This window comes from Mytilus galloprovincialis, chromosome 8 (genome assembly GCF_965363235.1).
Source record: "Mytilus galloprovincialis chromosome 8, xbMytGall1.hap1.1, whole genome shotgun sequence".
Lineage (NCBI taxonomy): Eukaryota > Metazoa > Mollusca > Bivalvia > Mytilida > Mytilidae > Mytilus > Mytilus galloprovincialis.
This window is the reverse complement of record NC_134845.1, coordinates 93,462,200-93,534,288: the sequence shown is the minus strand read 5'-3', so window position 1 is coordinate 93,534,288 and position 72,089 is coordinate 93,462,200. Positions and strand designations below refer to the sequence as shown.

The 72,089-nt window shown below is 33.0% G+C and overlaps 2 protein-coding genes and 1 long non-coding RNA gene across 6 annotated transcripts; all 3 read right to left on the bottom strand.

The window, feature by feature from the left end:
- Window positions 1-27,362: 27,362 nt before the first annotated feature.
- On the bottom strand, window positions 27,363-34,423 carry LOC143042867 (uncharacterized). 2 transcript variants are annotated; one of them, XR_012968149.1, is made up of 3 exons: window positions 34,389-34,423; window positions 29,482-29,610; window positions 27,363-27,423 (listed from the first exon to the last, which is right to left on the bottom strand). It is a non-coding gene; the product is annotated as an uncharacterized LOC143042867 (long non-coding RNA). The 2 variants fall into 2 exon arrangements; XR_012968150.1 differs by lacking the exon at window positions 34,389-34,423 and adding an exon at window positions 30,036-30,087.
- On the bottom strand, window positions 31,670-33,622 carry LOC143042864 (iduronate 2-sulfatase-like). Its single transcript, XM_076215347.1, has one exon. The coding sequence runs from the start codon at window positions 33,411-33,413 to the stop codon at window positions 31,890-31,892; it is 1,524 nt and encodes a 507-aa protein (XP_076071462.1). The 5' UTR covers window positions 33,414-33,622; the 3' UTR covers window positions 31,670-31,889.
- Window positions 34,424-42,079: 7,656 nt separating the features above from the next.
- Window positions 42,080-71,213, bottom strand: LOC143042860 (heat shock 70 kDa protein 12B-like). Of its 3 annotated transcripts, none has more exons than XM_076215342.1 (6): window positions 71,054-71,213; window positions 63,576-63,648; window positions 61,765-62,107; window positions 50,872-51,108; window positions 46,876-47,026; window positions 42,080-44,180 (listed from the first exon to the last, which is right to left on the bottom strand). In XM_076215342.1, exons 2-6 carry the CDS (start codon window positions 63,620-63,622, stop codon window positions 43,117-43,119), a joined length of 1,842 nt encoding a protein of 613 aa, XP_076071457.1. In that variant the 5' UTR covers window positions 63,623-63,648; window positions 71,054-71,213; the 3' UTR covers window positions 42,080-43,116. The 3 variants fall into 3 exon arrangements, with proteins under 3 accessions (XP_076071457.1, XP_076071458.1, XP_076071456.1); XM_076215343.1 differs by having other exon boundaries at window positions 70,959-71,075; XM_076215341.1 differs by lacking the exon at window positions 71,054-71,213 and adding an exon at window positions 70,891-71,047.
- Between the last annotated feature and the right edge of the window lie 876 nt (window positions 71,214-72,089).

The following is a 72,089-nucleotide window of genomic DNA, read 5'->3' as shown; positions in this document are numbered from 1 at the left end:
TTATAATAAAAATTTCACTGCTCAATTTAAACTGACTGTAATGTATGACTTTGATAGAAAATACTTGAAAATTTCATTTTGTGCTACAGGAACATAAACTTTCAATATCAAGATCATTGTTTGCTGATTTTTTCTTGTTTGTTCTACTTCTTTAAAGACTTCCAACAATTTTTGCAATGAATTTAGTAAAAAATCCAAGGTATTGAAGTGTCAAGGAATATTGACCCCCCTTTTTTTCATCTGGTGTCAGTAAAGTACTACAAATTGATCAAAAGTGCAGTCATGGTCATTTTAACTGTGTTTATTTACATCAGTTAATAAAATTTAAGATATAAAAATTTCATTTGGAATAATAAATGGTGCTTTTGTGAGTTTCTGCAGTGCTTACATTAGGCTATGCTATCTGCCAAGTACATAGTATGACGCAATGCTATAAGGGGTAAAAATCAAATAATTTCATTAAATCTGCATGACAAAATTTTTTTGGGGGTAGTAAACAACTTATGTTTCAATGTTTAACACCACAGAATAACTTTCTGTGCATTTATAACATTATTCAGGACATTTTTTATATAAAAGCATATTGTCAGGATGGGAAAAGCTAAAAATAAGACAAACTCAAGATTTAGGCTCTAAATTTGCAATATGTGACATTTTACCCCCAAAAAGATTGAAATGTTGCTACTATTATCTCAAATGATCAGTTAAGACAAAAAAAAACAATTCTTTTCTGATTTTGATGTTTCACCGCATTTTGCTTAAAGGTGTCATACCACCAATTAAAAGTCCCTATCTGTTCAACCAAATTTTGCAATTTTCACAGCTTTCTAAATATTTTACCTTAAGTTTAACTTCATAGAAACTAGGTATATCCTGAATTGTACAGGTGTCACCTTTCTGCATGCCAATTTTCAACATACATTCAAAATCATATAAGAAAGCAGAGAGCTTCCGAAAGGAGGTACCACTAAAAATAACCCCTGGTTTTCTGGAAATCTTAAATTAGTATACTATGGAGCGCATTAATCCTCAATTTTTAATGCAAACTCATAGACAGGTAAATTTTGGCTCAAAATGGTCTTAATATATTTCTCTTTCAACAAAACTTTCATTTCTGCAAATTTGTTAGTTAGTTTAGGTGAACAATGACATCAAATGCACTTTTTTTTGTCCGAGTAGGCCTACTTTCACATACGTTCTAAATTTGAGGGAGTAATTGGTGGTATGACACCTAAAGAGACAAAAAAGTTGATTAGAAATCTTTTATTTTGCTTTATTCTTAATCCTTAGTCAATTTGTAGTTTAAAACAGCCTATCTGAGCATTATGCGACTTATAATAAAAATTTCACTGCTCAATTTAAACTGACTGTAATGTATGACTTTGATAGAAAATACTTGAAAATTTCATTTTGTGCTACAGGAACATAAACTTTCAATATCAAGATCATTGTTTGCTGATTTTTTCTTGTTTGTTCTACTTCTTTAAAGACTTCCAACAATTTTTGCAATGAATTTAGTAAAAAATCCAAGGTATTGAAGTGTCAAGGAATATTGACCCCCCTTTTTTTCATCTGGTGTCAGTAAAGTACTACAAATTGATCAAAAGTGCAGTCATGGTCATTTTAACTGTGTTTATTTACATCAGTTAATAAAATTTAAGATATAAAAATTTCATTTGGAATAATAAATGGTGCTTTTGTGAGTTTCTGCAGTGCTTACATTAGGCTATGCTATCTGCCAAGTACATAGTATGACGCAATGCTATAAGGGGTAAAAATCAAATAATTTCATTAAATCTGCATGACAAAATTTTTTTGGGGGTAGTAAACAACTTATGTTTCAATGTTTAACACCACAGAATAACTTTCTGTGCATTTATAACATTATTCAGGACATTTTTTATATAAAAGCATATTGTCAGGATGGGAAAAGCTAAAAATAAGACAAACTCAAGATTTAGGCTCTAAATTTGCAATATGTGACATTTTACCCCCAAAAAGATTGAAATGTTGCTACTATTATCTCAAATGATCAGTTAAGACAAAAAAAAACAATTCTTTTCTGATTTTGATGTTTCACCGCATTTTGCTTAAAGGTGTCATACCACCAATTAAAAGTCCCTATCTGTTCAACCAAATTTTGCAATTTTCACAGCTTTCTAAATATTTTACCTTAAGTTTAACTTCATAGAAACTAGGTATATCCTGAATTGTACAGGTGTCACCTTTCTGCATGCCAATTTTCAACATACATTCAAAATCATATAAGAAAGCAGAGAGCTTCCGAAAGGAGGTACCACTAAAAATAACCCCTGGTTTTCTGGAAATCTTAAATTAGTATACTATGGAGCGCATTAATCCTCAATTTTTAATGCAAACTCATAGACAGGTAAATTTTGGCTCAAAATGGTCTTAATATATTTCTCTTTCAACAAAACTTTCATTTCTGCAAATTTGTTAGTTAGTTTAGGTGAACAATGACATCAAATGCACTTTTTTTTGTCCGAGTAGGCCTACTTTCACATACGTTCTAAATTTGAGGGAGTAATTGGTGGTATGACACCTAAAGAGACAAAAAAGTTGATTAGAAATCTTTTATTTTGCTTTATTCTTAATCCTTAGTCAATTTGTAGTTTAAAACAGCCTATCTGAGCATTATGCGACTTATAATAAAAATTTCACTGCTCAATTTAAACTGACTGTAATGTATGACTTTGATAGAAAATACTTGAAAATTTCATTTTGTGCTACAGGAACATAAACTTTCAATATCAAGATCATTGTTTGCTGATTTTTTCTTGTTTGTTCTACTTCTTTAAAGACTTCCAACAATTTTTGCAATGAATTTAGTAAAAAATCCAAGGTATTGAAGTGTCAAGGAATATTGACCCCCCTTTTTTTCATCTGGTGTCAGTAAAGTACTACAAATTGATCAAAAGTGCAGTCATGGTCATTTTAACTGTGTTTATTTACATCAGTTAATAAAATTTAAGATATAAAAATTTCATTTGGAATAATAAATGGTGCTTTTGTGAGTTTCTGCAGTGCTTACATTAGGCTATGCTATCTGCCAAGTACATAGTATGACGCAATGCTATAAGGGGTAAAAATCAAATAATTTCATTAAATCTGCATGACAAAATTTTTTTGGGGGTAGTAAACAACTTATGTTTCAATGTTTAACACCACAGAATAACTTTCTGTGCATTTATAACATTATTCAGGACATTTTTTATATAAAAGCATATTGTCAGGATGGGAAAAGCTAAAAATAAGACAAACTCAAGATTTAGGCTCTAAATTTGCAATATGTGACATTTTACCCCCAAAAAGATTGAAATGTTGCTACTATTATCTCAAATGATCAGTTAAGACAAAAAAAAACAATTCTTTTCTGATTTTGATGTTTCACCGCATTTTGCTTAAAGGTGTCATACCACCAATTAAAAGTCCCTATCTGTTCAACCAAATTTTGCAATTTTCACAGCTTTCTAAATATTTTACCTTAAGTTTAACTTCATAGAAACTAGGTATATCCTGAATTGTACAGGTGTCACCTTTCTGCATGCCAATTTTCAACATACATTCAAAATCATATAAGAAAGCAGAGAGCTTCCGAAAGGAGGTACCACTAAAAATAACCCCTGGTTTTCTGGAAATCTTAAATTAGTATACTATGGAGCGCATTAATCCTCAATTTTTAATGCAAACTCATAGACAGGTAAATTTTGGCTCAAAATGGTCTTAATATATTTCTCTTTCAACAAAACTTTCATTTCTGCAAATTTGTTAGTTAGTTTAGGTGAACAATGACATCAAATGCACTTTTTTTTGTCCGAGTAGGCCTACTTTCACATACGTTCTAAATTTGAGGGAGTAATTGGTGGTATGACACCTAAAGAGACAAAAAAGTTGATTAGAAATCTTTTATTTTGCTTTATTCTTAATCCTTAGTCAATTTGTAGTTTAAAACAGCCTATCTGAGCATTATGCGACTTATAATAAAAATTTCACTGCTCAATTTAAACTGACTGTAATGTATGACTTTGATAGAAAATACTTGAAAATTTCATTTTGTGCTACAGGAACATAAACTTTCAATATCAAGATCATTGTTTGCTGATTTTTTCTTGTTTGTTCTACTTCTTTAAAGACTTCCAACAATTTTTGCAATGAATTTAGTAAAAAATCCAAGGTATTGAAGTGTCAAGGAATATTGACCCCCCTTTTTTTCATCTGGTGTCAGTAAAGTACTACAAATTGATCAAAAGTGCAGTCATGGTCATTTTAACTGTGTTTATTTACATCAGTTAATAAAATTTAAGATATAAAAATTTCATTTGGAATAATAAATGGTGCTTTTGTGAGTTTCTGCAGTGCTTACATTAGGCTATGCTATCTGCCAAGTACATAGTATGACGCAATGCTATAAGGGGTAAAAATCAAATAATTTCATTAAATCTGCATGACAAAATTTTTTTGGGGGTAGTAAACAACTTATGTTTCAATGTTTAACACCACAGAATAACTTTCTGTGCATTTATAACATTATTCAGGACATTTTTTATATAAAAGCATATTGTCAGGATGGGAAAAGCTAAAAATAAGACAAACTCAAGATTTAGGCTCTAAATTTGCAATATGTGACATTTTACCCCCAAAAAGATTGAAATGTTGCTACTATTATCTCAAATGATCAGTTAAGACAAAAAAAAACAATTCTTTTCTGATTTTGATGTTTCACCGCATTTTGCTTAAAGGTGTCATACCACCAATTAAAAGTCCCTATCTGTTCAACCAAATTTTGCAATTTTCACAGCTTTCTAAATATTTTACCTTAAGTTTAACTTCATAGAAACTAGGTATATCCTGAATTGTACAGGTGTCACCTTTCTGCATGCCAATTTTCAACATACATTCAAAATCATATAAGAAAGCAGAGAGCTTCCGAAAGGAGGTACCACTAAAAATAACCCCTGGTTTTCTGGAAATCTTAAATTAGTATACTATGGAGCGCATTAATCCTCAATTTTTAATGCAAACTCATAGACAGGTAAATTTTGGCTCAAAATGGTCTTAATATATTTCTCTTTCAACAAAACTTTCATTTCTGCAAATTTGTTAGTTAGTTTAGGTGAACAATGACATCAAATGCACTTTTTTTTGTCCGAGTAGGCCTACTTTCACATACGTTCTAAATTTGAGGGAGTAATTGGTGGTATGACACCTAAAGAGACAAAAAAGTTGATTAGAAATCTTTTATTTTGCTTTATTCTTAATCCTTAGTCAATTTGTAGTTTAAAACAGCCTATCTGAGCATTATGCGACTTATAATAAAAATTTCACTGCTCAATTTAAACTGACTGTAATGTATGACTTTGATAGAAAATACTTGAAAATTTCATTTTGTGCTACAGGAACATAAACTTTCAATATCAAGATCATTGTTTGCTGATTTTTTCTTGTTTGTTCTACTTCTTTAAAGACTTCCAACAATTTTTGCAATGAATTTAGTAAAAAATCCAAGGTATTGAAGTGTCAAGGAATATTGACCCCCCTTTTTTTCATCTGGTGTCAGTAAAGTACTACAAATTGATCAAAAGTGCAGTCATGGTCATTTTAACTGTGTTTATTTACATCAGTTAATAAAATTTAAGATATAAAAATTTCATTTGGAATAATAAATGGTGCTTTTGTGAGTTTCTGCAGTGCTTACATTAGGCTATGCTATCTGCCAAGTACATAGTATGACGCAATGCTATAAGGGGTAAAAATCAAATAATTTCATTAAATCTGCATGACAAAATTTTTTTGGGGGTAGTAAACAACTTATGTTTCAATGTTTAACACCACAGAATAACTTTCTGTGCATTTATAACATTATTCAGGACATTTTTTATATAAAAGCATATTGTCAGGATGGGAAAAGCTAAAAATAAGACAAACTCAAGATTTAGGCTCTAAATTTGCAATATGTGACATTTTACCCCCAAAAAGATTGAAATGTTGCTACTATTATCTCAAATGATCAGTTAAGACAAAAAAAAACAATTCTTTTCTGATTTTGATGTTTCACCGCATTTTGCTTAAAGGTGTCATACCACCAATTAAAAGTCCCTATCTGTTCAACCAAATTTTGCAATTTTCACAGCTTTCTAAATATTTTACCTTAAGTTTAACTTCATAGAAACTAGGTATATCCTGAATTGTACAGGTGTCACCTTTCTGCATGCCAATTTTCAACATACATTCAAAATCATATAAGAAAGCAGAGAGCTTCCGAAAGGAGGTACCACTAAAAATAACCCCTGGTTTTCTGGAAATCTTAAATTAGTATACTATGGAGCGCATTAATCCTCAATTTTTAATGCAAACTCATAGACAGGTAAATTTTGGCTCAAAATGGTCTTAATATATTTCTCTTTCAACAAAACTTTCATTTCTGCAAATTTGTTAGTTAGTTTAGGTGAACAATGACATCAAATGCACTTTTTTTTGTCCGAGTAGGCCTACTTTCACATACGTTCTAAATTTGAGGGAGTAATTGGTGGTATGACACCTAAAGAGACAAAAAAGTTGATTAGAAATCTTTTATTTTGCTTTATTCTTAATCCTTAGTCAATTTGTAGTTTAAAACAGCCTATCTGAGCATTATGCGACTTATAATAAAAATTTCACTGCTCAATTTAAACTGACTGTAATGTATGACTTTGATAGAAAATACTTGAAAATTTCATTTTGTGCTACAGGAACATAAACTTTCAATATCAAGATCATTGTTTGCTGATTTTTTCTTGTTTGTTCTACTTCTTTAAAGACTTCCAACAATTTTTGCAATGAATTTAGTAAAAAATCCAAGGTATTGAAGTGTCAAGGAATATTGACCCCCCTTTTTTTCATCTGGTGTCAGTAAAGTACTACAAATTGATCAAAAGTGCAGTCATGGTCATTTTAACTGTGTTTATTTACATCAGTTAATAAAATTTAAGATATAAAAATTTCATTTGGAATAATAAATGGTGCTTTTGTGAGTTTCTGCAGTGCTTACATTAGGCTATGCTATCTGCCAAGTACATAGTATGACGCAATGCTATAAGGGGTAAAAATCAAATAATTTCATTAAATCTGCATGACAAAATTTTTTTGGGGGTAGTAAACAACTTATGTTTCAATGTTTAACACCACAGAATAACTTTCTGTGCATTTATAACATTATTCAGGACATTTTTTATATAAAAGCATATTGTCAGGATGGGAAAAGCTAAAAATAAGACAAACTCAAGATTTAGGCTCTAAATTTGCAATATGTGACATTTTACCCCCAAAAAGATTGAAATGTTGCTACTATTATCTCAAATGATCAGTTAAGACAAAAAAAAACAATTCTTTTCTGATTTTGATGTTTCACCGCATTTTGCTTAAAGAGACAAAAAAGTTGATTAGAAATCTTTTATTTTGCTTTATTCTTAATCCTTAGTCAATTTGTAGTTTAAAACAGCCTATCTGAGCATTATGCGACTTATAATAAAAATTTCACTGCTCAATTTAAACTGACTGTAATGTATGACTTTGATAGAAAATACTTGAAAATTTCATTTTGTGCTACAGGAACATAAACTTTCAATATCAAGATCATTGTTTGCTGATTTTTTCTTGTTTGTTCTACTTCTTTAAAGACTTCCAACAATTTTTGCAATGAATTTAGTAAAAAATCCAAGGTATTGAAGTGTCAAGGAATATTGACCCCCCTTTTTTTCATCTGGTGTCAGTAAAGTACTACAAATTGATCAAAAGTGCAGTCATGGTCATTTTAACTGTGTTTATTTACATCAGTTAATAAAATTTAAGATATAAAAATTTCATTTGGAATAATAAATGGTGCTTTTGTGAGTTTCTGCAGTGCTTACATTAGGCTATGCTATCTGCCAAGTACATAGTATGACGCAATGCTATAAGGGGTAAAAATCAAATAATTTCATTAAATCTGCATGACAAAATTTTTTTGGGGGTAGTAAACAACTTATGTTTCAATGTTTAACACCACAGAATAACTTTCTGTGCATTTATAACATTATTCAGGACATTTTTTATATAAAAGCATATTGTCAGGATGGGAAAAGCTAAAAATAAGACAAACTCAAGATTTAGGCTCTAAATTTGCAATATGTGACATTTTACCCCCAAAAAGATTGAAATGTTGCTACTATTATCTCAAATGATCAGTTAAGACAAAAAAAAACAATTCTTTTCTGATTTTGATGTTTCACCGCATTTTGCTTAAAGAGACAAAAAAGTTGATTAGAAATCTTTTATTTTGCTTTATTCTTAATCCTTAGTCAATTTGTAGTTTAAAACAGCCTATCTGAGCATTATGCGACTTATAATAAAAATTTCACTGCTCAATTTAAACTGACTGTAATGTATGACTTTGATAGAAAATACTTGAAAATTTCATTTTGTGCTACAGGAACATAAACTTTCAATATCAAGATCATTGTTTGCTGATTTTTTCTTGTTTGTTCTACTTCTTTAAAGACTTCCAACAATTTTTGCAATGAATTTAGTAAAAAATCCAAGGTATTGAAGTGTCAAGGAATATTGACCCCCCTTTTTTTCATCTGGTGTCAGTAAAGTACTACAAATTGATCAAAAGTGCAGTCATGGTCATTTTAACTGTGTTTATTTACATCAGTTAATAAAATTTAAGATATAAAAATTTCATTTGGAATAATAAATGGTGCTTTTGTGAGTTTCTGCAGTGCTTACATTAGGCTATGCTATCTGCCAAGTACATAGTATGACGCAATGCTATAAGGGGTAAAAATCAAATAATTTCATTAAATCTGCATGACAAAATTTTTTTGGGGGTAGTAAACAACTTATGTTTCAATGTTTAACACCACAGAATAACTTTCTGTGCATTTATAACATTATTCAGGACATTTTTTATATAAAAGCATATTGTCAGGATGGGAAAAGCTAAAAATAAGACAAACTCAAGATTTAGGCTCTAAATTTGCAATATGTGACATTTTACCCCCAAAAAGATTGAAATGTTGCTACTATTATCTCAAATGATCAGTTAAGACAAAAAAAAACAATTCTTTTCTGATTTTGATGTTTCACCGCATTTTGCTTAAAGAGACAAAAAAGTTGATTAGAAATCTTTTATTTTGCTTTATTCTTAATCCTTAGTCAATTTGTAGTTTAAAACAGCCTATCTGAGCATTATGCGACTTATAATAAAAATTTCACTGCTCAATTTAAACTGACTGTAATGTATGACTTTGATAGAAAATACTTGAAAATTTCATTTTGTGCTACAGGAACATAAACTTTCAATATCAAGATCATTGTTTGCTGATTTTTTCTTGTTTGTTCTACTTCTTTAAAGACTTCCAACAATTTTTGCAATGAATTTAGTAAAAAATCCAAGGTATTGAAGTGTCAAGGAATATTGACCCCCCTTTTTTTCATCTGGTGTCAGTAAAGTACTACAAATTGATCAAAAGTGCAGTCATGGTCATTTTAACTGTGTTTATTTACATCAGTTAATAAAATTTAAGATATAAAAATTTCATTTGGAATAATAAATGGTGCTTTTGTGAGTTTCTGCAGTGCTTACATTAGGCTATGCTATCTGCCAAGTACATAGTATGACGCAATGCTATAAGGGGTAAAAATCAAATAATTTCATTAAATCTGCATGACAAAATTTTTTTGGGGGTAGTAAACAACTTATGTTTCAATGTTTAACACCACAGAATAACTTTCTGTGCATTTATAACATTATTCAGGACATTTTTTATATAAAAGCATATTGTCAGGATGGGAAAAGCTAAAAATAAGACAAACTCAAGATTTAGGCTCTAAATTTGCAATATGTGACATTTTACCCCCAAAAAGATTGAAATGTTGCTACTATTATCTCAAATGATCAGTTAAGACAAAAAAAAACAATTCTTTTCTGATTTTGATGTTTCACCGCATTTTGCTTAAAGGTGTCATACCACCAATTAAAAGTCCCTATCTGTTCAACCAAATTTTGCAATTTTCACAGCTTTCTAAATATTTTACCTTAAGTTTAACTTCATAGAAACTAGGTATATCCTGAATTGTACAGGTGTCACCTTTCTGCATGCCAATTTTCAACATACATTCAAAATCATATAAGAAAGCAGAGAGCTTCCGAAAGGAGGTACCACTAAAAATAACCCCTGGTTTTCTGGAAATCTTAAATTAGTATACTATGGAGCGCATTAATCCTCAATTTTTAATGCAAACTCATAGACAGGTAAATTTTGGCTCAAAATGGTCTTAATATATTTCTCTTTCAACAAAACTTTCATTTCTGCAAATTTGTTAGTTAGTTTAGGTGAACAATGACATCAAATGCACTTTTTTTTGTCCGAGTAGGCCTACTTTCACATACGTTCTAAATTTGAGGGAGTAATTGGTGGTATGACACCTAAAGAGACAAAAAAGTTGATTAGAAATCTTTTATTTTGCTTTATTCTTAATCCTTAGTCAATTTGTAGTTTAAAACAGCCTATCTGAGCATTATGCGACTTATAATAAAAATTTCACTGCTCAATTTAAACTGACTGTAATGTATGACTTTGATAGAAAATACTTGAAAATTTCATTTTGTGCTACAGGAACATAAACTTTCAATATCAAGATCATTGTTTGCTGATTTTTTCTTGTTTGTTCTACTTCTTTAAAGACTTCCAACAATTTTTGCAATGAATTTAGTAAAAAATCCAAGGTATTGAAGTGTCAAGGAATATTGACCCCCCTTTTTTTCATCTGGTGTCAGTAAAGTACTACAAATTGATCAAAAGTGCAGTCATGGTCATTTTAACTGTGTTTATTTACATCAGTTAATAAAATTTAAGATATAAAAATTTCATTTGGAATAATAAATGGTGCTTTTGTGAGTTTCTGCAGTGCTTACATTAGGCTATGCTATCTGCCAAGTACATAGTATGACGCAATGCTATAAGGGGTAAAAATCAAATAATTTCATTAAATCTGCATGACAAAATTTTTTTGGGGGTAGTAAACAACTTATGTTTCAATGTTTAACACCACAGAATAACTTTCTGTGCATTTATAACATTATTCAGGACATTTTTTATATAAAAGCATATTGTCAGGATGGGAAAAGCTAAAAATAAGACAAACTCAAGATTTAGGCTCTAAATTTGCAATATGTGACATTTTACCCCCAAAAAGATTGAAATGTTGCTACTATTATCTCAAATGATCAGTTAAGACAAAAAAAAACAATTCTTTTCTGATTTTGATGTTTCACCGCATTTTGCTTAAATTAAGGTGTCATACCACCAATTAAAAGTCCCTATCTGTTCAACCAAATTTTGCAATTTTCACAGCTTTCTAAATATTTTACCTTAAGTTTAACTTCATAGAAACTAGGTATATCCTGAATTGTACAGGTGTCACCTTTCTGCATGCCAATTTTCAACATACATTCAAAATCATATAAGAAAGCAGAGAGCTTCCGAAAGGAGGTACCACTAAAAATAACCCCTGGTTTTCTGGAAATCTTAAATTAGTATACTATGGAGCGCATTAATCCTCAATTTTTAATGCAAACTCATAGACAGGTAAATTTTGGCTCAAAATGGTCTTAATATATTTCTCTTTCAACAAAACTTTCATTTCTGCAAATTTGTTAGTTAGTTTAGGTGAACAATGACATCAAATGCACTTTTTTTTGTCCGAGTAGGCCTACTTTCACATACGTTCTAAATTTGAGGGAGTAATTGGTGGTATGACACCTAAAGAGACAAAAAAGTTGATTAGAAATCTTTTATTTTGCTTTATTCTTAATCCTTAGTCAATTTGTAGTTTAAAACAGCCTATCTGAGCATTATGCGACTTATAATAAAAATTTCACTGCTCAATTTAAACTGACTGTAATGTATGACTTTGATAGAAAATACTTGAAAATTTCATTTTGTGCTACAGGAACATAAACTTTCAATATCAAGATCATTGTTTGCTGATTTTTTCTTGTTTGTTCTACTTCTTTAAAGACTTCCAACAATTTTTGCAATGAATTTAGTAAAAAATCCAAGGTATTGAAGTGTCAAGGAATATTGACCCCCCTTTTTTTCATCTGGTGTCAGTAAAGTACTACAAATTGATCAAAAGTGCAGTCATGGTCATTTTAACTGTGTTTATTTACATCAGTTAATAAAATTTAAGATATAAAAATTTCATTTGGAATAATAAATGGTGCTTTTGTGAGTTTCTGCAGTGCTTACATTAGGCTATGCTATCTGCCAAGTACATAGTATGACGCAATGCTATAAGGGGTAAAAATCAAATAATTTCATTAAATCTGCATGACAAAATTTTTTTGGGGGTAGTAAACAACTTATGTTTCAATGTTTAACACCACAGAATAACTTTCTGTGCATTTATAACATTATTCAGGACATTTTTTATATAAAAGCATATTGTCAGGATGGGAAAAGCTAAAAATAAGACAAACTCAAGATTTAGGCTCTAAATTTGCAATATGTGACATTTTACCCCCAAAAAGATTGAAATGTTGCTACTATTATCTCAAATGATCAGTTAAGACAAAAAAAAACAATTCTTTTCTGATTTTGATGTTTCACCGCATTTTGCTTAAAGGTGTCATACCACCAATTAAAAGTCCCTATCTGTTCAACCAAATTTTGCAATTTTCACAGCTTTCTAAATATTTTACCTTAAGTTTAACTTCATAGAAACTAGGTATATCCTGAATTGTACAGGTGTCACCTTTCTGCATGCCAATTTTCAACATACATTCAAAATCATATAAGAAAGCAGAGAGCTTCCGAAAGGAGGTACCACTAAAAATAACCCCTGGTTTTCTGGAAATCTTAAATTAGTATACTATGGAGCGCATTAATCCTCAATTTTTAATGCAAACTCATAGACAGGTAAATTTTGGCTCAAAATGGTCTTAATATATTTCTCTTTCAACAAAACTTTCATTTCTGCAAATTTGTTAGTTAGTTTAGGTGAACAATGACATCAAATGCACTTTTTTTTGTCCGAGTAGGCCTACTTTCACATACGTTCTAAATTTGAGGGAGTAATTGGTGGTATGACACCTAAAGAGACAAAAAAGTTGATTAGAAATCTTTTATTTTGCTTTATTCTTAATCCTTAGTCAATTTGTAGTTTAAAACAGCCTATCTGAGCATTATGCGACTTATAATAAAAATTTCACTGCTCAATTTAAACTGACTGTAATGTATGACTTTGATAGAAAATACTTGAAAATTTCATTTTGTGCTACAGGAACATAAACTTTCAATATCAAGATCATTGTTTGCTGATTTTTTCTTGTTTGTTCTACTTCTTTAAAGACTTCCAACAATTTTTGCAATGAATTTAGTAAAAAATCCAAGGTATTGAAGTGTCAAGGAATATTGACCCCCCTTTTTTTCATCTGGTGTCAGTAAAGTACTACAAATTGATCAAAAGTGCAGTCATGGTCATTTTAACTGTGTTTATTTACATCAGTTAATAAAATTTAAGATATAAAAATTTCATTTGGAATAATAAATGGTGCTTTTGTGAGTTTCTGCAGTGCTTACATTAGGCTATGCTATCTGCCAAGTACATAGTATGACGCAATGCTATAAGGGGTAAAAATCAAATAATTTCATTAAATCTGCATGACAAAATTTTTTTGGGGGTAGTAAACAACTTATGTTTCAATGTTTAACACCACAGAATAACTTTCTGTGCATTTATAACATTATTCAGGACATTTTTTATATAAAAGCATATTGTCAGGATGGGAAAAGCTAAAAATAAGACAAACTCAAGATTTAGGCTCTAAATTTGCAATATGTGACATTTTACCCCCAAAAAGATTGAAATGTTGCTACTATTATCTCAAATGATCAGTTAAGACAAAAAAAAACAATTCTTTTCTGATTTTGATGTTTCACCGCATTTTGCTTAAAGGTGTCATACCACCAATTAAAAGTCCCTATCTGTTCAACCAAATTTTGCAATTTTCACAGCTTTCTAAATATTTTACCTTAAGTTTAACTTCATAGAAACTAGGTATATCCTGAATTGTACAGGTGTCACCTTTCTGCATGCCAATTTTCAACATACATTCAAAATCATATAAGAAAGCAGAGAGCTTCCGAAAGGAGGTACCACTAAAAATAACCCCTGGTTTTCTGGAAATCTTAAATTAGTATACTATGGAGCGCATTAATCCTCAATTTTTAATGCAAACTCATAGACAGGTAAATTTTGGCTCAAAATGGTCTTAATATATTTCTCTTTCAACAAAACTTTCATTTCTGCAAATTTGTTAGTTAGTTTAGGTGAACAATGACATCAAATGCACTTTTTTTTGTCCGAGTAGGCCTACTTTCACATACGTTCTAAATTTGAGGGAGTAATTGGTGGTATGACACCTAAAGAGACAAAAAAGTTGATTAGAAATCTTTTATTTTGCTTTATTCTTAATCCTTAGTCAATTTGTAGTTTAAAACAGCCTATCTGAGCATTATGCGACTTATAATAAAAATTTCACTGCTCAATTTAAACTGACTGTAATGTATGACTTTGATAGAAAATACTTGAAAATTTCATTTTGTGCTACAGGAACATAAACTTTCAATATCAAGATCATTGTTTGCTGATTTTTTCTTGTTTGTTCTACTTCTTTAAAGACTTCCAACAATTTTTGCAATGAATTTAGTAAAAAATCCAAGGTATTGAAGTGTCAAGGAATATTGACCCCCCTTTTTTTCATCTGGTGTCAGTAAAGTACTACAAATTGATCAAAAGTGCAGTCATGGTCATTTTAACTGTGTTTATTTACATCAGTTAATAAAATTTAAGATATAAAAATTTCATTTGGAATAATAAATGGTGCTTTTGTGAGTTTCTGCAGTGCTTACATTAGGCTATGCTATCTGCCAAGTACATAGTATGACGCAATGCTATAAGGGGTAAAAATCAAATAATTTCATTAAATCTGCATGACAAAATTTTTTTGGGGGTAGTAAACAACTTATGTTTCAATGTTTAACACCACAGAATAACTTTCTGTGCATTTATAACATTATTCAGGACATTTTTTATATAAAAGCATATTGTCAGGATGGGAAAAGCTAAAAATAAGACAAACTCAAGATTTAGGCTCTAAATTTGCAATATGTGACATTTTACCCCCAAAAAGATTGAAATGTTGCTACTATTATCTCAAATGATCAGTTAAGACAAAAAAAAACAATTCTTTTCTGATTTTGATGTTTCACCGCATTTTGCTTAAAGAGACAAAAAAGTTGATTAGAAATCTTTTATTTTGCTTTATTCTTAATCCTTAGTCAATTTGTAGTTTAAAACAGCCTATCTGAGCATTATGCGACTTATAATAAAAATTTCACTGCTCAATTTAAACTGACTGTAATGTATGACTTTGATAGAAAATACTTGAAAATTTCATTTTGTGCTACAGGAACATAAACTTTCAATATCAAGATCATTGTTTGCTGATTTTTTCTTGTTTGTTCTACTTCTTTAAAGACTTCCAACAATTTTTGCAATGAATTTAGTAAAAAATCCAAGGTATTGAAGTGTCAAGGAATATTGACCCCCCTTTTTTTCATCTGGTGTCAGTAAAGTACTACAAATTGATCAAAAGTGCAGTCATGGTCATTTTAACTGTGTTTATTTACATCAGTTAATAAAATTTAAGATATAAAAATTTCATTTGGAATAATAAATGGTGCTTTTGTGAGTTTCTGCAGTGCTTACATTAGGCTATGCTATCTGCCAAGTACATAGTATGACGCAATGCTATAAGGGGTAAAAATCAAATAATTTCATTAAATCTGCATGACAAAATTTTTTTGGGGGTAGTAAACAACTTATGTTTCAATGTTTAACACCACAGAATAACTTTCTGTGCATTTATAACATTATTCAGGACATTTTTTATATAAAAGCATATTGTCAGGATGGGAAAAGCTAAAAATAAGACAAACTCAAGATTTAGGCTCTAAATTTGCAATATGTGACATTTTACCCCCAAAAAGATTGAAATGTTGCTACTATTATCTCAAATGATCAGTTAAGACAAAAAAAAACAATTCTTTTCTGATTTTGATGTTTCACCGCATTTTGCTTAAAGGTGTCATACCACCAATTAAAAGTCCCTATCTGTTCAACCAAATTTTGCAATTTTCACAGCTTTCTAAATATTTTACCTTAAGTTTAACTTCATAGAAACTAGGTATATCCTGAATTGTACAGGTGTCACCTTTCTGCATGCCAATTTTCAACATACATTCAAAATCATATAAGAAAGCAGAGAGCTTCCGAAAGGAGGTACCACTAAAAATAACCCCTGGTTTTCTGGAAATCTTAAATTAGTATACTATGGAGCGCATTAATCCTCAATTTTTAATGCAAACTCATAGACAGGTAAATTTTGGCTCAAAATGGTCTTAATATATTTCTCTTTCAACAAAACTTTCATTTCTGCAAATTTGTTAGTTAGTTTAGGTGAACAATGACATCAAATGCACTTTTTTTTGTCCGAGTAGGCCTACTTTCACATACGTTCTAAATTTGAGGGAGTAATTGGTGGTATGACACCTAAAGAGACAAAAAAGTTGATTAGAAATCTTTTATTTTGCTTTATTCTTAATCCTTAGTCAATTTGTAGTTTAAAACAGCCTATCTGAGCATTATGCGACTTATAATAAAAATTTCACTGCTCAATTTAAACTGACTGTAATGTATGACTTTGATAGAAAATACTTGAAAATTTCATTTTGTGCTACAGGAACATAAACTTTCAATATCAAGATCATTGTTTGCTGATTTTTTCTTGTTTGTTCTACTTCTTTAAAGACTTCCAACAATTTTTGCAATGAATTTAGTAAAAAATCCAAGGTATTGAAGTGTCAAGGAATATTGACCCCCCTTTTTTTCATCTGGTGTCAGTAAAGTACTACAAATTGATCAAAAGTGCAGTCATGGTCATTTTAACTGTGTTTATTTACATCAGTTAATAAAATTTAAGATATAAAAATTTCATTTGGAATAATAAATGGTGCTTTTGTGAGTTTCTGCAGTGCTTACATTAGGCTATGCTATCTGCCAAGTACATAGTATGACGCAATGCTATAAGGGGTAAAAATCAAATAATTTCATTAAATCTGCATGACAAAATTTTTTTGGGGGTAGTAAACAACTTATGTTTCAATGTTTAACACCACAGAATAACTTTCTGTGCATTTATAACATTATTCAGGACATTTTTTATATAAAAGCATATTGTCAGGATGGGAAAAGCTAAAAATAAGACAAACTCAAGATTTAGGCTCTAAATTTGCAATATGTGACATTTTACCCCCAAAAAGATTGAAATGTTGCTACTATTATCTCAAATGATCAGTTAAGACAAAAAAAAACAATTCTTTTCTGATTTTGATGTTTCACCGCATTTTGCTTAAAGAGACAAAAAAGTTGATTAGAAATCTTTTATTTTGCTTTATTCTTAATCCTTAGTCAATTTGTAGTTTAAAACAGCCTATCTGAGCATTATGCGACTTATAATAAAAATTTCACTGCTCAATTTAAACTGACTGTAATGTATGACTTTGATAGAAAATACTTGAAAATTTCATTTTGTGCTACAGGAACATAAACTTTCAATATCAAGATCATTGTTTGCTGATTTTTTCTTGTTTGTTCTACTTCTTTAAAGACTTCCAACAATTTTTGCAATGAATTTAGTAAAAAATCCAAGGTATTGAAGTGTCAAGGAATATTGACCCCCCTTTTTTTCATCTGGTGTCAGTAAAGTACTACAAATTGATCAAAAGTGCAGTCATGGTCATTTTAACTGTGTTTATTTACATCAGTTAATAAAATTTAAGATATAAAAATTTCATTTGGAATAATAAATGGTGCTTTTGTGAGTTTCTGCAGTGCTTACATTAGGCTATGCTATCTGCCAAGTACATAGTATGACGCAATGCTATAAGGGGTAAAAATCAAATAATTTCATTAAATCTGCATGACAAAATTTTTTTGGGGGTAGTAAACAACTTATGTTTCAATGTTTAACACCACAGAATAACTTTCTGTGCATTTATAACATTATTCAGGACATTTTTTATATAAAAGCATATTGTCAGGATGGGAAAAGCTAAAAATAAGACAAACTCAAGATTTAGGCTCTAAATTTGCAATATGTGACATTTTACCCCCAAAAAGATTGAAATGTTGCTACTATTATCTCAAATGATCAGTTAAGACAAAAAAAAACAATTCTTTTCTGATTTTGATGTTTCACCGCATTTTGCTTAAAGAGACAAAAAAGTTGATTAGAAATCTTTTATTTTGCTTTATTCTTAATCCTTAGTCAATTTGTAGTTTAAAACAGCCTATCTGAGCATTATGCGACTTATAATAAAAATTTCACTGCTCAATTTAAACTGACTGTAATGTATGACTTTGATAGAAAATACTTGAAAATTTCATTTTGTGCTACAGGAACATAAACTTTCAATATCAAGATCATTGTTTGCTGATTTTTTCTTGTTTGTTCTACTTCTTTAAAGACTTCCAACAATTTTTGCAATGAATTTAGTAAAAAATCCAAGGTATTGAAGTGTCAAGGAATATTGACCCCCCTTTTTTTCATCTGGTGTCAGTAAAGTACTACAAATTGATCAAAAGTGCAGTCATGGTCATTTTAACTGTGTTTATTTACATCAGTTAATAAAATTTAAGATATAAAAATTTCATTTGGAATAATAAATGGTGCTTTTGTGAGTTTCTGCAGTGCTTACATTAGGCTATGCTATCTGCCAAGTACATAGTATGACGCAATGCTATAAGGGGTAAAAATCAAATAATTTCATTAAATCTGCATGACAAAATTTTTTTGGGGGTAGTAAACAACTTATGTTTCAATGTTTAACACCACAGAATAACTTTCTGTGCATTTATAACATTATTCAGGACATTTTTTATATAAAAGCATATTGTCAGGATGGGAAAAGCTAAAAATAAGACAAACTCAAGATTTAGGCTCTAAATTTGCAATATGTGACATTTTACCCCCAAAAAGATTGAAATGTTGCTACTATTATCTCAAATGATCAGTTAAGACAAAAAAAAACAATTCTTTTCTGATTTTGATGTTTCACCGCATTTTGCTTAAAGAGACAAAAAAGTTGATTAGAAATCTTTTATTTTGCTTTATTCTTAATCCTTAGTCAATTTGTAGTTTAAAACAGCCTATCTGAGCATTATGCGACTTATAATAAAAATTTCACTGCTCAATTTAAACTGACTGTAATGTATGACTTTGATAGAAAATACTTGAAAATTTCATTTTGTGCTACAGGAACATAAACTTTCAATATCAAGATCATTGTTTGCTGATTTTTTCTTGTTTGTTCTACTTCTTTAAAGACTTCCAACAATTTTTGCAATGAATTTAGTAAAAAATCCAAGGTATTGAAGTGTCAAGGAATATTGACCCCCCTTTTTTTCATCTGGTGTCAGTAAAGTACTACAAATTGATCAAAAGTGCAGTCATGGTCATTTTAACTGTGTTTATTTACATCAGTTAATAAAATTTAAGATATAAAAATTTCATTTGGAATAATAAATGGTGCTTTTGTGAGTTTCTGCAGTGCTTACATTAGGCTATGCTATCTGCCAAGTACATAGTATGACGCAATGCTATAAGGGGTAAAAATCAAATAATTTCATTAAATCTGCATGACAAAATTTTTTTGGGGGTAGTAAACAACTTATGTTTCAATGTTTAACACCACAGAATAACTTTCTGTGCATTTATAACATTATTCAGGACATTTTTTATATAAAAGCATATTGTCAGGATGGGAAAAGCTAAAAATAAGACAAACTCAAGATTTAGGCTCTAAATTTGCAATATGTGACATTTTACCCCCAAAAAGATTGAAATGTTGCTACTATTATCTCAAATGATCAGTTAAGACAAAAAAAAACAATTCTTTTCTGATTTTGATGTTTCACCGCATTTTGCTTAAAGAGACAAAAAAGTTGATTAGAAATCTTTTATTTTGCTTTATTCTTAATCCTTAGTCAATTTGTAGTTTAAAACAGCCTATCTGAGCATTATGCGACTTATAATAAAAATTTCACTGCTCAATTTAAACTGACTGTAATGTATGACTTTGATAGAAAATACTTGAAAATTTCATTTTGTGCTACAGGAACATAAACTTTCAATATCAAGATCATTGTTTGCTGATTTTTTCTTGTTTGTTCTACTTCTTTAAAGACTTCCAACAATTTTTGCAATGAATTTAGTAAAAAATCCAAGGTATTGAAGTGTCAAGGAATATTGACCCCCCTTTTTTTCATCTGGTGTCAGTAAAGTACTACAAATTGATCAAAAGTGCAGTCATGGTCATTTTAACTGTGTTTATTTACATCAGTTAATAAAATTTAAGATATAAAAATTTCATTTGGAATAATAAATGGTGCTTTTGTGAGTTTCTGCAGTGCTTACATTAGGCTATGCTATCTGCCAAGTACATAGTATGACGCAATGCTATAAGGGGTAAAAATCAAATAATTTCATTAAATCTGCATGACAAAATTTTTTTGGGGGTAGTAAACAACTTATGTTTCAATGTTTAACACCACAGAATAACTTTCTGTGCATTTATAACATTATTCAGGACATTTTTTATATAAAAGCATATTGTCAGGATGGGAAAAGCTAAAAATAAGACAAACTCAAGATTTAGGCTCTAAATTTGCAATATGTGACATTTTACCCCCAAAAAGATTGAAATGTTGCTACTATTATCTCAAATGATCAGTTAAGACAAAAAAAAACAATTCTTTTCTGATTTTGATGTTTCACCGCATTTTGCTTAAAGAGACAAAAAAGTTGATTAGAAATCTTTTATTTTGCTTTATTCTTAATCCTTAGTCAATTTGTAGTTTAAAACAGCCTATCTGAGCATTATGCGACTTATAATAAAAATTTCACTGCTCAATTTAAACTGACTGTAATGTATGACTTTGATAGAAAATACTTGAAAATTTCATTTTGTGCTACAGGAACATAAACTTTCAATATCAAGATCATTGTTTGCTGATTTTTTCTTGTTTGTTCTACTTCTTTAAAGACTTCCAACAATTTTTGCAATGAATTTAGTAAAAAATCCAAGGTATTGAAGTGTCAAGGAATATTGACCCCCCTTTTTTTCATCTGGTGTCAGTAAAGTACTACAAATTGATCAAAAGTGCAGTCATGGTCATTTTAACTGTGTTTATTTACATCAGTTAATAAAATTTAAGATATAAAAATTTCATTTGGAATAATAAATGGTGCTTTTGTGAGTTTCTGCAGTGCTTACATTAGGCTATGCTATCTGCCAAGTACATAGTATGACGCAATGCTATAAGGGGTAAAAATCAAATAATTTCATTAAATCTGCATGACAAAATTTTTTTGGGGGTAGTAAACAACTTATGTTTCAATGTTTAACACCACAGAATAACTTTCTGTGCATTTATAACATTATTCAGGACATTTTTTATATAAAAGCATATTGTCAGGATGGGAAAAGCTAAAAATAAGACAAACTCAAGATTTAGGCTCTAAATTTGCAATATGTGACATTTTACCCCCAAAAAGATTGAAATGTTGCTACTATTATCTCAAATGATCAGTTAAGACAAAAAAAAACAATTCTTTTCTGATTTTGATGTTTCACCGCATTTTGCTTAAAGAGACAAAAAAGTTGATTAGAAATCTTTTATTTTGCTTTATTCTTAATCCTTAGTCAATTTGTAGTTTAAAACAGCCTATCTGAGCATTATGCGACTTATAATAAAAATTTCACTGCTCAATTTAAACTGACTGTAATGTATGACTTTGATAGAAAATACTTGAAAATTTCATTTTGTGCTACAGGAACATAAACTTTCAATATCAAGATCATTGTTTGCTGATTTTTTCTTGTTTGTTCTACTTCTTTAAAGACTTCCAACAATTTTTGCAATGAATTTAGTAAAAAATCCAAGGTATTGAAGTGTCAAGGAATATTGACCCCCCTTTTTTTCATCTGGTGTCAGTAAAGTACTACAAATTGATCAAAAGTGCAGTCATGGTCATTTTAACTGTGTTTATTTACATCAGTTAATAAAATTTAAGATATAAAAATTTCATTTGGAATAATAAATGGTGCTTTTGTGAGTTTCTGCAGTGCTTACATTAGGCTATGCTATCTGCCAAGTACATAGTATGACGCAATGCTATAAGGGGTAAAAATCAAATAATTTCATTAAATCTGCATGACAAAATTTTTTTGGGGGTAGTAAACAACTTATGTTTCAATGTTTAACACCACAGAATAACTTTCTGTGCATTTATAACATTATTCAGGACATTTTTTATATAAAAGCATATTGTCAGGATGGGAAAAGCTAAAAATAAGACAAACTCAAGATTTAGGCTCTAAATTTGCAATATGTGACATTTTACCCCCAAAAAGATTGAAATGTTGCTACTATTATCTCAAATGATCAGTTAAGACAAAAAAAAACAATTCTTTTCTGATTTTGATGTTTCACCGCATTTTGCTTAAAGGTGTCATACCACCAATTAAAAGTCCCTATCTGTTCAACCAAATTTTGCAATTTTCACAGCTTTCTAAATATTTTACCTTAAGTTTAACTTCATAGAAACTAGGTATATCCTGAATTGTACAGGTGTCACCTTTCTGCATGCCAATTTTCAACATACATTCAAAATCATATAAGAAAGCAGAGAGCTTCCGAAAGGAGGTACCACTAAAAATAACCCCTGGTTTTCTGGAAATCTTAAATTAGTATACTATGGAGCGCATTAATCCTCAATTTTTAATGCAAACTCATAGACAGGTAAATTTTGGCTCAAAATGGTCTTAATATATTTCTCTTTCAACAAAACTTTCATTTCTGCAAATTTGTTAGTTAGTTTAGGTGAACAATGACATCAAATGCACTTTTTTTTGTCCGAGTAGGCCTACTTTCACATACGTTCTAAATTTGAGGGAGTAATTGGTGGTATGACACCTTCTTTTTCGTTTTTTATCCCAAATAACCCAAACTTAATGATCATAAGAATGGATGACAAATGCGACTATACATGTTACCTATAGGACACAGAGGCATGATGATTAATTTATTGTGAAAGGAGGAGAAGCGACACCAAAAATGATGTCTTCTCGTTTAATGGTATAGATGATAAACCTTTTGACGAATTACATATATCTGAACGCCAGTTCTGTTGAAATTGATCAAATAGCTTCTGTTTTAAACTATTACTCAGCCATTTTGTGCTAAAGCCAGTTTGTGCTAACCAGAAAATACTATAACCACATGTATCAAGAATATTTTTTATAAACATAACCCATTCAGACTTACAATTATTCTGTGAATATTTTAAAAACATAAAGTTATACAAAATGTGTGACAACTTATTTTCTTTGCCGTGGACAATTCTACACCAATAATTTACCATATGTAGTTTAACATAGACTACCATGGGATACACACCAAGTTCACCATATACCATAAAGTTTTGAGTTGACTTCTTCAAGTTCAGTAGTATCTTTCAAAATTTCAAATGTACTCTCTTTATAATATCCATATTACTGAACCCCCAAATTTCACACCCATAAAGTAAAATCGGCTTCACTATCTTATCGAACAAATCATACTGACATCTCACCGAAAGGTTATGAACTCTCCCCTTCTTAAGTACATCGATCGTACATGGCACGGTATGCCTTAGTAACTAATATCTTTTTAGTATTTGCAAAGCTACCTGTCCTTGAAAAAGTCAATCCCAAATATGGTATTTCTTTGACAACATCTAATTCAATATTATCAAAATAAAAATGAGGATTGTGAGATAAACGTCCACCAGAAAAAATAATAATTTTCGTTTTACTAGAATTTACACTAAGTTTCCAAAGTTTACAATATTCACTAAATGTATTAAGTTGAGATTGAAGAGATTCAGCTGATTCAGCAAATAGAACTGTATCATCTGCATATAATAAAGCAAACAGTTTAATATAAATATTCATCTCATTCTCAATTTCTTCAGATATACTACTAAGTCCCAAAACATCATGTTTTTGTAAAAAAGATTCAAAATCATTCAAATATAAGGAGAATTAAAAAGGCGAGAGATTTTCTCCTTGTCTTACACCAATATTACAAGGGAAATAATCTGATGATTGTCCATTATATACAATTCTTGATTTAATACTACTATACATATTGAGTATAACGTTATAAATTTTACCGTTAATTTCGTTTGACGTCGCGTACGGTGTTGGTGATAATACGGGTTTTGCTTTCCAGTTCGCCTTTATTGCATTTGTTAGAAGTTTCGGAATTGATAACTATATATAAATGAATATATCAAAATGTGCGTAATTAAAAGTAGAAATGGAATATGCCTTAAAATCAATACTTTTATTAATTTTGTTACTCGAATGATCCCTAATAACACTGATCTTGAGCGTGTAGACAAGTAACACCGCGACATATGATCAGCGTTGCTTTGAAGTTATTCTTGTCAATTTTTAAACTTATTAAAAAAAAGTTGTACTCCTAGCAAGAGTAGTCTTTGGTGTTAATGGTGTATGTTTTATTTATGACGTCATCGTTAACTGGACGCGTCTGACCAGGACGAAAAGTTCACTTTGTTTTGTGGTCAAGACGAAAATTGAAAAAAAATATGGATAGGGGTGAAGTTAAGAGTGATTTTTAAAGGTAATTCAAATAGATTATCCAGAAAATGATATATCTTTTTATTCCGTATATAATAAGGAAAAAATAAATAAAAAGTTGTGTTACAACATTTCAAAAGATCGTGGCAGAATTAATGATTTTTTGAAATTTGTATTTCTGTCACAAAACCCAAATCTCGCATATTTTTTGGAGCTCTTCAAAATTCGAACGAATGCTGCAGATCCAAACCACAATTTACATATCCACCCTTCCTGTGTCAAAATTATACAATAAATATACAACTTTTTATGTCTTCAATTAGTAAGTATTGTTTAAATTATGTCCTAAATTGTTCATTTTATTAAATCCGTTGAAATGTCACACTCGGAGTTTTCTGACGTTTTGGCGTATTTGTAAAGTGTCTTATGAAAAGTAATAGGCAGTTGCAGTCTTTTCTACGATATGAAATTTTATTCAATCGTGAAAACTTTTTTTTAAGTGTATGAAAAAAACTTGTGTCGAAGTTTTAAAAGAAAATATTGAAAAAAAAATAAACGCGATCTTTTTGTTTTTGTCTAGTCAAAATGCCACAAAACGCCGTTTTTTACATTTTAGTTACAAGTATGATAAGTCATATTATACAGTTTTGGAGGGGGGGGGGGGAATTTGAAATTATAATAGCACAAAAAATACTATATAACATTAAAATCTACTGTTCAGGGATTTTTTTGAACCCATTTTCGATCACATGTCGGAAGTATTAACGACACAGTCAGCGACTACTTTTGTCTAGTCATAATGTCACACCATGCTTTTTTACTTGTTTTGACGTTACGTTCTGTAAAACTTGACATGTAGTGCCTAACGTCGAAAATTGCGGAAGCCATGCCATGCTAATTAACTTTTTCCAATTTGATATAACGAATTATGAATTTGATATAACAGATTATGAATTTGATATAACAAATTATGAATTTGATATAACACATTATAAATTTGATATAACAAATTATCAATTTGAGATAACAGATTATCAATTTGATATAACAAATTATCAATTAGAAATAACAAATTGTCAATTTGATTTAACAAATTGTGAATTTCTCTACCAATAGTATGATTTAATTATAATAATGAGATTGGTCGAAACATTGCGTAACCCAAATTGGCGCATTTTTTTTGTGTATTGATTCATTGTTTATCTGACGTCCAGCGACAAATATGTCATTGAATGCTTATTCAAAACTTTCTTAACAGGTTTAATGTTTCTGAAATCCTCTCCCTCCCTTTTTATCTATTATTTGAGGCAGTTTGGGGGACCAGTTTGAATGTTCTCTATTCAGTACATGGGACCTGATTTCTTAGAACGAACGATTAAAATAGAAAAAGGATCAATTTATATTGCACATTTTCAAATCAGAAAGAATGAATAGTGTGTTTCTAGGGACATAGGAACATGAAAGGATAAAAAAATGCTGGCATGCTTCTTTATCAATTTCGATGGGCACATACAAGGATTAATAAAACATCACTAAGTTCATCCTTGCATTTTTCTTTATATCTTTGTTTCAATATTTATTTTGTTTGCACACTTTTCATTAAAAAACAAAGACCCATGCGCGAGATCTGGAAGAGAAAACCCATGCACAATCAGTACAATACTGTTGATAAAGTTGCAGTAGGAACTGATTTTTCTCTTTATCTTGTCTAGATTGTGGTGCACATTCGCCTATACATTGTATTTTTATATATGTTGTTGTTTGCAATTTGATGATAGTATCAAGAAAAACGTAAATAGCTGAGTGACAACTATAGAACTACTTTTATTTCCATGATGAACCAAAGTGAACATATATATACATACAACTTTAATATTAAACCAGCATAAATTAATGCTCGTGGTTTTAGTATTATTCAACCAGGAAAGTTTTCGCTAAAATGGGCTATCGAAAATACAGCTGAACGGATTAATCCTGCGCTAAAATGGGCTCTAATGTCTGCGCTAAAATGTCCCCTAGTAGTTTTGCGCTAAAATTATTTGCGCCCATCTGTTTTCTTGTTCATAGTTGAGATTAAATTTCTTTTTGTTTATGAAATTGGCAAATTTTATTAAATTAATTTTATTGTGGTTAATTTGAATTTGCTTTCAACTGTTGATTCTTTTACCATTTAATACAGGCGATGAAACAAACGATTCAACTAATAAAAATTTTATTTTCGGAAATTATCAAAAGCGGATAAAAGAATAATCCCTTGACATGCACCATTTGCGAGTATGATGGTCTTGTGAAACAATGATAGTCCGTCGGAAGGGGGCGATAAATGATTGACCCATGTTTTATTTTACTGTACTTAAAAAAAAAATATGTGCCGCTTTTGCATTTCGGTTCTATGCGTAGCAAGTCAAGCAAACCGCTCATATAAATTATGCTGTATAATTGAGCTGCACGAAATAAAAAAAAGTACGACGTTATTTATACAATGCATGAAAAATAACGTCAAAATATAACGTTACCAAAACTAACACCAACACCGTACGCGACGTCTTTCCAAGCAATTTCTGAAACAATCCATTTCTCCATACACTATCAAATGCTTTAGCAAAGTCTATAAAGGCACAATACATTTTTTTCTTTTTACTTTTCATTAAATTAAATAACATGTAAATAACAAATAAATTATCTGTAGTACTGTATCCATTCCTAAACCCTGACTGATTTTCACAAATAATCTGATAATCATCAGAAAATTTGTTTAATCTTGTGTTCAAAACAGGTAAATAATTTGCCAAAGCAGCTATTAATAGTGATAGGCCTGAAGTTTTTGGGATCAACTTTGTCACCCTTGTTTTTATATACTGGTATAATATTTCCCAATAACCAAATCTCGGGAATAATGCCACTGTCAAATATAATATTAAACAGCTTTACTAATGTACTAGATAAAATATGAAATGAATGCTTTAAATACTCATTTATAATAATATCGTCACCAGAGGCTTTATTATTTTTCAGATTTTTAACTGCTTTTTCAATTTCATCTACAGTTATGGGTACATTTAATGACATGTTTAATTTATCTATATCGTTTTGGTTGTTTACATTTTCACCATCTTCATTTGAGCTACCAGCATTTAATGTTTTAAAATAATCTAACAATATGTTCATAGATATATTAGGGCTTTTCTGTTTTTTTCCACTATTCAAAATTTTCCAATATTCTTTGGGGTTAGTGGATTTCAAATTATTTATTTTATTTCTAATTTTTTTCCTATGTTTTCTCATACTTTTATCCATAGTCCTCTTATATTTTTTCTCTAATGATTTAGTTTCGGCATCCTGAAGTTGAGATCGAATTCTTCTCAACTTTCTTTTTGATGATTTATATTTTTTCCTGGCTTCTTTACAATCATCACCAAACCACGGTTTGGATGCCTTCTTATATTTTTGTAAATTTGGGTTAAGTTTTTGCTGGGTATATGTGCCAAAAGTACTCTTAGCTGCATCGGTTAGTAAATTACTTATACTCTCAACAGCGGTATTTATGGTTGTTTCATTTATTAAACATCCACGTGTTTAATTACTTAATTGCTTAATCGTTCATAGAAAACATGACGATTCTCAATTACATTCTAAAATTAGGCAACATATATACAATCCAGCTGCAATTGTTTGCACCTGTCTGAGGTCAGGAATCGGATGTTGTGTGGTTTACGTTTGTTAGTGTGGTTCATAAGTGTTTCTCGATTTTTAATTTGGTTAGACCGTTGGTTTTCCCGTTTGAATGGTTTTACGTAAGTAATTGTTTTGGGTCCTTTATATCTTTCTGTTCGGTGTGAGCCAATGCTCCGCGTTGAAAACCCTACGTTGATCTAATAATGGTTTACTTTTATAAATTGTTATTTGGATGGAGAGTTGTCTCATTGGCACTCACACCACATCTTCTTATATCTATATCTAGAGACTATGGTTTCGGTGACCTTGTGCCAGTTCAGTATACTTTGATATGGTATAAGGGAGGGTTTCTAAATCGGGTATGTAAACATCTATTGGTTTACAGAAAAAAAATCAGATATTCTATAATATAAAGAATGAAGCATGATTTATCGGAAAAATATATAGAAAAGAGAATATTGATGGTAAATAAATTAAAAACCGAGACTGAAAAATTACCTTAACTTAAGCTTATTAAAGAATAAATTAAATTAACCATATGGTATAGCTGTATTTGGCAAAACTTTTAGAAATTTTTGTCCTCAATGCTCTTCAACTTCGAACTTTATTTGGCCTTTTTTTTTTTTTTTTTTGGATTCGAGCGTCACTTATAAGTCTTTTGTAGACAAATCGCCCGTTTTGGCGCAAATACAAAATTTACATCCTGGTATCTTTGATGAGTTTATGAGACCACCCCTTTCCAATCCCTCATTATATCCCAATTGTGTGTATACTATCTTTATTTGTTATCTGTTATACTAAAATTTTAAAGTTAGTTGGTTTCCAGCACTGAATGTTTTGCTTTTTATACCGGGCTACCGTTTAGCTGAGGGTTTTTTTAATATGTGAATAGGAGGCAGATTTTCATAATGGAGGTGAAAATGCCTTTAAAACACCGGAAAACATCATTGAAACAGTACAGTTGGTTGGAAACATGCATCGGTTTTTTCACTTTCTTATTATTTTCCCTTCAATCGAAAAATCAGTTCCCTATTCAATATGGCTGCAATTATCATGAAGTGGCCTATGGTACTGCTAAGCACAACTGAATCGTTGTTGTGGTCACCAACTGTACCCCTCGCTACAAGAAGCAACAAGAACATTTCAGTTATATTGTATTCAGAATTTAGAGTATGAGTAATCCTGATTGGTCGTTGTGTGTAGCCGATATTTCTTAAAATGATTACTAAATACTTCGTACACTCTGTATTATACATGTTATTACTTAAATTGAGAATGGAAATGGTGAATGTGTCAAAGAGACAGCAACCCAACCAATGAGCAGATAACAGCCGAAGGCCACCAACGAGTCTCCAACACAGCGAGAAAATCCCACTGCCGGAGGCACGCTTCAACTGGCCCCCTAAAAATGTGAACTAGTTCAATGAAAATATACATAAAATATTAAATTAAACTAGTAGTGAGCCAAATAGATCGGAAACTACTGACTTCATATCCACTCGTTATAGGTTAGCAAAGCTCGAACCCCATATGGAATTTACTTACCCTGTATATATCATATTAGGTCACTTGCACACTATGTAACGAATTTATCTTACCGACTATCTTTATTTGTTGAATTTAGACTAAAGTTGTCTTATTTGCCATCAATATACATCTTCTTATTTCTGTATTAAAGTGTTCAAGTGTAGAATTTTAAGAACCTTCTTCAATTGGTCTGCACTAAACAACTAATGTAAACGATAAATATTTATTATCAACAACAAGGTCTCTGATCTTGATTTCTGATTTAGTGAACGTGTGCTTTGAGCTGTGACAAAAAGGATATATAAGTATATGTTTTGTATTTATTTTAAACTTAGTTCATTTATATATGTTTTGTAGTTTACTCTGGTGTCATTTTCACTGAACTAGTACAGCAGCTCAAGTTCCACTCCTAAATGCGGGATTTTCTCGTGGTATTGAAGACCCATTGGTGGACTTCGGATGTTGTCTGCTTTCGTTGGGTTGTTGTATCTTTCACACACTCCTCATTTCCATTCTCAATTTTAAGTACAGTTTGGATCAATGAAACAAAGAAAACTTCGACTATAAACTACTTCAACGTGTTAGTTTATATTGCTTGATAAATCACTGAAATCTCACAAACTTATTATCAGATTTTATAAAGACACTATTTAAACTCATGGTCACCTTTTTCACAATTTAAGATTTTACCTGCGAATAAAACAGTAAAGGTATGACATGTAGTTCATAATAATTATATGAGATAAAAGAAGTCGGTTTTAAAAATGATCAGTTAGTCTAGCATGTCTTATAATGTTTAGAAGTAAGCAAATCAGGTACATTTAAACATGATCAACTAGATAAGCTGATTTTTTTCACATAAAAAGATAGAAAATTCAAATTGTAACTGCATTGCATAATAGTGTGTAAATGAATTTGGATTTAACACAAGTCAGAAGTTTCTGATTGAGCAACAAAGACCCCGCTAAAAAAGGTCCGGGGTGCATGGTCTCAGATTCTCCGAAAGGGTAAGCAGGTCCAGCCTCACATGTGGCACCGGTCGTGTGGCCTTATGTAAGTACAAATATGTCGTCATCTGTTAAACAGATATTCAATAACAGTCAACCAATAAGTGATCGCGTCAATAACATTTTCAAAAAGATGATTTCAATTTCATCACTTGGAACTCCTAGTTCAATATTTTCCTTTGGAGCAGCAATCCTCTATCAAGGAAATCATGACAAGATATTCAATCCCTCAAAACGTATTTTCTGTCTGATTTCCGGTTTTTGATGGTACTCACGTGCAACATTAGTTTACCGATATGCATATCTCTATAATTCATTAAAACGTACAATTCAAAGATCTTCAAAGTAAACAAGAATGTGCCCATCTTCAAGTATTAATATCATTTTTTTTTATGTTCAGTGGACCGTGAAGTTGGGGTCAAAACTCATTAAAATGCATTAAAATTAGAAAAAATCATATCATAGGGAACATGTGTACTAAGATTCAAGTTGATCATGTTGATTGAAATTAAACTTAGAATAAACTACCTTACTAAAAATATTAACCTGCAGCGGGACAGACGGACCGACAGTCGGACGAACGGGCGCAAAGACCGAAAAACATAATGGCCCTAGTTAGGGCACAAAAGAACAAAATAAAGCAAATCGAAGGAAATCTTTAATTGTACGTTTTAAGTTGTTCCTTACATAATGCAAATAGATTAAACTCTAAGCACTTAACATGAAGACAATATTGTGTTTTTTTTTACTTTTATTTAGAGTAACCATTTAATTTTGTATAGTTACGAGTTTTCAGTGAAGACAAGTCACTATTTTTTAGTGAGTGGCAAAATTTCATTGTTTAAAATTCCATTTTTCACTTTAGTTACGATTTCTCACTTGATGGCAATGCTATCCTCCATCCTGCATGAAGTAAATAACTTAATTGTTTAACAGTTTGTACATAGGACGGGTCAAAAGCTCCATTACAGTTCTCATCTGGATCTTTTTGGTGGTCATAAAGTTCAACACCAAACGATACATTCCACTGAGGCTTATATGTTGGGGCTCCGGTAAACTTTACCCACTCAGTGTATCTATAACGGTCTGTTCGAATCGTATATCCCATGATGCTCGTTCCATTTATGACTCTTGGATATTGAGAAAATGAGGCGTTCTTCCATGTTGCGTTTGGATTTTGAACTAAAGGTATTAAACTCATTCCTTCACGACAAAGTCCAATGCTTGCAGAGTGGTCCGGACACAAAGGTAAAAGGTCAAGTCCAGCTGCCTCAGCCAAGGTTGGAAAAAGGTCAACAAATTCCGTGAGCTGCTCTGTCACTATTCCCTTGTCGGTCAGACCAGGGATATGTACCATCATTGGCGCATGCGTTGCAAGTTCAAAATTTGTTTGTTTGCACCATTCGGAATGTTCTCCTAGCTGCCAACCATGATCGCCAAAGAATGATACAATTGTATCGTTTTCAAGACCTAACTTAGAGAGTTCATTAACAACAAGACCGACCAATGAATCTGTCCAACTTAAAGCGCTATAATATGCACGACGTAGGTCAAGAACAACATCCCGAGGCAACGTTGAATTAATTGCACCTGTAGCATTCAATGCACTAATGTCATGATAGGATCGTAAACCAGTATAATCAAACCAAGCAGCTTTCGGCATATTGATTGGTGCATATTCATTATTCGGAAGTCTAATCTCGCTTATTGGATAATGTTGCAGGAAAGATTCCGGGAAAACGAACGGAAGATGCGGTTTATGGAAGCCAACAGCGACAAAGAAAGGCTTTTGTCCTGATTTTGCTGCAGGTGCAAGCTTTTGTAATGTAGAAAGAGCATGATCGACTATTTGCTTATCAATAAGCGGTTTGTTTTTTAAGAGATCATCTGATATTGCTTTCCAGCTGTTTGCCTTTGATTCAAAATTACGTGTTCCATGAAAATATGGCATTGTCCATGATATTGGATCGTCATTATCAGACGCAAGGTACCCAGGATGAAATATCTTCCCCATTCCAACTGATTCATATCCGTTCATTTTGAAATACTCTGGGATGGTTGTGAAATTCCCGCCAACTCTACGGAAGTAATGAACTAAATCGGTTACATGTGTTGTGTCCGGACGACGTCCCGTCAGAAGTGACGTTCTACTCGGAGAACACAGAGCTTGCTGTACATAAGCACGTTTTAATAGCAAACTTTTTGACGCCAGTGCATCTAAATTCGGAGTGAACATCGGAGGATGAATGGATGACGGGAAATCCGGTCCTTCGTAAGCTCCTATTTGCGGACGCATGTCATCAGAAACGAGGAATAAAACATTCTTCCGGCTGCACTCGGTCACTAAAAGTCTACTACAAAGGCCGCACAGTATTAACAGTAAGCGCATAATTAAATTTTGATATTATAATTGCGACTGTGACAACTCCTCAATGTGTTTTTCTTCAATATCAGTATATCAATAAGATATCAAAATCTAGATAAATCCACTATGTGCCAGTCAGATTGTAAGTTGAGGTACAAATAAGGTCATAAACCGTCCCGTTATTTCAACGTCACATTCATTGACCATATAAATATATATCTATATAAGGTTGCTTGAAGTTTCTACAATGTAATTAAAAACACGTTTAATTGTCAGTGAATTGAGAGTTTGTTTGTTAACATAGATAAAACAACATGACTGGAACAATTTCAGGTTCTCCTTATACAGGAGGGATCTATAGAAAGTTACAGGAAACAGTTCGAAAATAACTGTTGTAAGGGATGTAACTCCGTCGATTTTATTTGAGAACTGATAACAGTGGCGGATCCAGGGGGGGGGGGGGTTCCGGGGGTGCGCACCCCCCCTTTATTTTTGCCGATCAATGCATTTGTATCGGGACATATGTTTTGCACCCCCCCTTTGCCCTGGGTTAGCCTGGGTTAGCACCCCCCCTTTCGAAAATTCCTGCATCCGCCCCTGGATAAAAATAAATGCAGCAGAGAGGTATACATACAGAATACACAAAAAAGGATGTTAGAACTTAAAACGATGCATTCAGGGGCGGATCCAGCCATTTGAAAAGGGGGGGTGTCCCAACCCAGAGTAAAAAGGGGGGGGGGGGTCAACTATATGCTCCCATTCAAATGCATTGATCGTCAAAAAAGGGGGGGTTCCAACCCCCGGAACCCCCCCCCCCCCCTCGGGATCCGCCAATGCATATAAAAGGCCTATCTGACTTTTTACATACATAATGACCGTAATGCTGGACTTTTATTTGGCCTTTGGGAAACGCCCCCTTTCTTCCAATATATTATATATTTTCGGAAAGAAAAAAAACAAACAATAAAAAATGGACACAGTTCAGGAAATGAAACTTACTTTTAAAACACAGGTCATTTATAGCTGGACTTCTTCAACCCGGAAGTAGATCTAATATTTATTAGCTTTCAAAAAAGCTTGTCTTACCATAAACTTGATTTTACTTTAAAACCCATTTTTGTAAATCTACTGTGTTAATTAAAAAAAAAAAGAAAGAACGAGGAACTATTTTCTAATGTACAGCGGGATGCATATACTTGAATTGACGTAACGGAAGTAATAATTTATCGAAAGTACTATAGGCCTGCATGTATACTTGAGGCGTCAATAGGGTTACACGAGCCGTTATATCGCAATGTTGATCGCCTAACCCCAGAAAGGTCGCATGTCAGATTTGACCACTTACTTAAAAAAAAATTATGAATGATTATCACTTCTATTCTTCTGAACAAATGTTTGTAGATGAGCACATTTTTAACAATTGTGGCTATTTTGTATTGTTTAACTGAAAAAAACTGTTTATATTCCGTAAGCATTGAGAAAACACTACTATGCACAAGTACATGTTGTATGCTTAAGAAATAATTCTTTCATGCCATGCTCTATGCTCATTTTAACATGGGTAGGCATTATATTTGTTAATATTTTAATACCGAGCGTTAGCGAGGTATTAAATGTTTACAAATATAATGACTACCCATGTTAAAATGAGCATAGAGCATGGCATGATAAAATTATTTCGATTCTAATAGGAATATTTTAAACTTTTGTACTTCGAAGCGGACCTATGGTAGACGCTCGAAATGTCGCCATTTTGATTTGATGAACAGAACCGTTATAGAAAAATCAACAGTTTATCAATAAAAAAAGAACAGAAACATTTAAACTTACTTCTAGAATGTTTTTATTTAATTTCCTAGCCGCGAGCAACACCAACAAAAATGTCCATTTTGATCTCTGGCGTTGTTTAAAATTCATCTGACGTTGCAATTTCAATTGTGACGTCAATCACGTGCAGCCCATGTTCTATTCAAATGAGAACATGGCTTTGTACCCAAAGCTATAGAAGAACTTCATATTAGAATTAAGAAATAATTCTTTCATGCCATGCTCTATGCTCATTTTAACATGGGTAGGCATTATATTTGTTAATATCTTAATACCGAGCGTTAGCGAGGTATTAAATGTTTACAAATATAATGCATACCCATGTTAAAATGAGCATAGAGCATGGCATGATAGAATTATTTCGATTCTAAGGGAGCTACCATTTGATTTTTATGGGGGGGGGGGGGGGGGGGGGGCTAGGATGAAATTTGAAAAAAATAGGCAGGACAGGAGTTTTGAGTAAAAAAAAAGGCAGGATGAGACACTTGCAAAAAAAAAAAAGTCAGGATGACAATTTATGTAAAAAAAGTCAGGATAAACTAAAAAAAAAAAAAGCAGGACCGAATAGAGTGAAAAATAAAAAGGCAGGACAGATATTACAACTAAAAAAAAAATGCAGGACAAAATTTTTCCTCCTAGCCCCCCCCCCCCCCCCCCCCATAAAAATCAAATGGTAGCTCCCTAATAGGAATATTTTGAAGTTTTGTTCTTCGAAAAATCAACAGTTTATCAATAAAAAAAAGAACAGAAACATTTAAACTTACTTTTAGAATGTTTTTATTTGATTTCCTAGCGAGCAACACCAACACAAATGTCCATTTTGATCTCTGGCGTTGTTCAAAATTCATCTGACGTTGCAATTTCAATTGTGACGTCAATCACGTGCAGCCCATGTTCTATTCAAATTAGAACATGGCTTTGTACCCAAAGCTAAAGAAGAACGTCATATTAGAATTTCGTTTTACGTTTAATTTTATGACATTTCATGACATAGAAAATGAGGTATGAGAGCCAATGAGACAACTCTGCATCCAAGTCACAAGTTTTTAAAGTAAACCATGTCTGCATTGTTTATTTTCATTGTTTTATATTTGTAAACTGTATATTATGTATAATGTTTTAAGCCATTGGCCCATATGGGCGTAAAGTGCTTTTCAATAAAGTATTATAGGTCAACGTAAGGAATTTAACACAGAGTCTTGGCTCACACCGAACAGCAAGCTATAATAATAAAGGGCCCCTATGTGTTCGTATATTCATGTGTGTATCAAATCTGCTCGTGTTGTATAGATTGAAGTGGTTCTATGCGTATTCAGGTGTTTTGTGGATTTTAGAGTGTTCTTGTGGATTTTAGTGTTCTTGTGCGTATTGAGGTATTTTCTTGCAGACTGGATGAATGGATGGATGATTATACTATTTAACGTCCAGGGTCATATTTAATGCATGACGAGAATTTGATAAGGCAGCAACCATTTGATTTTCGGGGGGGGGGGGGGGCTATGGTTTTTTTTGGAAAAAAAAGTTTGTTTCCAGTTTTTGGAGAAAAAAATAATTTGTTTTGAATTCTGAAAAAAAAAATTGTTTGTTACACCCTCAGCTGCCACTATATGTAATGCTAAAATTGAAAGAAAAAATTGTTTTCGACCTGTCGCGAAAAAAAATAGATTGATTTTCTCCGGAGGCGAAAAAAAAAGTTTGTAAAGAAAAGAAAAAACATAACCCCCCCCCCCCCCCCCCCCCCCGGAAAATCAACTGGTTGCTGCCTAATGTGATATGAATTATAGGCAGTCCGCATTAAATGACAACGATATGAAAAATATGAAACAATTCATGATCAATGATTTATCCCGATACGTTTTTACGCCTCTCCCAAGTCAGGAGCCTCTGTCCTTTGTAAGACTTGTTTGTTTTTTTAATTTTAGTTCATTTATAGGTTTTTGAGTTAAGTGTGACGTTCATTTTCATTGAACTAGTACATAATTATATACATGTATTTAGTGGCCAGCTGAGGCCCAGTGACCCACCTCCGGATTAGGGATTTTCTCGTTGCGTTGAACACCCATTGGTGGTCTTCGGCTTTTGTCTGTTCTTTGGTCGGGTTGTTCTCTCTTTGACATATTCCCCACTTCAATTCTCAATTTTGATTGAAAAACTAAGGGACTAGTTTATAATAAAAAAATACGAAAAAACAAATATAACAGACATGAACCAACGACTACAACTGAACTACAGGTACCTGACTTGGGACATGAACGCATTGAATGTCGCGGGGTTAAACATGTTTGAAGGTGCAAACCTGACCTGACCTGGGACAGAGGGGAGAAGAGTACGACATAAGAACCAACTGTAAACATCAATTGAAAAGGGCTTCACTTGTCAGATCGATTCAAAGTAAAAAAAACACATATGATAAAAACATAGACCGAACACGGAAGGGTAATTATACATCTCTAAAAAAAATACAGTTCTGAGCGTATAATCGAAGTAAGTGGCTACTATTTCAAAGCCAAGAACAACTATTATGAAAATCATGTATCTAAGACTAAAATATTGAAGATATTTAGTAATTTGTGGTCACGTAATTATACCTGACTCAATAATAAACTAGTGATAAATTGATGACGCTCATTAAAATTCAAAACGTCACTACAGACACGGGCATAGAGAACGGGTTGGGATATATAAACACCGTAAGACGGTGCCAAAGGAACACCACCGTCCAAAAAATGGAAAATAAACAATAGGGAAAGAAAAATTGTCCTTTTTGTTGTTGATATTTGTGTATAGTTTCTCAGTCTGTTCATTGTTATTCTAATTATTATGTTTGTCATAAATAAAATACCAAATAAAGATACATGCACCTGGTATATATTGAATAGAATAGATTTTTTTTTATACACCAAATTATGGCCCCATAACTGTATATGTATCAGTAGGGCCCCATTACAGTATATGTATCAGTAAGGTAATGTTATTTCCATATCACAATATTTAACATGAAACTGGTCTGCTTTCTGTTTCTGCAATGTAATTACTAACGAGCGGTACGAAGTTCATTCTTTAGACAATATAAATCTTAGTGGTACAAGTGTGTATATAAACGACGTATATAGTTTTATCAATATGTTCTAACGATAATCTTAAAATGTAAGTTTATCAATTTTAGTATAATATATGAGTCAGATATTCAAGTTGACTTATTTTGTCGCATCATATCATCATGTGATAAATAGTATAAATGATATGAGGTCATGATATGTATGTTAAAATCATAATCTTTCAGTCAGTTTAATTGAAGTCTGGAGCTGGCATGTCAGTTAACTGCTCGTAGTCTGTTGTTATTTATGTATTATTGTCATTTTGTTTATTTTCTTTGGTTACATTTTCTGACATCAAACATTGTCAAACTCGGACTTCTCTTGAACTGAATTTTAATGTGCGTATTGTTATGCGTTTACTTTTCTACATTGGCTAGAGGTATAGGGGAGGGTTGAGATCTCACAAACATGTTTAACTCCGCCGCATTTTTGCGCCTGTCCCAAGTCAGGAGCCTCTGGCCTTTGTTAGTCTTGTATTATTTTAATTTTAGTTTCTTGTGTACAATTTGGATATTAGTATGGCGTTCATTATCACTGAACTAGTATATATTTGTTTAGGGGCCAGCTGAAGGACGCCTCCGGGTGCGGGAATTTCTCGCTACATTAAAGACCTGTTGGTGACCTTCTACTGTTGTTTTTTTCTATGGTCGAGTTGTCTCTTTGGCACATTCCCCATTTCCATTCTCAATTTTATCTCTAAAACAAAACATTAGAACTATCAAAATTCCGGACATCTAGATACTATAGTGGACATCTAGATACTATAGTGGACTTCTAGATACTATAGTGGACATCTAGATACTAAAGTGGACATTTAGATACTATAGTGGACATCTAGATACTATAGTGGACATCTAGATACTATAGTGGACATCTAGATACTAAAGTGGACATTTAGATACTATATATAGTGGACATCTAGATACTATACTGGACATCTAGATACTATAGTGGACATCTAGATACTATAGTGTACATTTAGATACTATAGTGGACATCTAGATACTATAGTACAACATCTAGATACTATAGTGGACATCTAGATACTATAGTACAACCTTTTTATAAAGCTTCTTCTTAGTGTGCATTGCCAAGATTATAATTGTTTTTAGTTTCGGTTGTCTGGGATATATAACATCACCTTGATTTGTCCCATCTTGTAACAAAAACCTTACTAAAGTCGGGAGTGCGTTTGGAATTGTCGGATATATAAATACCCAGGTTTGTCTGTTTCCGATGTATAAGTACGCATTTAATTCCGGTTGAAATGAGGAATTCTCGAGTATGATGAGTGCCACGCTCTTTGTACGTTAAAAGAACGTTTGAATCAAATATCTTAGGGGTTCATAGGTGGGCCACTCCTAGGCAATATTTCAAATCCTTAGGGAGCTACCATTTGATTGTTAGGGGGGGGGGGGGCTAGGACGAAATTTGAAAAAAATAGGCAGGACAGGAATTTTGAGTAAAAAAAAAGGCAGGATGAGACACTTGCAAAAAAAAAGTCAGGATGACAATTTAGGTAAAAAAAGTCAGGATAAACTAAAAAAAAAAGGCAGGACCGAATAGAGTGAAAAATAAAAAGGCAGGACAGAGATTACAACTAAAAAAAAAGGCAGGACAAAATTTTTCATCCTAGCCCCCCCATAAAAATCAAATGGTAGCTCCCTTAGAAAAGTAACTTCAGTTTTTCTAGCAATAGACCAAAAGTCATGTTCACACGATAAACCTACAATAAATCTTGCAGAATCTCCTGTCGGGTAACAATTTGTCTTGCAGAGCTCCCAATCGACCTTTAATGTGTCTTGCAGAACACACAGTCAACCCTATTAATGTGTCTTACAGAACACCCAGTCAACGTACAATGTATCTTATAGAACACCCTGTCTGTCTATGATATATCTTACAGAAAACTCGGCCTGCCTACAATGTATCTTACAAAGCACCCAGTCTGATTACAATGTATCTTACAAAGCACCCGGTCTGATTACAATGTATCTTACAAAGCACCCAGTCTGCATGATTACAATGTATCTTACAAAGCACCCGGTCTGATTACAATGTATCTTACAAAGCACCCGGTCTGATAACAATGTATCTTACAAAGCACCCAGTCTGATTACAATGTATCTTACAAAGCACCCAGTCTGATTACAATGTATCTTACAAAGCACCCGGTCTGATTACAATGTATCTTACAAAGCACCCAGTCTGATTACAATGAATCTTACAAAGCACCCGGTCTGATTACAATGTATCTTACAAAGCACCCAGTCTGATTACAATGTATCTTACAAAGCACCCGGTCTGATTACAATGTTTCTTACAGAACACCTGACCTGCCTCAGCCTACAATGTTTCTTACAGAACACCTGGCCTGCCTCAGCCTACAATGTTTCTTACAGAACACCTGACCTGCCTCAGCCTACAATATTTCTTACAGAACACCTGGCCTGCCTATAAGGTAGCTCACAGAACACCCGGTATGCCTACAATGTATCTTATAGAACACCCGGTCGACCTGGTCTTCAATTAATCTTGCAGGATACCGGGTCTGCCTACAATGTATATTGCAGAACCTACCTACCCTCTTTACTAACTTAACTGTTCTAATCATGAAATATGTGTTGTTAATTTTAAAAGCAAACTACAATCAATGAATTACAAAATAACCCCCGTGACGTTTACAAGTCACGACCGGCTCAATCAAATAATTAGTCAAACAATTGGACGTATAACCACAGCATAATCAATCAATCCATACGGACGTATAAACAAACGTTTCAAACAAATCCACGAATATCAAAGATTTGTCCTATAACCATATTCACACCTTTGTTGTAACAACACTCCAACATGAACTATCAAACTCCAAGTGAGCAATTAAAGTGTTAAATCCTAAAAACACTATTATTCTAATGTTTGCTTGTCTAAGCTAGTTGTAAATAAAGCTTTTATTTAAATAATAGAGCTTTGATGTCATGCTTATAAAATCGATGACAGTTGGAGATTTTTGTTTGACTAATTCCGACTGATTGACAGACTTTGAACTATCAAGTCAATTGTGCAAGGTATTATTGAGTTAATACTTGTAAACTATGTATGTTTTGAATTGAAATACAATTTGGAGTTTAGTTCGGCGTTCATTATCACTGAACTAGTATATATATTTGTCTAGGGACCAGCTGAAGGACGCCTCCGGGTGCAGGAATTTCTCGCTGCATTGAAGACCTGTTGGTGACCTTCTGCTGTTGTCTGCTGTAAGGACGGTCGGTTGTTGTCTCTTTGACACATTCCCAATTTCCATTCTCAATTTTATTTTGATTTGATCAGGTATCGAAGCCTGAACAATAGACTATATTTTGTCAATTTTTAATCTTGTCCTCTGCAGTAATTGAAGATCTGGATGGGTGGATTGGGGCTTTCGTTTTTTCTTCCTTAATTTTTAAAGTCGTTTTTCTCTTTTCTTCATATGTTTTGCTCATTTTTTGAATTTTTACCATCCTATTATTCTTTTTGTCTATTCTTTTTTTCCGACCAATTTTCTGTAGATTTGGCATTTGAATTTCTGTTTTGTAAACCCCTTACAGACTCTCGCTGATAAATCAGTGCTGTTTACACAAATCGCGTGCGGTCAATCAAGATCATTATGTTCAGTTCATTTTATGTATAACGATTTTAGGTTCAGACTTTTCAGACTTGATGTTGTAATCAGAATCAATGATCGTTTAAAATAATGTTTTGTTGTTATAAACAAAACCAAGCGAGTAAGGAAAATAGATTTAATTTGAATTAAAACATAACAAAGGGAGGCGATATACAGTAAATTGAAAGCTCGACGCAAAGTTAACAACACTGGAACATTGTACAAGCTGTATAAAATACAAAAAAGTTATACACATAAATAATTTACAAAAAAATTAGCAAATAACAATTCATTATTTTGCGTATTCTATTGCATTGGTCTATCACAATTTATATCTTGCGTGTCTCTTTTTCATTGGCCTATCACAATTTATATTTTGTGTGTCTCTTTTTCATTGGCCAATCACAATTTATATTTTGTGCGTCTCTTTATCATTGGCCAATCACAATTTAATACTTTGCTTATCTCATTTTTATTGGCCAATCACAACTTAATACTTTGCGTATCTCATTTTCATTGGCCAATCACCATTTCGTAAAGAGTAAACACACATACTGTCTGCAATTACGAATCATGATATCTCTCAACGTTACCTGCAAAAGTACTTGAAAAAGACTTTGAATAAATCATAGGTGTACTCGTTTTCTTCTGTCTATCACAATATAAAATTTATATAAAATAAGTTCGTCAAATTCGAACCCAACAGTCAACGGTCCTTCAATAAAAAAAAAATGCGGATAAGAAAGGGTAAACTGTTCACAATGTTCTTGAATCATATAGCGTCAAATCAATTTATATTAGTGTGGGATATATTTTATACGTGTGCGAGTTGGTGGTGAAACAAAAACTGTAACCCATTCACGACATAGGTTAAAAAAATATACAAAATCCAAGTTCAATTGTCCGATAGAATTTGTTTAGACGAAAACCATTTCTGGAATTTGTCTTGTACCACATATTTACATTGTTGCACCAGTTAGCATCGGTCTTTCGCTTGTTGTTTCATTACTTTAAAGGCAACACCTCGTTTCTGATTGCCTGAAGCAAATGAGAAAAACAACCGAACATCATTCATTTAGTTGGTTATTTTCCTAAAAATGATAACGATTGCAACGCTTTTGATCAATAGAAGACGATCTTCATCAATTCACCGACGTCCTCAATCAACAGGAGAGTCTAAAAATACATCCCTTACGGTTCTCCCACTTCCTTCATCCGTTACCTCGACTATTAATTCCGTGTATGTCAATGCCATCTTGATTGTAATTTGAGAATTTTCTTTTCGGTTTGACACTAGCGTAATCCGAATTCGTCCGAGATAATGACATGTATTGTCGGAAGTGTATAAAGGGGAAGCAACTGTGGATAAGTAAATCGGCACACTTAGATAACGCTGGTCTTTGCGATTGATAAATATTGCCCCACTTCTTACAAATTCTCCAATTCTAATTTCTTCTCCTACTTCGATATACCTATGAAAGAGGTCTGCACATAACGGAACGCCATCTGCCGAGAATTTCTTGTCGTCATTGTGTTCATGCACATTGTAAGGCATTGCAATAGCAATACCGTAAGAATACTTTGCCTTCATATAAAGAATAGGGCTCGATTCATAACCGTATAATACTCCACCTTGCATGACAGAAAGTTCCGGATCGGTCGGCATTAGGACTGTAATATCCGGAAACTTCTTCCGGATGGCGTTCTGGACAATTACGGAATTTGCAAAACCTCCAGCTAGAACAAGTGTTTTGATATCTTTTGTTGTACCGGCGTATAAGATTTTTACCAAATGTGAAGTTATCTGCTCGGCCACAATTGTGTAGAAACTTTCAACAATCTCAACATCAATGTGCAAGTTATCTCCTACAAGCTTAACCAACTCGCCGTACTCTGAATTTTCTACTTTTAATTGCAGTTGTTGTTTATAGTTTACTTCATAAATTTTCCGTACCATAGGCGGTAATTTGATAACAATATTTTGTCCATTTGCAGGATTAAAAGTTCTTTTCTTAATCTCAAAATCTTTCTGGAGATTTAAGAGTTCCTGTTTGCAAGTTAGGAAGAACTTGTCCATGATATCAAAACCTATCAATTTCATTAAAAATTCGACAAAAGCGCCATCAACTCGAATTCCACCAAAAACCGCTCCACAACTTCTTTGTTTCTGTTTTAATTCGTTGTTTTCATCAAGTTCCATTACAGTAGAATCGACTGTTCCCCCTGAAAAAGTTAAAAGGTCCTCTATTAAAGGGTATGCAGTTATCTCAACAACATTACAAACCGCAACAACAAATTACTAGTAGGCCCTTCAGGGTTATTGGAACCAAGTTAAATATGGGGGCAGATTTTCAGAATGGAGTAAAAAAAAAAAGGATAAAAAAATTGCATGAAAACATCATTCAAACAAAACATTTGCTTGGAAACATTCATAGGATTTTCCATATATGCATACTAACTAATCCCTTCTCTATCCAAAAGATCTGCCCCTAATTCAAGATGGCTGCAACATCCGTGTCGTGGCCTTTTATTAAACCTTCACAGACGATGGACGATAAGCGATGACAATAGCCAATTTGTGCTCCACCTTTACAATAGGTGATTATAAAGTAAAGGAAAAAGGAACCCTCGCCTTACGTTATAGGAAAACAGTATCATGAGTAGGTTTACAGGGCGGGTCCAGGTGAGGGCGTAATGGGGGTACGCCCCCTTTTTAAAAAAAATAATAATATATCTAAAATACACATGCTCCAAATCAGGAACCGTTACATTTGTGAATTTAACAATTATTTCATGTTGTTTTTTTTAGATTTTTTTTTTTATTCTACGCCCTCTCTTCCAAATATCCTAAAAAAAGCCCCTGGTTTATGTCTTCTATGTACAATCCTTTTTTTATATTCAGTGGGCCGTGAAATTGGGGGGGGGGGGTCAAAATTTACATTTGGCATTACAATTAGAAAGATCATATTACAGGGAACATGCATGTGTTTATTGCACATGTTGGACTTCAACTTCATCAAAAACTACTTTAACCGGAAGCGAGACAGACGAACGGTCGGACGGTCGGACACACACACCGAAAAACTTAATGAACGTACGTGGGGCATAAAAACAGCATTAAATTTAAGATACATTTAAAATCAATACTCATCAATAATTTTATAAAACAAACTAAAACTTGCTAGTAGGTAATAATTAATAAATAATCAACCGATGATGATTACCTAGTACACATTAGATTTTAGTTCCATAAAGCTGAGCATATTGAAGTATATGACTATAACGCGTCGCTCTAATCCTTTTTCAAATGACAATAATGTCATCAAAGCTTTACGGCTACGCCTGTTTAATGTTTACTTTGTTCAAAAGGTAAAAAGGTTCGGTTCAACGACCTTTTTTCAATCTGAAATGTTTTCAAGAAGCGAGATCTTAAACTTTTTAACAAATCTCCGATTTTCTTCTGAGAATAAATTAAAAAAGAAAAAAATTTCAATGAACAAACTGTGTAGAGTTTTACATACGAAAAATCTACTTATATTTGTCGATTCCATATATTCTAGATTTTGCTTATTATATCTAAAGAGCTGTCGATAGACAGTTTGTCCACGGGGGTATCGCATTGGTTCTGTAATGACACGTCACACAGTGACATTGATATAATTGTACTTTCCAGTATGATTGCCAGAGACCAAACATCGTAGAAATGACCAATTATAGTTTAATTTATGATCATTATATAAGCAAAAACAAATTGCAAAGATAGGTTGTTATTTATATTTGTTTAATTCTGCGTAGTTCTGGTCGTTTGGCGACATGTTTTTTTGTTTGTTTGTTATGTTTGTTTTGATTGGTTGTCACTGCACTGACGTTTTACACAAATGTTTTATTTACCAAGCTTGACACCGTGTGATTCAAAAGCCAAGTGTATCATGACATTTCTAATTACATATATCAATAATTAACAAAACATGTAAAATCATTCATAACACGGAATATTTTACAGAATGGAATGGTACGTTATTGACTTTTCTCCTTAAACATCGATTCCGTTTCGCTATTTCTTTATTACATTAAATTTTCAAGGTCAACAAACATTTAGTCATTCGATGACTTTGACTCATCGTGAAAGTAAAACAAAACAACCAATCCAATAGTAAAGAATTAAACATACAAAAAAGGGATGATTTCATTAAAAACCCATACTTCCTCATGTTGAATATTCTTGTTTCAAATGGGAAATGAGCAAAGGAACAGCGCTTCAATTGCCTTTAAAAAAATGCATATTAGGATTTCAACATAGGGATTCACGCAAACCTCACTTCCTGTTTAAGAGATTCGAGTTAAATGCTTTGATGATTGTCAAACATGCTACATAGATGCATTGAAGAACACAGCTAGTAGTAATTTAATTTAAAATGAATGCAGATATATTTGACTGGCAAAGACAACTGGTAGATACGACCGTAAGAACCCCTACTATAAACAATATTACAATTCACAACAGGCTTTAGAAAATGGGACATAAAGCAAGTAGACAGCCTAGACAAACCTATTTGTCACGTAAGAATCGAAAAAAGTAAATGTAAAAGAAATTCAATAAAAAAATAATAATGAAAAAATTCCAAAACAAGAATATAAGAGTAATAAATCCGTTCGTCAGTTATTTAGTTCGAAATGATCCGAAATGATTGTTTGAAATCAAAGACAGTATGGGTAAAATGTATATCAAATAATAACAAATATACAGTGTTTTAATGATTACTTCATTGTTGTTTCTGTTGAATTGTTTTTAAGCCAATTTTGTCATAGTCTGACTACATAATTCAGTGTTAAAGGACAAATCACACATACCCACGACAACTTACTTCAGTGTTAAAAGACAAATCACACATAAACACAACAAAAATAATAAACTTGCCTCCCAAATCCAACAGTAAATACTGCATCCCTGTCCTTTGTAAACATATAATCTCGCCATTTCTCGTGTTAATTCTGTGAAGGGGCATGATCTGACAATAAAACGAGGCTGCAACTGGTTCCGGTACTAGTATAACGTCCGCAATTCCTGCCTGTAATTATAAACAGATGTTTTATTATAGAAGTATTTTTAAAGGGTTATTGATGTGCAAAAAAATATTAAATCAAAAACTGAATACTAGTAACACAGTGTAGATACTATTCTGTACGCTATCCGGAAGTCGCGATTTTCGAAGCGATGATTTCCAACCGGCTAACGACGGTTTTGCCTACGGTAACTTTTCTCATCATTTCTTTACTCCTATATCTACAAAGTGCTTTGAACATCTTCAAGGTATATATAGCATCATAAATATGAGTTACTGTAACAAAAACATGCAACTTGGTAGAAAAAAGTGAAATCGATGGACAATTTTGCTCTCGTAGTACAAAGCAAATAATCTTTTATTGCAAATATTTGCATCAGTTTACAGTTTAATATATACTGTTTCAATATTCTTTTCGTATTTAAGTACAATATTCGTATTTCCCATAAAAAATATGTTTTCCTTGAGGATCCCAAAATAAATTACTGTACGATCAGTCTAGAACTGACTGTATTCTAGAAGCGATTTCAGATTTTTTGACTGTATGACCAGTCGTGATTTTGAAGAAAAAACAACAGCAATTTGAAGGTATATACGTGTATATGTGATATTATGAACTATCCAGGGAACTATAACGTGTAATTACTTTCATCAGACAATACAAATATATTTCTGATGAATTTTTTAGATGGCAAAATAATTGTATTTTTGTTACATCAGTCTTATTTAAAATCAAATGCCTAAAATGTAATACATGATTCGCTTGTGGACTTCGTAATAGTGTATCGTTACAGTTATCTGTTTATAGGTGTCAGACCACCAATTACTCCCTCCAATAGTGCTTTTGATGTCATTGTTTACTTAAACTAACCAACAAATTTGCAGAAATGAAACTTTTGGTGAAAGGGAAATATATTTAGACCATTTTGAGCCAAAATTCACTTGTCTATGAGTTTGCATTAAAAATTCAGGATTAATGCGCTACATATTACACTAATTTAAGATTTCCAGAAAACCGGGAGTTATTTTGGTAGTACCTGTCGTTTCAAAATCAGAAATTTGTTACAAGACTTTAAACATTGGTTGAAAATTGGCATGTAGGAAGGTGATACATGTACAATTCAGGATATACCTGGTTTCCTTGAAGTTAAACTTAAGGTAAAATATTTAGAAAGCTGTGAAAATTGCAAAATTTGGTTGAACAGATAGGGATTTTTAATTGGTGGTCTGACACCTTATAGCTATTACATTTTTAAAGATTATTTACACCGTCCTCCGTTGACCAATTGATGATAACATATATATAAATCAAGCTTGTCGCTTTTAAAATAACAAAAAATGGATAAAGACAGCTTTGCGTAGGGGGTTAATTCATGTGATATAATTTTGGTAAGTTTACAGAAATAGAAGGTCCATAATGCATTAATCGAGTACAAATGGAGCAATTTCAGAAAACTTTAATGATTGGTTTAGGAGGTGTTGGAAATACGTCCGTATCTTATATAAAGTAACCCCATAAAAGATTTTTACTAAAATTCGAAATAGACGGTGCACAATACAGTCATTATCATATATGATAAGGAATCCGAATAAGATTAATTAATAGTTATATCAGTGACGGATTAAAAAAAGGGGGATCCGGCAGTTTAAAACCCTTTTAAACTATCAATGCATTTGTATGGGAACATAAATAAATTATATTTGAAATCCCCTTTTCTCCTGGATTGGACCCCCTCTCCATTTAATGAATGGCTATTATCTATTTTGAATTTATTGAACCATAAAACTAATTTTTGACTCTTCACATTGAATAATCCGCGAAGCGGATTATGTAAAATGTGAAGAGTCAAAAATTAGTTTTATGGTTCAATAAAATCAAAATAAATTATTGCCATTCATTATAAAAAAAATTCTATCAAAAATAAGAACTTTTTATATTATTTATATTAACAATAACAACGTACACACATGTTGGCGTATGAATACACACCGTCAGAGTGGGCATGTCGCCATCAAAATTGACAACATTGAAAATAAAACTAATAATTTTAACCAATCAGAAAACAGTAAATATTTATTTAAAAATGGCCGGAACCCCCAATGTATATAAAGTGGTTTATGAGGAGATGCGCTTACAAAACCGGCGAAACATATTGTACCGGTCGAACGGACGAACGGAAAGACGGACTTCTTCATCACTTTAACCCCCTGCTTGACAAAGTGGTGCATACAATTGAGTGTCAAAGAGACAGCTCTACATCTTAAACAAAGTGAAGGAACTGTGAACAATTATAGGCTACAGTACGGCCTCGAATGTGTGTAAATACATGCATTTTTATATAACAACTAAATCTGTGTGTTTGTACAATTTTAAGTATAACGGAGGACATTTCTGAAACTTATATACTAGCATACATCAAACCTTCCTCTTATTTTAGCAACATTTAAACATCCTTATACTTAATGTAGTAAGTCGAGTACACCGTATTAAGCTAAAATATGTTTCAGGATGTGAATGTATTGAAAGATATTTGTGTTATTTAGAAAAATGCCACCTTCTAATGTATCGTAAATAACTTTGAAATAACCACTAGAATACAGTGACATAAAGACTGATCATACAGTTTTAAAATATACAAGCGAGACTGATCGTACAGTGAGAAATTCAAACAAGTGTAATTTTCTTATTTCTGGCTTCAAAGATCTGGTTGAAACTTTTACCACCACTTGAAATATACTTCATTTAGTTAATTAAGTCTGGATTTTACGTTAATTTGAACACTAAGAGGGTAAAAAGATTGTTTTTAGGTTCGCCGACTGATTTTTCTTAGTGATGCACTTGAAAATCTCTTGATTAAGGCAAAGATACGAATAATGAATGTGCGGAATTTAATTCTAAACCATTTGAGAATATCGATGTCGGCTGAATTTATCATTAAGCAATGTACAGATGATCAACTTACCGTTTAATTCAGTATACCCATCAAATTTAAAATGTGATCCAAAACGTTCTCGCTTCGAAAATCGCGACTTCCGGAAAGCGTACAGAATAGTATCTACACTGTGAGTAAAAGAATTGTTATGTACTTCGATTTTTATGAGTTTATTGGCCGAATTTTAACTTTATCGAAACCTCAGCAATCCATTTATGTGTATCGCGCATGGATTAACGGCCTTAACGTGATCACAATTAGCGAATGCTTGTGTCCAAGTATACCTTAGATGAGCAAACCTGATTACTTTTGTCGATTTCGCGTTAAATCCCCTAGATACACCACAGTGAAATAAACATCTTTACTACAGCTAATCGAAGTGCGAACTAAAGTAAAAACGGGCAATCAAGTATTTATTTTGTAGAAGTGCATAATGGAATAAAACATTGTTAGAAATCACAGAAGGCTTTAAAATTAAAATTATAGCAACAATTCATTTTTTCAAAGTGTTTGTCGCTGGATTGTATAATAGTGATGACTGCTGTACCTATATTTTGACTGTTTTATTTATTATGTCTGTTTTGTTCACGCATCGTTGTAAATATAACGGAATTTGATGAGACTATCGTACTAGTGAGAGGTTTAGCGCTATAAAAACAGGTTCACTCCACCATTTTCTGCATTTGAAAATGCCTGTCCCAAGTCAGGAATATGACAGTTGTTCTCCAATCGTTTGATGTGTTTTGTCATTTGATTTTGCGATGTTATTAGGGACTTTCCGATTGAATTTTCCTCGGAGTTCAGTATTTTTGTGATTTTACTTTTTATTTAAAAGGGGAAACAACTTGATCTTACCATGCAAGAATATGTATTGGAAGAGAAGGGGATGGACAGGGCACAAGTATTGTTTGGACTTACCTGCTTAGCAGCGACTTTAAGAAAGTGCTGTCCATTATCTGTCCATGTGGCTGGATGTGTCAAGACCCATCGTATATGGAATTTTTCAACTATCCAATCAGAGTTAGAGACTTTTAGGATTCCGGCTAAAGCGTCGATCAAGTGTGACCGTAAGTACTTTAGAATACCACAAAATACTGCAGCGGCTCGGAGTGGTTTACCTGAATCATCTTTTATATTGGTGGCAGTGCTTAGAGTCTGCAAAAGACAAAAAATAAACAAACTATTATAGATCTGTGAAGCTAAAAGATTCTTTGGGGAGCAACCATTTAACTTCAAGGTGTGGGGTACGTATGGTGTTTTGTTCGAGTTAGGAAAACAATTTTCGCCCGAAAGCGCTTTTTTGTTGTGTTTTTCGACGCAATTAATCAAATTATTTGTTTAAAATTAAATCCTCTAAGTTATGGGGAAAATCGGGATTCATAAATTTTTTTCATGCATCTGCCTGACAATAATATTTTTTTTTCTTCATCAAATTGGGGTAAGAATATTTTTTGAAGGAAAAAAACACCAAAGCCCCCCCCCCCCCCCCGATCTATTTTAAGAGTTTAATAGTCGTTCCCCTAGACAGGCGCAAGCAAATAAAAATATTACGGCAACTCCTTTTTTTTAATTTTATTTTGCTCATGCTATGAATCGATGTTTCAAATCGAAAGAATCCCTCATCTAAAAGATTACATTTTAGTTTTATTAAATAAATGAGATCTTCCAATGCATAGAAAAAAAACTACGACCATTCTAACAAGATGATCATTTGAGGAAGTTTAATAAGATGTTGATTGTTTGACGTCTAACTATGGAACGCCATGACTGTCTTCTGATGTTGATTGTTTAATATGTTTGGTGCTTTATGCATTATGTTCAGTAGTATGTATATTATGTTCAGTAGATATCCTATTATGTTCAGTAGTTATTACATTATGTTCAGTAGTATGTATATCATGTTCAGTAGATATCCTATTATGTTCAGTAGTTATTACATTATGTTTAGTAGTTTTTACATTATATTCGGTGCTTTAGTTATTATGTTCAGTAGTTTCATTATTATATGCAGTGGTATTTTAATTATGTTCGGTACTTCTGACGTTATATTCAGTACATTTTTCATTATGTTCAGCACTTTCGACATTATGTTCAGTAGATTCAATATTATTTGCAGTACATCATGTAATACCTTCAGCAGTCCCGCTTTCTTTATATTCAGTAGATTATTCATTATGTTCAGTAAAAGCATCTGTATTATATTCGGTTCGTTCAACTTTATGTTCAGTGGTTGTATCATTATGATGATGTAGTAAAAGTGGTTGTATCATTATGATGATGTAGTAAAAGTGGTTGTATCATTATGATGATGTAGTAAAAGTCGGGAAGTCAATAACGGAAATTGTCGGAAAAAAACGAACGCGGATATTTTTGACGGACGTTTAATTCATGATCACCTTTACATGATTAAATGAAAATGAAAGAAATGGAAGCAGTTTTAAATCGGTGTGGTTTACGTTTCCAGAAAAAATAACTCCTGACTTTATTTGTAAGTTGTCGCTACAAGATTTCGCATATTTAGGTACATGTATGACTGACAGGAGAAAAATAATGGAATTAAAAATAGCTTGTGTTCATTTCAGCAGCAATATTTTGACTAAGATAGCTCGAACAAATGCCTAACGGACAACTTTTTTTCAATCCGTTCATGTCCGCTAGACGTCCGTTCTTATCTGTTAGACGTCCGTCCATATCCGTTGCATGTCAGTTTAGCGTACGTTTAATCTGTCGACGTCCGTTCTGTCTGGTGGAAAATTTTGAGCATGTTCAAAACTTTGAACTGACGTCCATTGAATGAAATGTCCGTTGAACGTCTGGTAGGCGTCTGTTTTGTACGGTACTCGTCCGTTTCACTTCCGTTTTGTATTCGTAACGTGTCCGTTAAGCCTCGGTCACACCTTACCGGATAGCTCGAACGGACGCCTAACGGATAACTTATTTTCAATCCGTTGATGTCCGTTAGACGTCCGTTTTTATCCGTTAGGCGTCCGTCCATATCCGTTGCATGTCCGTTAAGCGTCCGTTTTATCCGTTGACGTCCGTTCTGTCCGGTGGAAAATTTTGAGCATGTTCAAAACTTTGAACGGACGTCCAACGGATAAAATGTCCGTTGAAAGTCCGTTAGGCGTCCGTTAGGCGTCCGTTTTGTACGGTACTCGTCCGTTTTGTATCCGTTACGTGTCCGTTATGCATCCGTTGGAGATCCGGTAGACCAATTCACCAACGGACGTCTACCGGACGCCTAACGGACGCCTAACGGATAAAACGGATGTGAAACGGACATTAACGGAAGGATAACGGATAAAACGGATGCCTACCAGATGTAAAACGGACAAATGCCTATTGAAATTTCGCGTCAGAAATGCCAATAATTGATATGCTAGATTTTCGTAAGTGTCATGAATATTTATTATTCGTGATGGATCTTGGAGTAACAGCACGTCTTCGCTTCCAAGCAGCCCTTATTCAGGCCATACTTAACTTAAATGTAGCAAATATAAACCTTATAGCTGTCGAAAGGAGAAGAAGGAGAAGACAAAGGAGATGGTGGACACGACCATGGCTTAGTCCTGAAAGACGACGCAGTTTTGGTCTATATGACCAACTCATGACCGAACTTAGGCGGGAGGATCGGCGTACACTTCCTTCGAATGCCCACAGAGATGTTCGACGAGGTATTGCAGCGGGTTGGACCTCGCATAGCCAAGCAGTATACCTTTTACAGAAATCCGCTGGAACCAGGACTCAAGTTAGCAATTACACTTAGACATCTTGCTTCTGGAGCAAAATATCGTAGCATGCAGAACGGATGGAGAGTTCCGCATAACCATATCCGTTTTCATACCAGAGTTACATAATATAAACAAATTCAGAAAATCAACTTAAACTCTATAAAAATGAATTACCACACTGCTTCTACCTTGACTTTTTTAATCAGAGGAGCTCTATATTTGCACATATATCATGCTATACATCACGCAATACAAAATAAAATCAACTTAACCAGTTAACTAAAGTGACCCTCGTGTGTAAACACGTAAAAAAAATCGGATAAATTGTTCAATTTGTTTGGTACATGTGACCTTGATACCTGTCCTACTGTTCACACTTTCTCAGAAGCAAATATTATAACATATATACCATGTCCATCTGACGCGCCTTTAATTTTCAGATGGTTTATTGCTTTTAATTTTCAGATGGTTTATTGCCTTTAATTTTTAGATGGTTTATTGCCTTTAATTTTTAGATGGTTTATTGCCTTTAATTTTCAGATTATTTTGTTCACCCGTTTTATCCGTTACGCTTCCGTTAGGTGTCCGTTTTATCCGGTACTCGTCCGTTGGATGTACGTTCGACGTCCGTTCTGTCCGGTACGTATCCGTTTCACGTACGTTCAATGTCCGTTGTGTGTCCGTTAGGCATTCGTTACATGTCCGTTAGTACACCAACGGACTCCCAACGGATACAAATTTTGTCAACGGATAACTTTTTTTTTATCCGTTAGGCGTCCGTTCGAGCTATCCGGTAAGGTGTGACCGAGGCTTTATACATCCGTTTGAGGTCTGGCAGATAAATTCACCAACGGACTTCTAACGGACGTCTAACGGATAAAACGGATGTTGAACGAATGTGAAACGGACTTCTTCCGGACGTATAACGGATTAAACGGATGATGAACCGATCTTAAACGGATAAATGCCAATTGAAAATTTCGCGTCTGAAATGCCAATTAGCCTTTCTTAAGATTCATGAATTCTTATTATTCATAATCGATCTTAGCGTAAGGGCACGTCTTCACTAGCAAGCTTCTCTTATTCAGGCAAGACACTGGCCTTAAGTGGTATTTTGACGAACAAACCAAAACCAAATACACATAAACATTTTGATTATTTACAAGATTTACATGTATTTTTATTGTCGCCTTTAATTTTTTCGGATTACTGTAGAAGGGGATAATTTTTCTTAATTGGCTTTAATTTAGAGGGGAATGCAAAAGATTTTAAGTTTTCATGGGTAAGAAAAGAGGAGCCGCAAAGCACCCATCACCTTTAACCGGTAAAAAAATTAAAAGTCTCTTGCGTAATTGTCTTTTTTTATTTTGTTATTCATTGGAACGCTTTATATCACAGGAGAAAAGGGGAGGGTAAACACACAATTGATCATGCCAAGAAATTACCTCCGTTTTGTACGGTACTCGTCCGTTTCACTTCCGTTTTGTATTCGTAACGTGTCCGTTGAGGTCTGGCAGATAAATTCACCAACGGACTTCTAACGGACGTCTAACGGATAAAACGGATGTTGAACGAATGTGAAACGGACTTCTTCCGGACGTATAACGGATTAAACGGATGATGAACCGATCTTAAACGGATAAATGCCAATTGAAAATTTCGCGTCTGAAATGCCAATTAGCCTTTCTTAAGATTCATGAATTCTTATTATTCATAATCGATCTTAGCGTAAGGGCACGTCTTCACTAGCAAGCTTCTCTTATTCAGGCAAGACACTGGCCTTAAGTGGTATTTTGACGAACAAACCAAAACCAAATACACATAAACATTTTGATTATTTACAAGATTTACATGTATTTTTATTGTCGCCTTTAATTTTTTCGGATTACTGTAGAAGGGGATAATTTTTCTTAATTGGCTTTAATTTAGAGGGGAATGCAAAAGATTTTAAGTTTTCATGGGTAAGAAAAGAGGAGCCGCAAAGCACCCATCACCTTTAACCGGTAAAAAAATTAAAAGTCTCTTGCGTAATTGTCTTTTTTTATTTTGTTATTCATTGGAACGCTTTATATCACAGGAGAAAAGGGGAGGGTAAACACACAATTGATCATGCCAAGAAATTACCTCCGTTGAAATTCTGCAAACATCACATAGAGCAAATTACATGGAAGATTAATATTGACCATTCGGTATATAGCTGTGTTCTAAATGACACGTACATGGAGGTCCTAAATTAATTTGTTGAATGAAATCAAATCTTTAAATACTAATGGGTGCCGTAGGAGGTCGACCGGAATTTTTTGCTCGGATTTCTTGGCATGTAACAGATAGAAAACTCAGGATTAGAATTCATAGAACAAAAAAGGGGCAGTGGCAAATATTTCATGTATATTTTGAAAACAGAGATTTACCCCGGCACCCTTTGCCATAAAACTTTCTTTTTCTTATTTGTGCCTTCGGACTTGGGCTATTTCTTTCTTTGCGGGCGTATACTCCAAGCAAACAACATGCATGTGTATAACGGCACTTTAGATTTTCGTATTAAATAAAGAAAGTTGCCGGTCCGGTGCATGAACAGATTGGTTAGAAAGCAAGGTTTTAATTTTAATTAGATTGGAAAGCTTAATTCGAGGGTTGAAAATAGAGAGCACCAAGAAAGGGGGGGGGGGGGTAGTCCACAGGGAATATTTTTAAAACAGTCAAATCGATTTCAAGCAGGGATTCCAGTGCTTCTTTGGGAATGAAAAACTTGTTATTACTCAGTCAAAATATTGCTGCTGAAATGAACACAAGCTATTCTTAATTCCATTATTTTTCTCCTGTCAGTCATACCTAAATATGCAAAATCTTGTAGCGACAACTTACAAATTGAGTCAGGAGTTATTTTTTTCTTGTGAAAAATGCCAACTTGGGAACGTAAACCACACCGATTTAAAACTGCTTCCATTTCTTCCATTTTAATTCAATCACGTAAAGGTGTTCATGAATAAAACGTCCGTCAAAAATATCCGCCTTCGTTTTTTTCCGACAATTTCCGTTATTGACTTCCCGACTTTTACTACATCATCATAATGATAAAACCACTGAACAGAAAGTTGAACGAACCGAATATAATACAGATGCTTTTACTGAACATAATGAATAATCTACTGAATATAAAGAAAGCGGGACTACTGAAGGTATTACATAATGTACTGCAAATAATATTGAATCTACTGAACATAATGTCGAAAGTGCTGAACATAATGAAAAATGTACTGAATATAACTTCAGAAGTACCGAACATAATTTAAATACCACTGCATATAATAATGAAACTACTGAACATAATAACCAAAGCACCGAATATAATGTAAAAACTACTAAACATAATGTAATAACTACTGAACATAATGTAATAACTACTGAACATAAAAAGATATCTCCTGAACATAATATACATACTACTGAACATAATGCATAAAGCACCGAACATATTAAACAATCAACATCAGAAGACAGTCATGGCGTTCCATATCTAACGACAATTATTGCATCCCTATTTTGGAAGAAATAGCAAATTGAAGAAAATTTATTAAGATCTCTAAACATTGAGCTTGTAATTTTGAGAGTATATCAATTTGAATTTCTCAGTTTTATAAGTTAATATATAATATGAAATGAAATCATTCATACACTAAACCTACCAGTACTATAGTAAAATTTTATAATTACACTTTTTCCCTTTTTCTGGCCCATCGTGAAACTAGGTTGATATTCAGTATAATTATCTTTTATCCTGTAACAGAGCCTTATCTATTAATTTATTCTTATCTTAAAACAATAAAATTAGATTAAATCAGGACTCAGAATAAAAACAGGAGAGGGATGATTCTGGATCTAAATTGGGATAATTGTGCGTGTTTATATCGCAAAAGATTTTTTTTTCCATTTCACAATCACAAATTGTTTACTCTCAAACAAATGTCTTTAAGGTCTTGTCAGAACTGCCAGAGACGACCTATGTACAGTCTGACTGTCAAAGTTGGAATTTCAGTTTAAGAAACACGAGCAAACCATTTCTGACGCATTTCAGTAATATGGGACAAAGGTTTGGTAGTTAGAATAAATCCATTTTAAAATGCACTAAAAAGTGGAAATTTCCAGTTTCATTTCTGCATATATTGTTGAGTTGTTACAAAGAATCACTACCAAAGACAGGACACGGTTGGTTGAGGTTGTAAAATAAATCCCGATCGATAACGCGAGAGAAATGGAGAATGAAAACTAGTAAGTAGAAAAAGGGGAACCAAAAATACCAACAGCAGACTACAAAACACTTGATAGAATAACCAGGTGCTCCGCAGGGCCCAGCTATATACGACCGCAGAGGTCGAACCCTGAACAGTTGGGGCAAGTATGGACAAAACATTCAAGCGTTATACAGCTCTGAATTTGGATTGTGATCAAATTTTTGACATTACATGTTTGTTTTTTTACACAAAACAAATGTCAAGATTTTACAAATCAATTAAAGATTTCTTCTTCAAACTTATTTAAATCTAAAATTAAATAGTTGACACAGCATAGGTTTCTGACACAGAATGAATGTGGTCTAATGAACTATTATTTTTTTTTTGCCTTTGAGCAATTCACTATGCTGTTGAATATTAATCCTCTCAAAAAAATGTTTGAAGAAATTTTCTTTTTATTTATGAAATCTGAAATGAGAAAAATTTAACCCCCCATTTTTTTTTCACATCCCCGTTTCCCTTTTTCCAAAACTGATATCAATTCAAATTTCAAATGGAGTTTGCAACAATAACTACTCTTTTAAATACATCATAAAATATTAAAATGTAAAATAAAGTGCTTGTTATCACTGAATGGTAAAGATTGGTTGGTAGTAAAAGTGAATATAAATTGTTTATTGTTTATTGTATAAAACAATAAAAAAAACTTCATCAGCAACATTTTATATTGGCAAATTTCCAATGAAGTTATTTACATAAAGTTATTGGCAAATAAAAATAGAAAATGACATCATAGTCATGTCTGGCAAATGTCCAACATACATTATCTAAAAACATTTTAGATAAGATAAGGAAAAAAAGCTTCATCAGCAACATTTTATATTGGCAAATTTTCAATGAAGTTATTTACATAAAGTTATTGGCAAATAAAAATAGAAAATGACATCATAGTCATGTCTGGCAAATTTCCAACATATATTATCAACTACTATTCTATACAAAGAAAGATAACTCCAATTGAAAATTAATTGCTTTTGCACAATATAGTGCAATTAGATATTTCTTGCTATTGTGCAATACTGTGCAATTGAAAATTTCTTGCTATGGAATCCTGATTTGGACCAACTCGAAAACTGGGCCCATAATCAAAAATCGAAGTACATGTTTAGATAAAGCATATCAAATAAGCCCAAGAATTTAATTTTTGTTAAAATCAAACTTAGTTAATTTGAAAACTGGACCAAAAATTAAGAATCTACATACACAGTTAGATTTGGCATATCAAAGAACCCATTTATTCAATTTTTGATGAAATCAAACAAAGTTTAATTTTGGACCCCCATTTGGACCAACTTGAAAACTAGGCCAATAATTAAAAATCTAAGTACATTTTTAAATTCAGCATATCAAAGAACCCCAAGGATTCAATTTTTGTTAAAATCAAACTAAGTTTAATTTTGGACCCTTTGGACCTTAATGTAGACCAATTTGAAAACGGGACCAACAATTAAGAATCTACATACATAGTTAGATTCGGCATATCAAAGAACCCCAATTATTCAATTTTTGATGAAATCACACAAAGTTCAATTTTGGACCCTTTGGGCCCCTTATTCCTAAACTGTTGGGACCAAAACTCCCAAAATCAAACCCTACCTTCCTATTATAGTCATAAACCTTGTGTTTAAATTTCATAGATTTCTATTTACTTATACTTAAGTTATGGTGCGAAAACCAAGAATAATGCTTATTTGGGCCCCTTTCTGGCCCCTAATTCCTAAACTGTTGGGACCAAAACTCCAAAAATCAATCCCAACCTTCCTTTTGTGGTCATAAACCTTGTGTTAAAATTTCTATTCTCTTTTACTAAAGTTAGAGTGCGAAAACTAAAAGTATTCGGACGACGACGACGCAAGACGCAAGACGACGCAGGACGACGACGCCAACGTGATAGCAATATACGACGAAAAATTAAAATTTTTGCGGTCGTATAAAAAGGCTGGTGCTCCACGACGCCATGATAAGCTATTTCTTTTCCACATTTGGCACATTTGGCATCCGTCGTGTTGCTGATGGTTATAGTAATAAAATTAGATTACATAAAAACAAAAAACTAGAGGCTCTAAAGAGCTGCATGTGTCGCTCACCTTGGTATATGTTAATATTAAACAAAAGAAGCAGATAGATTCATAACAAAATTGTGCTTTGGTGATGGTGATGTGTTTGTACATCTTACTTTACTGAACATTCTTGCTACTTACAATTATCTCTATCTATAATGAACTTGGCCCAGTAGTTTCAGTTGAAAATGTTAGTAAAAATTTACAAATTTTATGAAAACTGTTAAAAATTTACTATAAAGGACAATAACTCCTTAGGGGGTCAATTGACCATTTCAGTCATGTTGATTTATTTGTAAATCATGTTTTTCTGAACATTATTGCTGTTTACAGGTTATCTCTATCTATAATAGTATTCAAGATAATAACCAAAAACAGCAAAATTTCCTTAAACTTACCAATTTAGGGGCAGCAACCCAACAACGGGTTGTCCGATTCATCTGAAAATTGAAGGGCAGATAGATCTTGACCTGATAAACAATTTTACCCCTGTCAGATTTGCTCTAAATGCTTTGGTTTTTGAGTTATAAGCCAAAAACTGCATTTTACCCCTGTGTTCTATTTTTAGCCATGGCGGCCATCTTGGTTAGATGGCCGGGTCACCGGACATATTTTTGAAACTAAATACCCCAGGAATGATTGTGGCCAAGTTTGGATTAATTTAACCCAGTAGTTTCAGAGGAGAAGATTTTTTGTAAAAGATTACTAAGATTTACGAAAAATGGTTAAAAATGGACTATAAAGGGCAATAACTCCTAAAGGGGTCAACTGACCATTTCGGTCATGATGACTTATTTGTAAATCTTACTTTGCTGAACATTATTGCTGTTTACAGTTTATCTCTATCTATAATAATATTCAAGATAAAAACCCAAAACAGTAAAATTTCCATAAAATTACCAATTCAGGGGCAGCAACCCAACAACTGGTTGTCCGATATATCTGAAAATTTAAGGGCAAATAGATGTTGACCTGATGAACAATTTTACCAACAATAGTTTTGCTATAAATGCTTTGGTTTTTGAGTTATAAGCCAAAAACTGCATTTTACCCCTATGTTATATTTTTAGCCATGGCGGCCATCTTGGTTGGTTGACCAGGTCACCGGACACATTTGTTAAACTAAATATCCAAATGATGATTGTGGCCAAGTTTGGATTAATTTGGTCCAGTAGTTTCAGAGGAGATGATTTTTGTAAAAGATTACTAAGTAAATCTTACTTTGCTGAACAGTATTGCTGTTTACAGTTTATCTCTATCTATAATAGTATTCAAGATAATAAACCAAAACAGTAAAATTTCCTTAAAATTACCAATTTAGGGGCAGCAACCCAACAACGGGTTGTCCGATTAATCTGAAAATTTAAGGGCAGATAGATCTTGACCTGATGAACAATTTAACTCTGTCAGATTTGCTCTTAATGCTTTGGTTTATGAGTTATAAGCCAAAAACTGCAGTTTACTCCTATGTTCTATTTTTAGCCATGGCGGCCATCTTGGTTGGTTGGCCGGGTCACCGGACACATTTGTTAAACTAGATACCCCAATGATGATAGTGGCCAAGTTTGGTTTAATTTGGCCCAGTAGTTTCAGAGGAGAAGATTTTTGTAAAAGTTAACGACGACGACGGACGACAACGGACGACGACGGACGCCGGACCCAAAGTGATGGGAAAAGCTCACTTGGCCCTTCGGGCCAGGTGAGCTAAAAATAAAAACGAATATTTACCTCATCCTCTAAAACTGGAATCTTGAATCTCCGAAAATAATACCATGACGTATGCACTTTATCCAAAGCTAGTTGTCCATATTTATACTCAGCTTCGTATCCAAAAGAATGCAGTCTTTTTTCGGGAGTGAATAAAACACAACTTGGTGCCTTGTATGTGATTAATTTTGCGTTTCCGGATATCCATTCCTTATTAACATGAATACTGTGACGATCCTCGTCCAGATCCTTTGTAATGGCAAACGCATAACCAGAATACGTGGAACCAATATCTACAGACGCGATGATGTCGGGAGTGCCAACATTATCAGGGTCCGATGGCGGGGATTGTTTTGATCTGGATCTACAAAAATATTAAAATGTATTCTCGAAATGGAGTAAAATTAAGACATCAAAAGACAAGTTAAACCGCATCATATTTGGATTTGGATGTGCTCTCACAAGTCAACAAGTTGTGAAACTATTCAGTGTTTCCCCTTCACTTTGGTAATATCTTATTGTTTGAAACCCACAGGCACTTGTTTCTATTTATAGGAAGGTCGACTATCCATATAAATAGAAGCTTCTATTTATATAGATACTCGACCTTCCTATGGATAGAAACTAGTGACTGTGTTTACCCCCACCCCCACCCCACCCCACAAACAAAGAGTTTGGGGAAATACAGGAATAACACTATTCTCCCGTCTGTTTATGCCATGTAAATCCTAGTTTTGTGAACATACTCATGTATAGATATGAGAAGATGTGGTATGAGTCAAGTGCCAATGAGACAATTCTACATCCAAGTCACAATTTATAAAAGTAAACAATTATAGGTCTAAGTACGGTTTTAAACGCGGAACCTTGGCTCACACCGAACAGCAAGCTCAAAGCCCAAAAAATTACTAGTGTAAAACTATTCAAACGGGAAAAACTTCGGTATAATCTATATATAAAAAAAACGAGGAACACTTATGAACCAAATTAACAAACTACTGAACATCAGATTATTGACTTAGGACAGGTGCAAACAGTTACAGCGGGTTTAAACGTTAAATAATCACCCTTATCATAGTTCTAGTTAGTAAAATAATCTATGCCTGCTCCGTTTTCATTGAGTTGATGCACTCGAATGCGCTTTGGGAATGGACCCCAACGACCCTTTTCTATACTCAAGTTGAAGGCCGTACATTGACCTATATATGGTTTACTTTTATAAATTGTTATTTGGATGGAGAGTTGTATCGTTGGCACTCACACCACATCTTTCTATATCTATTTGTTTTTTGTGTTTCAGTAAATATTCCTTGACTATCTATTTTCAGTTATGTATAATGTGTTCTTGTTCTTATATATCTGAATAATTACATTAGATGTATGTTTCATTATAATATTTTATTCTGATTGGCTAACTGCACATCACGTGTTATTCCGTAAGCAGTTGCATTGCTCAATACAACTTTCCACTCATGATAACACGTGCTCCAACAATAAAGTGCACAGGTGAATTAAATAATAAAATATATAAAATTCGTGTTTTCATGATCATAGCTAAAAAAATGTAATTATAAGTATTGAATGCTTCTTTTTGTAACTTTATAGGGTTGTAAAAGCGTTGACCGTGCGTACATTTTTAGAATGAAGCGCTTCCGCGCTTCATACAAAATGTACTTCGGTCAACGCTTTTACACCCCAATAAATTTACAAAAAGAAGCATTCAATTCTTAACCATAGATGTTATACCAACTTATGATCTGACTTTAAAATAATAACGGTTAAATATACTACCGTACCAAACCTAAAAATATAGAAACCTTTTAAAAACTTACCTCATAGAATCCCGAAGAGATGTCCTTGAGAAGCGTTCTTGTCTCATTTCGAATATATTTTGTCATACATTATCTGAAACAACAATTAAAATGCACGTATTGATAATTTGATGCTGTATTGATTATGTAATTCCAGCTGATGCGTCTAAGTTAGCAGATAATGTGCATGGTTATAGGTGAGAATGCACATCTCAATGTTAATTCCATAATCAATTTCAGGAACTGAGAACTGGGTCGTTCTATTGTCTGTCTTCTAGGTCAGTTATTAAAGCTAATACAGACGTTTAAGGTGGTACATAACACTACAGGGAGATAACTGTGTAAAAATCAGCGGAACGTTTTAATCCAATCAATTATTAAGGTTATATTAAGCTTCTCAATGATCGAAATTAGTGTTCGTCAAACTGCTAAGTTTTCTGGTCAAAGGGTCAAAGTAAATATTTTTTCAAAATTATATGAAAATTAATCGAGTCAAATTAATTTTAGTCAAGAGTTTGTTGGGAATTCAACCATATAGCTGAGAGTGAGCTATCGACAAAATTAAAATGATAAAAGAAGTACATGTATTGACCAAAATTTCAAACTAGGAAAAGACTATAAACCTTGAGAAAATCTGAAAGAAATTAATGCTCGACTATATCTAACAACGGATAGAATGAACAATAACTGTAAAAAAATCGATTACGTAAGGAATGTATATCTTATTGTGCGTACAAAATCACAATTGTGCGTACAAAATCACAAGGAAAAAACTGAAATATTGTTCCCAAAGAATACACAAAATGATGTATCTGCATTCATCCAGGGACTTTCTATATAAGTCCCTGATTCATCTATACTTCAGTTGTTGTCGTTTGATTTCCTATTTGTTTTTCGTTCATTATTTTGTACATAAATCAGGCCGTAAGTTTTCTCGTTTGAATTGTTTACATTTGTCAATTCAACGCCTTTTATAGTTGATTATGCAGTATGGGTTTTATTCATTGTTGAAGCTCGTACGATGGCATATAGTAATATGTATGTTATACATGTATTAGCCACTGGACCTTAATAAGTCATATTACAAAAAATCCTGTTAATAATTTAATAGTTTTCAATTAAAAATGTCAACTTAATCAGAATAATTTATTATAGTGTCACATTTCTTATTCGCCCTTACATGTCCCCATGGAATAAACATAATTCGACTAAACAATAAAACAATAAATTTTCAATTAGATATACTACATTAGTTTTTGACAATAAGAAAACACAACACGTAGCTGCCAGTAATGAATTAACGATTCCATTGGAGTTTGAAAAGAAATATTGTTAAATTCCCCAATTGATAATTGAAAATGGAATCCGGTAAAACAGTCACGAAGTGAATAAATAAGTGTTATTGACAGGTGTGGTTGATTATGTTTATATTGCATTAAAAGCGCCCTTGGAAACCGGAATAAATAGCTTTGCATATAATACAATGTCATTACTGAAACTTTTATACATTTATACAATGCATTATCTCACTGTATCCATGCAATCATATCTAACTTCCAGTCTGAGAGATTGGTATCTTTTTCATTTATAAAAGAAGGTGTATTGAAAGGTCAAAATTAAGTGATATGAATAAAAGTAGATCATATAGGTTTTTTTTTTACCGAACTCGTAACCGAATGAAAATCAGCAAAAACTGATTAAACCAAACGCTGACTGGTCGACTATATCAACCAATAGAATTACTAGAAACAACTGTAATATTCCATACTTGGTACAAGCACTTTCTGTAGTAAGGGAGCTATCATTTGATTTTTATGGGGGGGGGGACTAGGATGACCTTTGAAAAAAATAGGCAGGACAGGAGTTTTGAGTAAAAAAAAGAGGCAGGATGAGACACTGGCAAACAAAAAAGTCAGGACTACAATTTAGGTAATAGAAAGTCAGGATAAACTAAAAAAAAAAAAAAAAGCAGGACCGAACAGAGTGAAAAATAAAAAGGCAGGACAGAGATTACAGCTAAAAAAAAAATGCAGGACAAAATTTTTCATCCTAGCCCCCCATAAAAATCAAATGGTAGCTCCCTAAATGGCGAGTGAAACCTGGTTTTAGAGCTAGCCAAACCCCCCATTTGTATGTCAAATGTATATAGTTCTGCTAATTAGATTACCGAGCTCCGGATCCATGGTAAATTAAAAAAGAGGGAAGTCCTAAAACTTGACGAAATCGAGACCACCTATCCTATTGTATCCGCCGTACTGGAAGTTGGCATTCTTAGTGTGTGTGAACCCAACGATGCAAATAAAAAATATCTGAAGGGAACAATGTTTTCCACAATGTTCATGTATCTTTATAACTCATGTCATCCTCTTAATCGCCCTTAGTTAAAACAAAAAATGTTAATGGGTTAGGCAGAACTTGAAAAAATCCAAGAAGATCTTCCATTAACAGTTTTGTTTGGTGTTGGTGCGAGGACTTTGGAAGTCTGTAATAAAGTTTTTCAAAATTTGATTGATTCACAACTTTTATAGACTTTCAATGATTTAAAGCTTGATTATTATATAGATATCCCTCTATTGTAGAATAAGAGAGTTGGAGAATACTAAATGAATAGTTCTAACACGAGCTGATTGTCATGGCAAAAAATCCGACAAACGAAATAAAAAACCCAACATTTTAAAAAATAGAAAACACAAAATAGAAAACGAAGGACTGATCAAAGGACCCAAAAGAGTGAGCAGATCCTGCCCACATTTGGAAACTACTGTTGATCTCAACATGTCTATAAGTTATTGATTTCAATTAGGTTTTGTCTCAAAAACCAGTCTCATACAGCTTTGATCGACAGAGGCCACAGTTCCCGACATCAAATCATATATTTGTCTAAAATATTTCATCAGCTTACTCGAAAATATTTGAATTTAGAGTTCAAACAAATTGGAAGAAAAATACATTATTTCCGATCCTGTCTTTTTTCGAAAAAGGAGACTTACTGATTGTTTATTATTTAACGTCCAGTGGCAAGTATAGAAATAAGAAGATGTGGCACGACTGCTAAGTAGACCACTATCAACCAGAGACCACATGATGTAGAAGATGCAAGTACAAGCCACAATACAGCCTTCAAAAATGAGCCAAACCTATACCGTATAGAAAACTATAAAGTCCTCCGGGTCAGGCACGATTTTCTTGCTGTGTTGAAGACCCATTAGTGTAACTGGACTGTTTTCAGCTCTTTGTCCATGTTGTTGTCTCTTTGACACACATCCCATTTCCATTCTTAATTTCAAAATGACATGAAGTGAAATCAATTCAAAGGAATTGCTACATTGAAGACCCATTGGTGGCCTTCGGCTGTTGTCTGCTCTTCGGTCGGGTTGTTGTCGCTTTGACACATTCCCCATTTCCATTCTCAATTATAAATGAAAGTGCATTTCATGTATTTAGGACTGGAACGAATTAACAATTCAATGAATTTTATATATAAAAAAAAGTAAAAGCACCGTTTGAAAAGTAACAAGCGACTCTATATACATCATATTCGAAAAAGACAACTCTGTATAACATAAAAGTTCAAACTTCAATACTGTAAAGGCATTCGTCTCAACTCGGCCGATTCCGTACCCCCATCTAAGGATATAAAAGGAGAGTAGCGGATTCTACCGAGGATTGCCGAATGTTGATTCTCTCATTCTCCTCAACTCGGCCGATTCCGTACCCTCATCTGAGGATATAAAAGCAGAGTAGCGGATTCTACCGAGGATTGCCGAATGACTGTAAAGGAAGAGTCAGCCGGATACACCATATACTCTATACAGACTTATTTTACCACAATCTGACTCACCAACTACCAGTCATTTGTAAGTTGTAAGTAAGTAAGTTTATTCCGATAACCTATGTGAATACAATGGTATACAGAAAATAATAGAAACAAAGTTACCCTCTGTCACAACAATGGTGAAACATGAGGTTTACATAGGAATATTTAAATATGTACCGGATTGTCTTTAAAATATAAAAGTTTGATAGCAAAGTGTTAATTGACGAAATAATGTTCCCTTTTCACAGTTGATAGTGGTATAATTGGTAATCGCGCCACATCTTTTTATTTCTATATTTGCCACTGGACGTTAAATAATAAGCAATCAATTATTCTCCCTTTTCGAAAAGAGACAGAATTTTGTGGATTTTGAAAGTAATAAAAATCATGATAATAAGCACATGCTGATATATCAACATGAATGATAATATTCCCAAAACCACACGAATTGTAAACATTATAGATTTATAAGTCAGCCAGACAAACTATGAGCCAAATTTGGAACTGTAAGATGGATAAATGGACAAGGATAAAATAATGCCTACATTTAATGTCGCGAAAACATAAAAAATTACCCAAAACAAAACCTTCATTTTGTTTGCACATATATTTAGTTGAAACTCACTTGATATCCCTACTATAAATTATAAATTACAAATAAAGTCAATGGTTTATAATCTAAAACTTTTTAAATTATGTATACAGTTTGTTCATATATCAAGGCCCTGCTATTTTGCTATAATTGGCTTAGTGCCGATCAGATGAGTGAATCCATTTGCAAGTAATTTTTTGTCAAGCCTGCAACTTTTGTTGAAGAAAGCTCGACATAGGGATAGTGATTCGGCGGCGGCGGCGGCGGCGGCGGCGGCGTTAGCTAACTTCTTAAAAGCTTTATATTTTAGAAGGTGGAAGACCTGGATGCTTCATACTTTGTATATAGATGCCTTATGTTACGAAGTTTCCGTCAGTCACATGTCCAATGTCCTTGACCTCATTTTCATGGTTCAGTGACCACTTGAAAAAAAAGTTCAAATTTTTTGTAATGTTGAATTCTCTCTTATTATAAGTAATAGGATAACTATATTTTATATGTGCGTACCTTGCAAGGTCCTCATGTCTGTCAGACAATTTTCACTTGACCTCGACCTCATTTCATGGATCAGTGAACAAGGTTAAGTTTTGGTGGTCCATATCTCAGATACTATAAGCAATAGGGCTAGTATATTCGGTGTATGGAAGGACTGTAAGGTGTACATGTCCAACTGGCAGGTGTCATCTGACCTTGACCTCATTTTCATAGTTCAGTGGTTATAGTTAAATTTTTGTGTTTTGGTCTGTTGTTCTCATACTATATGCAATATGTCTACTATATTTGTTGTATGGAATGATTGTAAGGTGTACATGTCTAGCGGGCAGATGTCATGTGACCTTGACCTCATTTTCATGGTTCAGTGGTCAAAGTTAAGTTTTTGAGTTTTGGTCTTTTTATCTAATACTATATGCCATAGGTCAACTATATTTGGTGTATGGAAATATTTTATGATCTTTATGTCAGTCGCGCAGGTTTTATCTGACCGTGACCTCATTTTCACGGTTCATTGCACAGTGGTAAGTTTTTGTATTTTGGTCTATTTTTTTTAAACTATAAGTAATAGGTCAACTATATATATATGTTGTATAGAAGCATTGTTAGCTGTACATGTCTGCCTGGCATAGTTCATCTGACCTTGACCTCATTTTCAAGGTTCATTGGTCTTTGTTTAGTTATCTTGGTTAAGTTTATGTGACAGTTGTTATAAAGCTTAGCTTTATACTTAGGACTATCAACATAATATCAATGATTAGTATAGAAGGCGAGACATTTCAGCGTGTGCACTCTTGTTGTAATATTCGCGACAATTTTTATCACGTTAATTTTCTACTCGCGAAAGTTTCGATAAATAAATAGCGAAAACAAGTTGATGTACATGTTTAACTTTCCTCTACCAAACTGTAGGCCATTCAACAACATTCAGCGGCAAAATAAATGCATATGCTGCAAGGAGAAATATCCGGGTACGGGATATCTCTGTGTGTTGAAGACCTATTGGTGGGTGGCATTGGGCTGTTTTCTGCTCGTTGATTGGGTTCGAATTCTTGTCTCTTTGACACATTCCCCATTTCTATTCTCAATTTAATGTGATATTTAATACCACCCACCCCCTTTTTTTGCATTGAAAGAGATTGAAATCGAGTCGGAACATCATTACCACATATATAAAAATAGTAAGATTTGATGTGGTATTATTGACAATGAGACAACCATCAATCACAGATTAATGAAGTGGATGTATTAAAACAATTATAAGGAATCGTACGGCCTTCAGCAATGAAAAAAACTTATACCGTATAATCGGATATAAAAGGCCACAAAAAAAAGATATTAATCAATTCAATTGAGAAAATTAATAGCCTAATTTATATTCAAACAATTAATGAAAAACAAATATCACAGACTGGAACCAACGACAACCACTAAACTACAGGCTCATGACTTTGAGCAGGCACCTTATAATGTGGCGAGGTTAAACATGTATCGTGCACTTGGCTGGGGGACTATGGTAAGCGCAAGTAACGAGAGAAGAATAAACTGTACGTTGTTCAAATCAATTTTTATTACATCTCCATGCTACTCAACTGCACTGCACGACAACTCAACGTAATCATAATAGCTAAAACATGTTCCACGTTTTCTGACATATTAGTATAAATTGTGTATGGCAGTCCCGATAACAAGAAGATCCAAAATAGGAATATAACACATGTTTGTCAGCGCAACCCCAACCCCCTCCCTATAATCTGGCACAGCGGTGTAACAGCACAACGAAGGAATTAACTATAAGAATCATTAAAATAATACCAGCTCTGAAATCTTGGTTTTAAACCGGCTGGCGTAACAACCACGACCTACAGCGAAACTACCGCGATGCGATCAGGTTTTCGTTTAAGGTTTTCGCTTAATTCCGACTATAAACTTCCTCGTATTGCAATTGTTTCACATTTTGTAACAATTGTATCTTCTATATGTGTAGCTTGTTGTATGGTATGGGATTTGCTTAGTGTCAAAAGCTGTGACGTGAACTGTTTAGTTCTTCACTAGTTTGTCCATTAGTTTGTGTTTCCAATTGATAGTTTCTCAAATACTATCCCACAAAATATCGTTCACATATCATTTTTCTATATCTTTATATTTATCGCAATCTAAAACATTCTTAATTCCAGATAAGTAATCAATTCCAGATAAGTAATCAATTATAATTGTTTAAAATAGGTTTATAAATGTATAGAATGCACGTAAATTATTCCGCACAACAAGAAATTCGTGACAGCTAAAATATCAATATAAGTGGTTAGCAAGAAAATAGTATAACGTATATTTCAGTAAAGAAAACCTTCAACCTTAGTCTACAAAATCTCAATAATTGGGTCAAATTAAAATAAAAAGAAATTGACAAATTATTTCAATATGTAATATCTGACCTTAATTCCGTTGATAATTACTCCTTATATGTATAAACCCTTGTTCCGTACTGGAATAGGATTAGAACCTTGTGACTAAACTGTCTCCAATATCCGGATAAAAGCTACTAAGCCTATCAGCAATTAACTAGCACCATGTGTGGTGTACCATTTCACAAATTACCTTAATTATTTCCAGTAAATTCTAAAAATTAAATCATTAAATGTTCAATACTAATATTCCATCAGTAATTATTATGAAAAGTCCCAGCAACAGAAATCGATAATGTAATATACATGTGGCTGTCCACGTGGTATTGACACGGGGTTACCTGGAAACAAACAATAGGAGATGATGCTATAAACATTAACAAATCTATTTCATCTCTTAAATCAATGTCATCAACATATCGTCGCATAAATCTACAGTGTATGTCCGTGCAACGCTTTGAGAACCGCGCATCGGCCACCTAAAATCTTAACGTAGAAACATACCATAGGAGATCATGCTATGAACATTAACAAATCTATTTCATCTCTTTAAATCAATGTCATCAACATATCGTCGCATAAATCTACAGTATAGGTGTCGTGCAACGCTACACAGTTCAACCGCGAATCTGACACCTAAAAACTTCGCGTTTCCGGATTCTATACCAGAAATTAATTTTTTCAACAAATCTATTTCATCTCATAAATCAATGTCATCAACATATCGTCGCATAAATCTACAGTGTAGGTACCGTGCAACGATACACAAACCGCGTATCCACCACCTATAAAAACTGCACTGGAAACAAACAATAGAGGATGATGCTATAAACATTCAGAAATCTATTTCATCTCTTAAATCAATGTCCTCAACATATCGTCGCATAAATCTACAGTTTAGGTACCGCGCAACACTTCATAAAGCGCGTATCCGCCACCTAAAAACTTCGCATTTCCGGTATACCAGATATATATTTTTTTCAGCAAATCTATTTCATCTCTTAAATCAATGTCATCAACTTATCGTCGCATAAATCTATAGTGTTGGTGGCATGCAACGCTTCACACACCGCGTATCAGCGCCAATTTAAAACTATTCATAGTTTCATAGTTTATTAAAGAAAACTCAGCCGCAGAAGACTGCGTAAAAAAAGCATATTATACACAATACTATTTACAACATAGTTCATAATACAAACCGTATGCATTTTTAAATTATACATCTTCAG

Bases quoted from the DNA above. Each gene is read 5' to 3' on its own strand.
- LOC143042864 (XM_076215347.1), bottom strand. From the start codon at position 33,413: ATGCGCTTACTGTTAATACTGTGCGGCCTTTGTAGTAGACTTTTAGTG.
- LOC143042860 (XM_076215342.1), bottom strand. From the start codon at position 63,622: ATGAGACAAGAACGCTTCTCAAGGACATCTCTTCGGGATTCTATGAG. The intron at 62,108-63,575 runs GTAAGTTTTTAA...ATATTTTTGTAG, and splicing joins TCTCTTCGGGATTCTATGAG to ATCCAGATCAAAACAATCCC. The intron at 51,109-61,764 runs GTAAATATTCGT...TGTCTTTTGCAG, and splicing joins TTCCAGTTTTAGAGGATGAG to ACTCTAAGCACTGCCACCAA.